We start from the raw sequence: 72089 nt of genomic DNA, 5'->3' as shown, positions 1-72089 counted from the left end.
AAAGAAATTGAATAATATGTCATTAACAAGTCTCCCTCTTTTATAGGAAGTTAAGAGATGTGATAAAATGGGAATATTTTTTCTCATTCAATTTCTTTATATATATATATATATATTACTTTCTAAGGCTAAAATCCTAATTGACCCTTGAAGGAAGGGATTTGAAAACAAATACTACAATTTCTTCAATCGGTTGACAACTTAGCAAGATGATTATCCCTAACTTCCTATGATATAATTGTAGGGACCCCTCCCCTTGGGAAACACGTGGCACGCAGCTCATGGTGACGCGTGGCACGTGTTATTAGCCGGACCATCATCATCCGGATTCCCCTAAGGATATGCATGGTGCAGTTATCCTATCCGAACCGCCTCAAGGAAAGGCAAACGACGTTTCAGCTTCTCCTATCCAAGGAAGAGCAAACGACGCTGGCAGAGCGTAGACATCCGGATAGTCTCCACAACACATCCGGATAATCAGCATGAGCCATCCGGATATAAATCGTCTGGATGGTCAATTAAAGTAAAGCGAGTCTTACACGCAATCACAACAAGCAGCCATGGCCCACATCTTGTCACCTGCAGAGTGAGAAGACAAGATGAAGTGATAGCAAGTCACTTCCCACGATCATTCTACATGATCACCTACCACGATCTCTGACAGTCGCGTCACCTACCATGGTTCCTGACAGCCGCTCGTAGGGTGATGATGTCCCTGCTGCTACTTAATGTCATCATGACAACATAAAACATCTCCTCACCATTAATGAGAGGAACAGTACCCTTAAAGCTGTATATATAAGTCTTCACACGAAGAAGAACTCTGGCTCTCCCTCTCTGAGTAACCTCCTGATACCTAGTAAAAAGCCAACTGCCTCATATATCTTCCTCTCTTACCATGGCTAACAAAACCATCGGAGGGTGTGTCCGGACACCCTGTCCGGATGCCTTTTGCAGGTACAACCGCTGAATCAAGAACCCTTTGTGTGTTGAGAATCGCGTGTCCATCCATCTAGCAGCAACGTGGACCACCGGATACGCGAGGCAACAACATTGGCGCCGTCTGTGGGAAACTTTACTTTTTATTTTGATTCAGTCACTAGCAAAGATGGCCACACCTTCCCAAAGTCGATCATCTAGTAGAGGGGAGGAAGATAATCTCGAATGGCGTCAGGCCATCGAAAAAAGACAATTGGCGAGCGAAAAACAGCTAAGAGCTCTCCTCCAGGAGACGGAGAGGTTAAGGGAAGAAAACGCTGTGTTACGCGTTCAAGCCTCAACGTCAAGTCCTCCTCGTCGTCAGCGTTCAAGAGGCCAGGTGGCAAACTCAAGGCCAGAGCCAGAATCAATATATCCTGGGTCAACAGGAGCTGTCCCAGGAGCATACAACGCAAGGCCCCATGAGCCACGTACACCTATGCCTCGAGCTCCCCGTGAGGAAAGCTCAGATTCCACTCATTTTTCAGCAAAAAGACAACGTGATAGAAAATCACAGTTGTCAAGTTCTATGCGCGCAAGACTAGGCCCACAAGAGCCTGGGAGATCAAGGCCACCAGTAGCCACAACCCGGGCACCACGCCCCGATCCTATGATCGCTCCCATGGTGCAGAATGTACCTCCGCATCGTGACCCCATGGTCACCCCAGCAATGCGGAACGTTCACTCACACCTAGCGGAACGACCAGCTGGGAGAAACCTCCCAAACGAGCCACCCATTGGCTCCATCAGCAAAAGGCTGGATGACATGCTCTCCACGCCCTTTTGCTCTCATATCACCCATTACGAGCCCCCAAGGGGATTCCTCATACCAAAGTTTTCCACATACGATGGGACCAACGATCCCTTCGATCACATCATGCACTATCGACAGCTTATGACGCTCGATATTGGCAACGATGCATTGCTATGCAAAGTATTCCCCGCCAGCCTTCAAGGGCAGGCCCTCTCATGGTTTCATCGCCTACCTCCTAACTCTGTTAACAATTTCAGGGACCTCTCTGAAGCTTTCGTGGGACAGTACTTGTGCTCTGCTCGACACAAGCAGAATATCAGCACCCTCCAGAACATAAAAATGAGAGACAACGAATCCTTGAGGGAATTTGTGAAACGATTTGGCCAAGCCGTACTTCAAATAGAGGCTTGCAGCATGGATGCTGTCCTACAGATCTTCAAGAGAAGCATCTGTCCAGGCACTCCATTTTTCGAATCGCTGGCCAAAAAGCCTCCTACAACGATGGACGATTTGTTCAGACGTGCTAACAAATATTCAATGCTCGAAGATGACGTACGTGCAGCCACTCAGCAAGTTTTGGTTGTCGGACGGGCTTCTAGAGATGACGCGGACAGACATGCCAAACCTCCGGACCGGCCAAAACTAGTTGACCGGAGGCAGGACGGGCCGAGTCGTCCGGATAGGCCGCCCATCACACCCCTATCCGTGTCATACGAAAAACTTCTCCCAATGATCCAAGGGTTGTCCGACTTCAGGTGGCCTAGACCCCTCGAAACGGACCCATCCATGAGAGACCGCAGCAAGAAATGCGCCTTCCACAAAGACCATGGTCATACAACAGAGACATGTCGGTCCCTCCAGTATCTAGTTGAAAGGCTCATCAAAGCAGGACATTTAAAACAGTACCTCCGCTCAGATACTGGAGGAAGGGACGCATCTCAACATCATAACTCTGGGGCCCCGAGGGCCCCAGTCGCCCCCAAGGCTGTCATAAACTATATCAACGGGGGCCCATCTGACGAGGAATACGATTCCAGGCGGAAAAGGCAGAAATTGCTGCGAGCCGCGTCAATACGCGAACGCATTAATTCCATCCGGCCGGGTCTCACTGGAGAGGGCCCTCGCCCCATAGATGGGACAATCATTTTCCCACCAGTAGATCCCACCCGGACGCTACAGCCACATCGCGACGCCCTCATCCTCTCCCTAGAAATAGGAGATTTCGATGTAAGACGTATCTTGGTCGACCCAGGCAGTTCAGCCGATCTGGTGCAAGCATCAGTCGTTGGCCATATGGGACATAGTCTCGCGGGTCTCGAAAACCCCGGACAAATCTTATCCGGATTCAACGGGTCATCAACCACATCCTTAGGAGACATTATACTGCCGGTCCAAGCTGGCCCAGTCACTCTCAACGTGCAATTCTCAGTGGTACAAGAGTTATCACCCTTCAATGTCATCTTGGGACGCACATGGCTTCACTACATGAAAGTCATCCCTTCCACATATCATCAAATGGTGAGTTTCCTCACCAACGAAGGGCAAACTGACTTGTATGGCAGCCAGTTGGCCGCTCGACAGTGCTATCAAATAGCACGAGAAGCGGGAACTAGCCAGGAGGATGCATCTCCCCCTGAACCCAGCCATACGCATGACCAATAGCAATTATTGGGTCTGGCGGACAAGGATCCCCCGGCAGCAGATCCCTTACAAACAATCCAAATCTCAGAAGAGAATGATCACCTCATGAACATCAGTTCCCTCATGACACAAGAAGAAACTCAGAGCATACAAAATATCCTTCGAAGCAACCATGACATCTTCGCATGGACACATTCGGATATGAAGGGAATTCATCCCTCTATTGCCTCTCACAAGCTTAACGTCTTTCCAGCAGCCAGACCCGTTCGATAGAAGATTAGACGCTTTCATCCGGATAGACAAAAAGTTATCCGAAATGAAATTGACAAATTGCTGGAAGCCGGATTCATCAGAGAAGTATCTTATCCGGATTGGTTGGCAAATGTAGTGGTGGTACCAAAGAAAGAGGGCAAATGGCGAGTCTGTGTTGACTACACCAATCTCAATAACGCATGTCCAAAAGACAGTTTTCCCTTACCACGAATATATCAAATTGTGGATTCCACTTCCAGGCAAGGAATGCTCTCTTTCTTGGATGCCTTCTCCGGATATCACCAGATTCCCATGTCTTCGGATGACGAAGAAAAGACAGCATTCATAACACCACATGGCCTCTACTGCTACAAAGTCATGCCATTCGGACTCAAAAATGCTGGCGCCACTTATCAGAGATTAATGACTAAAATCTTCAAACCTCTAATAGGCCACACGGTAGAAGTGTATATTGATGACATTCTGGTTAAAAGCAAAACCCGAGAGCAGCATGATCTTCACTTACAAGAAGTTTTTCACCTCTTACGAAGGTATGGCATGAAGCTAAATCCTTCTAAATGCGCCTTTGGAGTAAGTGCTGGCAAGTTCCTGGGATTTATGGTCAGCCAGAGAGGCATAAAAGTCAGCCCGGATCAAGTCAAGGCAGTCATGGAAACACCCCCTCCCAGGAACAAGAAGGAGCTACAACGACTCACAGGCAAGCTCGTCGCATTAGGGCGCTTTATAGCCCGCTTCACTGAAGAATTGCGACCCTTCTTCTTGGCAATACGAAAAGCTGGAGCACAAGGATGGACGGACAGTTGTCAAAGTGCTTTCGAAAAAATTAAGCATTGTCTTATGCAGCCACCCATCCTAAGCAGCCTCATCCCAAAGGAGAAGCTATACATGTATCTGGCTGTCTCAGAATGGGCAATCAACGCCGTTCTATTCCGCTGCCCTTCACCAAAGGAGCAAAAACCTGTCTACTATGTCAGCAGGGCATTGGCAGATGTAGAAACCAGGTATTCAAAAATGGAGCTAACAGCCTTAGCTCTTCGAAGTGCTGCCCAAAAGCTCCGCCCCTATTTTCAAGCCCACCTAGTGATTGTACTGACCGACCAACCCCTTCGTAGCATTCTGCACAAACCAGATTTAACTGGGCGAATGCTACAATGGGCCATCGAATTGAGCGAATTTGGAATCGAATTCCAACCCAAATTATCCAAAAAAGGCCAAGTAATGGCCGACTTCGTGCTCGAATATTCACGAAGACCCAACCAGCACCACGAATCAAGTGAACAGGAGTGGTGGACTCTACGAGTTGACGGAGCCTCACGCTCATCAGGCTCTGGAGTTGGGCTCTTACTACAGTCCCCAACTGGGGAACATCTGGAGCAAGCCATCCGGCTGGGATTCTCCGCGTCTAACAATGAAGCAGAATACGAGGCCATCCTATCCGAATTGGACCTCGCCCTTGCTCTATCCGTCTCCAAACTCCGGATCTACAACGACTCGCAACTAGTGGTAAGGCATGTCCAGAAAGAATATGAGGCTAAGGACGCACGCATGGCGCGATACTTGGCCAAAATAAGAAGCACCTTACAGCAATTCACCGAGTGGACAATCGAAAAAATTAAGCGAGCTGACAACGGGCGCGCTGACGCCTTGGCCGGTATAGCTGCTTCCCTCCCCATCAGAGAAGCTATTCTATTGCCTATCCATGTACAAGCCAATCCCTCTATCGTAGAAAATTCCACTTGCAACACCGTTGAGGCAAACCAAGCGGATGATCAAGAATGGACGCATGATATTGCAGAATATCTCCGGACAGGCACTTTGCCCGAAGATCCTAAACAAGCGCACAAAATCCGGGTGCAAGCTGCCCGTTTCACCCTGATTGGGGGGCACCTGTACAAGCGATCCTTCACAGGGCCTTATCTTCGCTGTCTTGGGCATTCAGAGGCCCAGTATGTGCTAGCTGAATTACATGAAGGAATATGCGGAAATCATACGGGAGGACGATCCCTGGCACATAGAGCTCATTCACAAGGATACTATTGGCCAACAATGAAGAAAGACGCGGCAGCATATGTCCAAAAATGTGATAAATGTCAAAGATACGCTCCCATTCCACATATGCCATCGGCAGCATTGAAATCGGTCTCAGGCCCATGGCCTTTCGCGCAGTGGGGCATGGACATAGTGGGACCCCTCCCAGCAGCACCTGCCCAGAAGAAATTCCTCCTTGTCGCCACTGATTACTTCAGTAAATGGGTAGAAGCTGAAGCATATGCAAGCATCAAAGATAAAGATATCACCAAATTCGTATGGAAGAACATTGTTTGCCGCTTTGGAATTCCCCAAATCATCATAGCTGACAATGGTCCACAATTTGACAGCATTGCATTCAGGAATTTCTGTTCGGAACTGAATATCCGAAATTCATACTCCACGCCGCGTTATCCTCAAAGCAATGGGCAGCGGAAGCCACAAACAAAACTCTAATCAATGCCTTAAAGAAAAGGCTTGAGCAAGCCAAAGGGAAGTGGGTGGAGGAGCTACCCGGCGTCCTGTGGGCCTATCGAACCACACCCGGACGACCGACAGGAAACACTCCTTTCGCCCTCACATATGGAATGGATGCAGTCATTCCCACTGAAATAGGTCTTCCTACTATCCGGACCGATGCAGCAAAACAAGAAGATGCCAACATGGAACTAGGAAGAAATTTGGACTGGGCAGACGAAGTCAGAGAAAGCGCGGCCATCCGGATGGCAGATTATCAACAAAGGGCATCATCGCATTACAATCGAAAAGTCAGGCCCAGAAACTTCAAAAATGGTACGCTAATACTTAGAAAAGTTTTTGAAAATACTGCTGAAGTAGGCGCAGGAAAGTTCCAAGCCAATTGGGAAGGACCCTACATAGTGTCTAAGGCAAACGAAAATGGAGCTTATCATTTACAAAAGATAGATGGCACTCCGTTACTCAGACCATGGAATGTGTCCAATTTAAAGCAGTACTATCAATAAAAAGTATACACAAGTGCAAATGAGAAAGAAGTATGTTTTTATTGATATGAATAAGTGTAATTACAAAGAGATCTCCGGACCACAAAAATACAGAAGGAAAAATTGCAAAAAGAGATAAACTATCAGGGAGCGGGCTTCTCATGGAGCTTCTTTTCTTCACCCGGAGGAATTGAAGGGGTATCTCGCTTGATACCGTTCTTCTTCATGCAGCAGCGATACCCAAAGATAAACGTATCATCCACTTGTTGCTGGTAATCCGCTGCAAGTTCCTCCCTTTCCACAGCAAACTCCCGTTCAAGTTCTTCTTTTTGCACATCCAGGCGCAGCTGCAAGTCTTCCTTCTGTTTCTTTTCATTCGAAACTTCTGTCCGGAGTTGACTCACTTCATCCCTCAGCCGGGCTGCCTCACCTTCTGCCTCATGTAGGCGGCCCGCAGTCGATTCTTCTCGACTCTTCGCCTCAGCCAACTCCACTCGGAGGGCTTCATTTTCCTCTCGCATGGTGGATAGACTGGCCTCAGCCTCCTCCATTCTCAGACGCAGCTGATTTTCAATCTCTCGACGCCGAGAGGAGAAGGTCTTCATATAGTCTGCAGTCTGCAGCAGGTGAGTAAAAAGATCGTGTTGTTGAGCCATGCCGCGGAGGCCCCTCACCAGCTGACACGCAAACAAGAAAAGCAAAGACATAAATCATACTACAACAAACACATCAGCGCAACAAAGAATCAAAAAGCAAAAGCACAAGACAACGGTATACCGTTTCCATCATATCAAACATCTTAGCAGAGGGCTTGATGGCAGTCCAGCCAGGTGTAATCTGTTTTAGCTTAACTTCCAACTCCGCGTAGCTGAAAGGGCTAGCAGGAGCTGCATCGTCAGCAGGTTCCTCCTCAGATGAGGAAACAGAAGGTGACTCTTGTCCCGGATTCGGGACCCCCACATCTTCGTCCGGACGCATCTGTCCGGATGCATCTTCAGCCGGAATTATTGCAGGGGCGGCTGAAGTCTCAGTTGCCATCTCCACCTCGCCTCCATCCGGATGAGCGTCATGGGCAGAAGCGCAGCTAACTTCAATCTCTTGCTGCCGCTCTTGAAGCCGCCCAAGGAGTCCGGACAGTAGATTGCGCGTCGAACGCGGCTTCTTTGAAGGAGGCCCTTTCACCGGGATTATGGCCAAGCGATCCGGGTCGTCGGAAGGCTGACTTTGGCTTTCTGCCCCCGCTTCCTCCAACAGGATCGTTTCAGCTGCATCAGCATCCGAATTAAGGTTGCCCGGATGGTTGATAGATGCAGCTTCCTCAGCCACGTTAGCCAGACGCGCAACCGCGGCCAAGGAAGTGCCCGAATGGTTCAACCCCGAGATGCGTCTGGGGCCGCTTGAGATAGAGTGCGGAGCGGCGTTTACTGGCTCCTCTATCATTACTTCCCCCTCATAGGTAATTTGCGGAGGAGGAAACTCCTTGGGAGGAGTGGGTTCCTTCACATCCTTCCCATTCTTCTTCACCAGCTTCCTCCTTTTTGCTGGAGTTTTCTTTGGAGGAGAGTCCGGACCCCGCTTCTGTCCGGGAGCCTTCCGGATAGTGCCTTCATTTTTTCTCTGATCTCGATCCTCCAGGAGCTTTCGCCGTCTTTCAGCATCAGCCTCTTTAGCTTCCTAATAGAGGGGGAGCTCCTTCACAGTATAATGCTCCCCAGGCACTACCTCATCTTTTGGCAGTTTCCTAGGGAGAATATTGATAACATATTCTTGGGACTCCCGGACGACCGCCATCAAATTCCGCGCGGAAAGCAATGTCTTGCAGGCCCTCTCCTTGGGATTTATCTCGAATAATTTGCAGACACAGGCGAAGGACGCCTTTTCTACCCAATCCACAAGGTGGCCCCTCAATTCCAGACCTGCATTGACAGCAACAAAAGGTGAGAATTCCGTCCGGAAAAATCAGCAAAAAAACAGCAAAGTAAAATCCGGACAAAGAATCGCAAAACAAGAATACCCGGAATTTTTAAGGTATAATTTGGAGAAAAGGGCCTCGACGCACGCTCCGATAGCCCCGCCCATCCACCCCGGACCGCCACCAGCCCTTTCGCCTCTCCCTTTATCGAATCTGGCAGCTCTGTCACCACTTGAAGGGAGGGCAGGTGCGCGGACACACTGAAGATATCATTTTTTGCCTTCTTCAGGGAATAGACAAAGAACACTTCCAGTAGCGTAAGGTCGAGGTTGTACAGCATGTTGATGATGCTGCATCCCATCAGCACCCGGACAAGGTTGGGATGAATGAAGATGGGTGGAATCTGAGAGAAGTGGAGGAATTCCTTGAACAACGCCGGCAGAGGGAACCGGAGCCCTGCGTTGAATTGTTCCTTTGTGAAGAGGATAACGTTTTCTTCACCTTTCTCAGTAGGCATAGCCGCCTCCTCGTTCACCAAGTCTATAGATACGCCATTTGGGATGCAGAACCGCTCCCGGAATTCCTTCACATCTAATTTGTCTATCGCCTTTTCGCCAGCCTCGCTAACCCGGGCAGATGAAACAGTATTTTTTGAAGTCATTTCTTACCACAAAGCCAAACCAAAATCTACATACAAAAGCAATGCAACGGTTCAAACCAAGCAGTCAGAAAATACACAAACCCTAACCCAAAGCAGTCAGAAAAACCCCTCAAAACCCCCCCCCCCCGAACACCAACAAAGTACCAACATTCAACAACAATTGCAAGCGACTTGTCCAAAACAATGCCCAAGCAAGCCAGAAACCAAGTTTAAAGAACCAGCAAACGCAACCAAAGGAATGACAGTAGCAAAGAGGTACGTACCAAATAAAGCTCTGAAGAAGAAGAACGGTTACTGTCTCGGTACAAAATCACCAGCAGCAAACAAACGAAGTCGCGATACAAAAACACCGGTACAAAAGAGCTTTCAAAGTTTTTTCTCAGAGAAGCAAAGGGCGCAGAAAAAAGCAAGAAGAAGAAAGGATCTCAAGAGAATGCAGTAGGAAAAAATGCAAAAAGAGGTACAGTGCCCTATTTATAGCAGGACAGCCATGTTATCATTGAAACGACATATTGCCTGGGGATACACAGGGTCGGCGGCTCGTCATAAATGCCTTTTTGGCTTCCGCACCCCCACTCGCCACGTGGCCCAGTCAGACGAAGGGACCTCTTCAATTTTCAAAAGCCAGTTATTTTTAACCCGCCCATTTTTCGGGCAAAATAGGCAAGTTAAAAAGGGGGGCAATGTAGGGACCCCTCCCCTTGGGAAACACGTGGCACGCAGCTCATGGTGACGCGTGGCACGTGTTATCAGCCGGACCATCATCATCCGGATTCCCCTAAGGATATGCATGGTGCAGTTATCCTATCCGAACCGCCTCAAGGAAAGGCAAACGACGTTTCAGCTTCTCCTATCCAAGGAAGAGCAAACGACGCTGGCAGAGCGTAGACATCCGGATAGTCTCCACAACACATCCGGATAATCAGCATGAGCCATCCGGATATAAATCGTCTGGATGGTCAATTAAAGTAAAGCGAGTCTTACACGCAATCACAACAAGCAGCCATGGCCCACATCTTGTCACCTGCAAAGTGAGAAGACAAGATGAAGTGATAGCAAGTCACTTCCCACGATCATTCTACATGATCACCTACCACGATCTCTGACAGTCGCGTCACCTACCATGGTTCCTGACAGCCGCTCGTAGGGTGATGATGTCCCTACTGCTACTTAATGTCATCATGACAACATAAAACATCTCCTCACCATTAATGAGAGGAACAGTACCCTTAAAGCTGTATATATAAGTCTTCACACGAAGAAGAACTCTGGCTCTCCCTCTCTGAGTAACCTCCTGATACCTAGTAAAAAGCCAACTGCCTCATATATCTTCCTCTCTTACCATGGCTAACAAAACCATCGGAGGGTGTGTCCGGACACCCTGTCCGGATGCCTTTTGCAGGTACAACCGCTGAATCAAGAACCCTTTGTGTGTTGAGAATCGCGTGTCCATCCATCTAGCAGCAACGTGGACCACCGGATACGCGAGGCGACAACAATAATAAATTCTCATATTTTATAATAAAAATATGTTTAAATTTTTAATTATTTACAGATTTTTAACTTTTTATAGTTATTTTAATTTAAATAATATATAAGTTAAATATTTATGATGATATGATAGTTTGATTACAATTGAACCACTAGTTTTATTGGTTATGAACTATGAGCCAACAACTTTTTCAATTCACTAACCATCTTTATATATAATTGATTTGTAAGTCTATTATCATTAAGATTATAAAATCCAGCCATTAGATTGAGACTTATGGGTTTTAATGGATGAAAAATTTACATAACTAGGAAAAAAAATACTAAATTAACATGATCGGTTTATACTTGAATCAAAATCAAACTAATTTTTTAGTGATGAGTGAAAAACCCACATTTCTTTTTTCCCTGGGTGTGGTGCACTATGTTTTCAAAAGCTTCCTATAAATTGACTCCTATTTCAAGTTGTGCTACATCGACAATAAAATCAATCTTGTTTAAGGTCAGTTTGATTCAATTTAGACAGTTGATTTCCTGTAAGTTAATGTAGGTTGTAAGAACAACTTGTTTTTTAAAGTAATTAAAATCAACTTGGGTTTGAATTTGAAAATACATTTAAATTTATAATTCAAAATATAATAAATACATTTAAAATTTAATTTGCCTTTGTATAATAATAATATATTACCTTACTAGAGTATGCAAAATATATATAATAATAAATATTAAAATCTCCATATTTCAAAAACATGAAATTATAAAAGCAAAAGTCATAGATCATATCTCCAACCATAGCAACCAAATTCACGATATATATATATCAAATGGATAAAATCACATACTCACTTGTAGACTAGAGAACCTTTACCCCTCAGTTGTTCATATATTTTTCACTCTCTAACATCTTTTTCCCATTAAAGAAGATAAATAAGATATGGATAGGTAGTTATCTCCTCCTCCAGTATATACACATAATATGAGAAAAAAATAAGTGTTAGTGAGAAATTAAAATTTGAATTCTGTAGTGCTTAACATAGACATTAATTAGCAATAAGAGAGTTTTTTATTTTGTTCAATTTTTTTTTAAATATTGAATATTCAAGAAATGCATTTTTTTTCTTTAATAAATATTTTGCATGTTGTTTAATATTCTTAATCAACTAATTTGTCCATGGAAGAGAATACACATATATTGCTTATATTATGAAAAGAGAAGAAAAAAAAATCTACGGAATCTTTATCCCTTTTAAACACACTTAATTATTCCAATTTTTCTTTTTTTACATATTTAGATCATTTATAAGTCAAAGAGTATTTTTATTCATGTATATATCATAAACTTCCATATCCTTTAGGCCTATTATATATTATTGAAAACTCTAAAATACAATCATCTCAATATGTTATGCTCAATTAAGGGAACAATAAACAAAAAATAAAAATAAATAAATAAATGAGAATCATGGGATTTAACGAAAATACACTTATATCCATAAGGAGAGAAGATCAAAGGAGTTATTATAATCTCAAAACTCTTAAATCACTTTCTTGGTCGTTGCCACTAACCATGGCTAAAAGAAAAATTTAGCCCAGCTAAAAGATATGGGTGCGAACAAAATAGACCACAACAAGGTGTGATCATATGGGGGTATAGAGAAATGTTATAGTTGCGGCCACATGTAAAAGTGTGGCCATAAGTATTAAAACTATGACCACAACCTCATTTTACTTGCAACTAAAGGTAGTGTATAGTTGCAGTTAAGAGTGGCTACAACTATAAGGTTGTAAAAATATAAAAAGTTTGAGCCTATAATGCTTAAAAGTGTGAGTTAATTTTGGTCACAACCATATGTGCTAATATGGAGATGGATATGCTTTGGCTGCTACTATAAGTCTTGATATGGATGCAAATTTTTCTTAGTTGCTACTATAGGTTATCATGTGGACAAGGTAATGGCTAGGTGAAGAATGTTACTCAAACATAGCCAAGTAACCATTAAAATGATTATCACTTTCATAGGTGAAAAATGATTTGTTGAACAATACATGGTCGTGATATGACCCCTTTTTATTAAATATAAGAATATACATGATCTGTGTGAGCCTAATATAGAAGCTTAAGCTTAATTATGTTGTGTTGAATCAACTCTGATGTTATTCTTAGGCAAATGTCATTGCTACATTATATACAAAAAGTTGAATCAACAACATTAAGATAAATCACTCAACTACCACTCCATGCATCTTAAGCCCATCCAACTTCTTGAGTCTTCTGTAACTGGGCAACAAATAATACTAACTAAAGATGCTACCATGACATCTGACGAAAAGAGCCCATTGACATCTAAAGCTTAAATTTAGTAATGTTGAGCAAAAGAAGTGCCTTCATCCTCATTAACATCTAAAGAATTCCTTTTTATGTAAAAAAACTTCACATATTAGTATGATTCTCACACATCTAATAGAAATTGCAACACCCACAATCAACCCAATGTTGTTTTTTCTTTAAAAGAGGAATGGGTGGAATTCTAGTTACAGTTGGTAAAATCTAAGAAAAGTAAATAGGGATTAACTCTAATTATAAAAAAGAAGCATTATTTAGAACACATATTGTATTAAATGAAATCCATAAAATATCATTCAAATATGTTACCTGAAACAACATTGAGAATTGAAATGGATGGTCTATAATAACCCTAGATTGAATTGCAGTAAGTTTCCTTACCAACTCAAGGCAAATGACCTTTAAGATTGTTTTCTGATACAGTAGCAATAAATTTTTTTTGTCAATTGCTCTCGCAACCCCACCAAGTTCTTTCAACATGTCAAAGTCTTTGAATTAAAGGGCTCCCTAAAAAATAAGAAAAGAGATTAAAATAATCAAATGGGATTGTAAATGAAAGATATTTCATAGGATTGTTGAAGTACAAATGAGGATGTTAGATTTTTCGGCTTTTACAATTGTTACCTGAAGGTAAATATCAAAACACACCTTCCTAGACTCTCCCATGTTTGTGTATCATGATTCTTAAACACTGTTTTTGCAAATTCCAAACTTACAATGTAAGGTCCTATATTGCCAAGTGACCATTTTTCTATACTCATTACATAATACCATGTTATAGGGAATCCTAGATATCTCTATTCTCTATCCTAAGCTCAAGTTGGGTACATGAATACTCCCTAGGGCATTTAAATCCTATACAACGAAAACAAAAATTACGTTTTTAACACAAAAAAAAAATCTAGATGTGTGCATTAAAAAACTTTACCTCTAATTTTGATGTTCCTAAATCAACTCTTTTGATGAAGAATAGTTTCGTAGTGTTGGCATCTTAGATCTAAGTAATGGAAGCAATACCAATTTTTCAAAAAATTAACCTCTAGGGTTAAAATATTAGCCTTTAAGTTTGGATGTTTCAAAACCTTGAATACAAGTATTGAAAAATCAAATCGATGCCATTGGAAGTCTCGTAGACCCATGATCTTCCACCCGATATCTCAACCTCATTTCTTAGCACACAAATGATAGGCAGCTTGGGATGGCAAAGGTTAGGACTCTCTCTTCTATCTAATTGGTGGAAGACAAAAAGTTATGGAAATCCTAACTCCTAAGAAGTATTTATAGGGTTTCTAACTAGGCTTAAATAACTTGAGCCCACATGGGCTTAAGTCACTTAATCTAGTCCAAAATTGGGTCTTAATTGATTAATTAACCTAACGGGACCCACTAATTAATCAATTAACCCAATCTAAAGACCTTGTTCACTTACCCCTATGTAATTTTGCATTATTACCAAAACACTCTTATGCATAAAACTGAACCTAAAGTCAATTCAACCCTCATAACCCGTGCCAACAAGGTATATGAGCTTAAAGTGAGGACTATTGGGACCATAGTAGTACTGGACGTAAAATTTAATTCTGAAGTTGATCTAACATCCCATTATAGAGAATCAACTGCACTCCAGTAACCTATGTAAATAACAACAAGACGCTAAGTGTTCAAATCTGTGACCTGCTATTCACTACATTCAATCTCCCTGTGAACTGGCGTTTTTAGTCTAACAAGGTGAAAGCTATCAACCTTTCAAGACTATCTCAACTATCTTTGAGTTACATATTCTCCTATTGTGTGTTTAATTAACATATCTTAGCCCTCCAAAATTTTATGTCAAGTTCCACTTAAGGAATTACTATGACCATAGTTTTCATGAACACGCGTCCTTAGGATCACCCAAGAGGACACTCTATCTCAATCGCATGAGATATCATGGTACCTTTTTTGATTAGTTTATTTATATGATTAGTTTATAATCTAACTCATAGGTCAAAGTCACTACTAACTTTAACACAAACTTAATATTCTCTCAAGGTTGAGAGACAACAAAATAAAGTAACTTGGTGAGGTCACGGTCTACTTGATAGCCTTAAGTCATGACTCACCATAGGTCATGTCCAATGTGTAACCATACACATTTATGCACTCATCATGGGAAACTCATCTTGATGGTCAAGACCAATCATCCCTCTAATTAGGAGGTAGTGCACTACAGCCTCTAATGGATTATCTAAGTTCATGAACCAACTGTGAACAAGTAATCTACTTGTAAAGAACCCATGACTTTAATCTTTTGTATAACTCCTAATGTACCTAAGTCATGTACAATTCAAGAGATGCTAGACAAGAATGCTTATAAAGTACAATGCATGGAATAAAGATAGATAAAAGTGAAACGGAAATTCCATTAAATAAATAATGAATTCCTAAATTTGTTACATCATGTCATGCTTTTAAGGGCTCTATCCTAACATGTAGTTACAGGAAGTCTCATAAACCCTAGATCTTCTACCCGATGGCTTGAACTTAATCTTGGCACACAACCAATGAGGAGGTTTGGGAAGATGGAGACTATAGCTTTCTTTTCTCTTTAAAGGTGGAAGACAACTCTATGGAAATCCTAACCCCTAAAGGGGTATTTATAGGGTTCTCCAACTAGGCTTAAGTTACTTAAGTCTACCAAGGGTTTGGATTATTTAATCTAACTTAAATTTAGTCTTAATTGATTAATTAACCTCACAGGATCATCTAATTAATTAATTAATTAGCCAAATCCAAAGACTTTGTTCACTAACCCTTATGCAATTTTCCATAATTACCAAAATGCCTTTATACATAAAAGTGAACTTAGAGTTAATCCAATCATCATAAACCGTGTCATCAAGGTATATGAGTTCAAGCAATGACCATTGGAACCCATAAGAGTATTGACTCCCTCAAAATCTAATTTTGAAGCTGATACAATATCCCATTATAGAGAATCAATTGCATTCTAGTACCTTATGTAAATAACAATAAGATAAAGCTCAAGTTCGTACCTACTATTCACTACGTGAAGACTCCCCATGAAGTGGTGTGTACAATCTAATAAGGTAGTGTTTTTACCTATCAAGATCATTTCTACAATCATTGAGTTACAAATCTTACTTATTATGTGATCAATTGACATACTTTAGTTTCAAGAAGCATGTGTAAAAATTCCACTGAAGGAATAGCTATAGCTATAGTCTTTTAGATCACAAGTTCTTTGGATTACGCAAAGGGACACATTGTCTCAATACCATGAGATATCATGGTGCCTCCATTGAGAATACTTGTTACCACCTACCTTCATCAACAGTGACCTAATCCATAGAGATATGTGACCACATTAGGATCTCACCATAGGTCAAAGTCTCTTATTGACTTTGGTATAGGCTCAATATTCTCTTAAGGATAGGAGTTCATGCAGTATAGTAGTTTGGTGAATCATAACAATCAATAGCCTTACGTTATGATTCATCATAGATCCTGTCCAATTTATAACCATACACACTAGTGTACTCATATCATGGAAAACTCATCTTAATGGCCAAGACAAGTCATCTCTCCGATTTGGAGGTAGTACTCTACAATCTCTATTAGATTTCCCAAATCCATAAACTAACTATGGATAACTTATTTACTTATAAGGAACCCATGACTTGTATCATCTATACAACTCCTAATGCACCTAAGTCATGTACAATATGAGATATATGAGTATATATGCTCAGATAACAAATTATTGCAAATGGGATAATAAAGGGAAGCTAAAAAACATAAATAATAAATTTATAAATGAATTTCAATCAATTACATCATGTCATACTTTTAAGTGTTCAATCCCAATAGATGTTGCTTTAAGAATTGAGTTTTTAGACTCATATAGTATGCCTTCAGCAGTTCTCATCTCTAAGTCACCACACTTGATCGAGAAGTTGGTGTCTGCCATTACTTATATCTTATTGTTTTCTAAATGATTGCTTCTATATTTATTTTTATATTATTTATGCAAGAGAAAAGAGACTTACAGCTAGTGTACATATTCTTATTGCATGGAAAGTTTATTTGAAGACAATTCAATCCTGGCAAAAGACGGCAAACACAAAGAATAAGTATGTCTCAACAATTTTAGAATCTATTATGCTTCTCATCTATGCTATTCCTTGACTTAAATTATATTAAAAATACTATAACTCACCTTCTGCTTGAGCCATCAAATGCGAAGTTGTTGGCCACTAAATTCTTGTATAATTTCCATGTAATGTTCAGTCAATGCCAATGGAATTTATGCTCATAAAATATTCAAGTAAAGCCAATTCAATATCATTTTCAAGTCAGAGAACCTGGTTTCAGAGACATAGATTCAACTACTACTAAAACTTGATTTGATCAAAATACATGCAACAAGAAAGCAAGTGTTCATTCTTTGCTATTTTGTCGGGTCTAAACTAGAGCAGTCCAATGATAGTGAATATAAGTACAAGTAAACAATTATCCAATAAGAGCATAATTTAGCATAGTCAAACAATTTACTTCTCTATAGAGGAGGAAGACATCAAAATCCTCTATAAAAAGATGAATTAGATAGGGTTATGAAAATATATATCAACATCTTGACTCCCAATAATGATGTGCATCTAATGGTACCTAGACTAACACATTTGCCTTATATATCAGGCCTTATTGTCTCCCCTATGAATTTCTTGGTCAACCGATACTCAAAACACTTGCACTTTAATCAAGCAGCCTATTGTTCAAGTTTTATGTCAATATTAGTGGGATGTAATAAAGTTGAAGGTAACATGAGAGGTGGCTCTTGAAAAAACACTAGACAAAATTTGATACTAATGAATAAAAAGTGACAATGAATTTAGGATGTGATTGATCTATTTAAGAATTTAAAATGTTACTAATCTATTTTCTATGTTTATATTTTCTAAAATGTCTTTTATTCATAATGTTTTATTTTCAATCATTCTCTATATTTTTACAAATTATTATGAATATTTTTTAAAACAATCTATGAAAAACAATCAAAATTTGTTCTTAGGAAATACCCTATTTCTAGAACAAGTTCTCATAAAATTGTTTTTCATCAAAAAAAAAAAAAAATACAAAACATGTTTTTGAGTCTTGAAAACAATTTTTAGTTTTTAAGAATAGAAAACTATTTTAGAAACACCTCATTCTACAATAAATGGAAGGAGACATGTGGAGGTTGATGGCTAGTGGTTGGATATGGTGGCTTAAAATTTAAAATTGAGTTTTGAACAAAAATAATATATTAAAAAAAATCTACAAAATAAATTTCTTATCAAAATAGTTTCCAAACTAATGAATCTCAATCAACCACCTAGGCATCCATATGGTCACCTAAGAATTTGTTATTTAATTTTTTGTACATCACAAAACCGTAATTAGTAACTACAATTTTAAATATTTTTACTTATCTTTAAAATCATCACCATTAACCATAGTTTTAAGTTTAAATTTAAAACTATAGTTGGTAACTATAGTTTTAACCATTTTAAAATAAATTTAAAACTGTAAATATCAATTACAGTTTTATGACATGGATATCCACATAGATGAGAAGTACTAGTTTAAGAATTATTTTGCGAGATGATTTACTTTGTAGAATTTTTTTTTAAAAACATAAATTATTTTTGGTCAAATTTGTAAGATAAGAAAGCTCTGATAGCACATGATGCATTAATCTTGACACCCATCTCTTTCAACAAAACTAATTGCTACTATTGGGCCTTGGAATTAGACTGACCCTGTAAACATAAAAAATTAGTGGATTAAATTACCACTAACTTGGTCTCCGAAAAAAAATGTATATATCCTCTTATGGATAAGTTTCCCTAATCTCCAACTATAAAAAGAATAATAATAATAAGAAGAATATTATTATTATTATTGTTGTTGTTGTTGTTGTTGGTAAAACCTGTCGGGCGAAGAAAAATTGCTAAAATCAAGGAACTAAATCCCTTGAATTAAGCAACTAGAAAGGAATCAAAATGGGGAGAAATTCATAAATCAGAAAAATCTAGAAAGGAAAATCTGAAGGAGAAAATCCAAATGTGACTTCATACGAGAAAAGAGGCTTCACAACAAAAGAAAAAACTTCATCAAATCTCTCTACAAGTTTGGTAAAAGGTAAAAGAACTGCTACACGCGTTCTTCGCCATTCAACGAGTTCATTCGAGAATAAGCCACTTTTCGTCCTCGATTGATATTCGAAATCAAGAAAGCGTCATTGTCGTCTTCCAAAGTGTGATCAAGGCAAAAGAATCAAAGAGAAAATATTCTTTTGGAAAGAATATTATTTTTTGAGATTGTACTCACAATATTTTCAATTTTAATAAATATTTTGTTTGCATTATTTTCCTATTTGTTTTGCTCATTTTGCAAGACCAAATTTACGAAACTTGTGTGTACAAATTTTTTGCACACCCGGTGGAACCTCTCTGTCTCTCATCTCTTTTGTTAGAAGATTGATCTCTACTACGTCGATGATACCCAAAAGAACTCAAGTTGTGCATGTCAACAACGGCAATGACAAGATTGTCATTGCACAATCGACACATGACGCCTCTACGGGCCCCACGACTCATAGCAAAGTAAAATCAACATTTCACTCTCAACAAAACAAACAAGTGAGTCTACTTGTTTGCTAAAACCAGTAAGGACATGTGATGAGCACTAACCACTCATCACCTTGATCTCTGGGGGCAAAGAGTCATAGTCCTCGTAGCAAGGAAAAACTCCCTTCAACACTACAGGACTTTGGGGATAAATCTCCTTGCTCTATTACCCGATGCCAACTCTAGCACCGGCTTATACTCCGGATCGCCAACCAGAATGCCAAATAAGGAAAACTACTCCAATCATTTCGACTTTTTTACTTCTCACTTATCGATGACTATGCCAGTAATAGTATCCGACACTACATCCATAAAGGAATAATTAGTAGAGATGGCTCGCACCATCGCCAAACTCACCAAGACGGTTGAAGAGAAGGATATGCAAATAGTCTCCTTCATAAACAAGGTTGAGGCACAAATACAAAATATGGGTGAGTCAAGTCAAGGACTCAACCACATTTTGAATGTTGCATCTCCTCTCGATGATGCACCACATACGTATAGGACAATGCAAGTTGAGAGACAAACGGCGGAATCTGCCTCAGTGGCATCATTATCTGTCCAACAACTTTAGGACATGATAACTAACACCATTAAAGCGCAGTACGGTGGACCCTCACAGAGTACACTTGTGTACTCTAAACCTTACACTAAGAGGATTGATAACCTACGTATACCTGTGGGTTATCAACCTCCAAAATTTGAATCATTTGACGGGAGTGGAAATCCAAAATAACATGTTGCCCATTTCGTCGAAACTTGTAATAATGCAGGTACATATGGTGACTTATTAGTTAAACAATTCGTTCGTTCTCTTTGAGGGAATGCTTTCGATTAGTACATAGACCTTGCCCCTGAGTGTATCGATAGTTGGGACCAAATGGAATGTGAATTCTTCAACCGTTTTTATAACACCCGACAAACTATAAGCATGATGGAACTTACTAACACTAAGCAATGGAAAGACGAGCCAGTTGTAGACTATATCAACCATTGGCATTCCTTAAGCCTTGACTGCAAAGATAGATTATCTGAGGTATCAGCCATGGAGATGTGCATATAAGGAATGCATTGGGGTCTCTCATACATTTTCCAAGGGATACAACCCCGTACCTTTGAAAAATTAGCTACTCGAGCACATGATATGGAACTCAGCATAGCCAACCATGGTTCTAAGAAAGACCTTACCATTGATCAGCAAAGAGAGAGACATGATGGGAAAAAGAGTGACAAGACCTCAAAGAAACCTATCCAAGAGACAATGACGATAAATACGGCTCCTGCCAAAATCTTAGCAATAGATAAAAAAAAAGGAAGTAAAAAAGGCTAGACCAACCTAGAAAAATGAGAGGCATCGGTTCACCTTGAAGGAATTAGAGGAAAAGAAGTATCCTTTTCCTGACTCTAATGTGCCGAACATATTGGAAGACTTGCTCCAGAAAAAAGTTATTGAGTTACCTGAGTGCAAGTGTGTAGACCCTCAATTTTGTCCCTTTAACACATGTCTTTAAGTTCGTTTTCAATGCTCCACAGTAGTTCCTTGGTGGCCCAATACTACTCACCACTTACCTTTTTCTGAGTCACCTTGGAGACTTTTGTTGATGGATTATTTGGTCCCTTATTGTGACCCTTGGCAGCCCTAACTTAGACTTAGGCTTTTCTTGTTTTTTTTAGGATAGCTTTTAGATACACTTGGCCCATTAGGCACCACCTTAGGCCCACTTAGTCTCACCTTAGGCCCGTTTAGGTATACTGGGTCTATTAAGACTTTTTTTAGCGTGACTTATATGACTTGCGTGTTTGCATGGCTCGTGGGGCCCATTTTTTGTTAATTTGTTTATTTTTATTTTATTTTATTTTATTTTTATTATTATTTTTTTATTTTTAGTTTTAGTTTTATGATTATCAGTCACTTTTTATTGGTTATCTTCCTCTTTATATTATTTTCCTTAACTTATTTATTTATTTATTATTTTTACCATTTTCTAATTTATTTACTTATTTATCTATTCATGCAATTGTTTAACTTCTAAAATTTCATGCTTTTGCAAGGAAACTTACTATTGGAGTTTAAGGAAGGTGGGACTCTCCTTGGAAGGTTTTGGAGAGGAATTTGAAATTGAGAAGATTGCTTTTGAATTGGAAGATTTAAAAAATGATAAGGAGAAAAGAGGAGAGAAAAGAGGGGATTTTCTTTTCGGAACAAATTTAGGATTTGGGAGGTGATATATATGATATACGTGAGAGAGGTAAAAGAGGGAAAGAGAGCTTTTTTTTCGATTGAGGGAGGAGATTCTTTTTGGAGCAGCACGCATTGGAGGATTTTTTGCGGAGAAGCACAGCGGAAGCAAGGAGAGGAAAAAAGAACCATTGCAGCCAAGACCACCCAGGTATGTTTTGCGACTATTTACCTATGCTTTATCTTATTCCATTCTTGAGGATCCTTTGACGGTTCTGGGTGTTTATTTTGCTGATTGGTGTGGACAGAAAGGGCCACAAATTGCTGTGTTGAAATTAAATCTTTGTTTGTTTGGTATGTTCTTCATTCTGTTAATGTCATTAATCCCATCTGAAAATAAATTGCATACATGTCCATCTTCGGACTGGATGGTAGAAACCACTCCCTTTTTTTTTTTCAAATCTTATCCTGAATCACTCCCCTATTCTGAGCTAATAGATTGAAATGTAAAATTGTGACTTTTGTTGGTCATCCTTCTCCTCTTTCCATACGTTTTTGTTGTTTTCTTCTATTTTGGCCCACACCTCAACAAGCTCTATTCCCGGTCTTCAAGATTTGGTCTCTGTTTTGGAATTAAAAATTGAAAATAAAAAAAAAGGATACTCTTTTCCTGCATCAAGAGCTCTCACAGAGGATGTGTCAGAATCTGAAAAACAATCTGGGCCGTTTCCCTTCAGTAGCAATTCGAATTAGTTCTACGGAGGCTGCATATAAGGGCAAAAGTTGAGGATGAGCATTCGAGTGCGTTGATTCTGGTGCTTGATATGTTGGCTAAGGCCTATGTTAGGGTTGGTATGTTTGATAAAGCCAATGATGCTCTGTTTCAAACAAGAAGACAAGGGTTTGTTCCTCATATAATGTCTTGCAATTTTTTTTTGATGAATCGTTTGATTGAATATGGGAAGATTGATATGGCGGTGGCAATTTATCGACATTTGAAGAGGTTGGGCTTGAACCCAATTGATTATACTTATGGCCTTTTCATAAAGGCGCTTTGTAGGAAGAGGAATTTTGAAGAAGTTGTTGATGCGTTTAGGGAGATGGAAGAAGTTGGAGTGAACCCTACTGCCCTAATGTGCAGTACATATATTGAAAGGTTTTGTTCCCATAAGGGGTCGGATTTGGATTATGAAGCCCCCCGAGCATTAAGAGCAGCAAAGTGGCCAATTGATGCCTTTGCTTATGCAGCAGTCATTCGTGGGTTCTGTAGTGAAATAAAATTAAAAGGAGCAGAGGTCGTCTTCATTGATATGGTAAACTTATAGGTGCCTCTTGTTGGGATAGAGATATGAAAAGGGCTCAATTGGTGTTTGATATGTTGGTTGAGAGAAGAATAACTCCTGATGTCATCACCTACACAATGATGATAAATGGCTATTGCAGGGTGAATTGCTTGCGAAAAGCCCGTGATATTTTCAGTGATATGAAGGAGCGAGGTATTAAACCTGATGTTATCGCTTACACAATTGTGCTCGATGCTCATTCGAAGGTAAATTTGAAGATGGCTCGTTCCCTTCAATTTTTCAAAGGGAAGCGAGGAAGAAAATTTGGGGCTGCGGAAGACATGTCTAAGGAGGATATTGCTGCGAACAGAGCAATTGGGTTGTATGGAGATCTCAGGAGGTTCTGTTCAGTTAGTTGACTTGAGGCAATCAGCAATATATGATCACAAAGCAGAGGTATTACAACATGATGAGTCTAGCGGGCTTAAATCTTTTTTTACAGAAATTCCCATCTTTCTTGGATTTCAAACTAGCGTCTGACGAGAAGCATCAGAATTTTCACCTTATTCTACGACGGATGCATGCGCGGCAGTATGCTTGAGATCATTGTGGGCCTTTATCTGAAAAGGTGCTGATGAGGGCAACAGGTCTGAAGGGAGGGGCAGAGGTGTCTAGTATGGGATCATCATTTAAGGAGAAATTCAACCCTCAAAAAGCTATGGCCCTTGGATTGAAAGCTGGCCAAAATACCGTGAATTACAGTTTATGAAATCACTGTTCGGTTGATCAATTACACAAAGAGAGGAAAGAAATTATGGAACTTATTCCACTTGCAGCCCAGGCGTGACCAAAAGAGTGAACTTCAAATACTTCATTGGTGTCCAATTAGATTGGAAATGACCGTGAGGAACCCCTCCGAAATCGCCTATCAGAGCAAACCGAGTAATAAAGTGCTAAGCTGGTCAAAGCTACTGCAGAAAATGTCGATGAAGCTGTTCGAGAATATCTTGATGCTAACTCAGTAAGAGACCAGAAAATTTGTGGACAATCCACTCTCAACCCGCCTTCCCAAAGTCTCACAAAGAGGGTAATTCTTGTTGGATAATAATACAAAAGATCACTGCCAGTGACTTTAATGTTGATTCAGAATGGGGGTCTTTTAGTAGTATCAAAATGTATATGTGCAAAAAGTCGAGATTAATTCCTCCAAAGCTCATGGATATAGAGCCACACACATCCTGGGAGTTTCTTATTAACAGCAACTTACACAAGAACTACTTTGAACTTAATTTGATCACTGGGATTTCTTCCAAAATGTCACTTGAGTTGCAGGAATCAGATTCTTCTAAATCGTATTCGGATGGTAGATGAAGCCCAGAAAAATTATCCTATTCCGAGCCTTTGAAGGAGACTTTGGATCCCCTCCATGCGGTATATGAAAGTTCGAAATTAGATTATCTTCGCAAAAAGGACTTGGGACTTCTAGTGGTTCTATTATGTAATGTTGCTAATTTTCTAGGAGAGGGAAGTTATTTGGACCATTATGTTCATGATTTTCCTGGTATTCCTAAGAAACTTGAGATGTGTAAAGACTGTCTTTCCCAGACAACTCCTCCTCGTCTATTCAGATGGCTTGAACACTGCTTGTAGTGAGGATGTAATTCTGCTAATATAAATGACCTTTCACCTCTGATTCGTAAAGATGACCATTCAGTTATCTGGGCCCGAGAGATAGTTTCCTTCCAAAGTCTGTTATCTGGTGCGAAACCAGTGGGGAGAAAACCTTCATCTGGTGTTTATGGTAACCTTGCTACAGGAGCATCTTCCAGTTCTGAGGAGTCGACAGCCTTGGCAATGGTTGAGGAAGAATTTGGACTTCAACAGCTGGATTCACTGCCTGCTGATGTATCACTTCCTCTTCGGCATGCATTGGATAAGTGTCGGGAATCTCCTCCCACTGATTGACCAGCAGCCGCATATGTTTTTGGCCAGAGGATTTGGCTTTGTCATGTTTGGTTCATTCACATAAATACAAGGAATCCGAGTTCCAAACCAACGCGAATTCAGTTTCTATGTCTACTCTTTATAAGCTACATTTGCATCCAGTTATTATTCCTTCTACATCTTTTGATACAATTAGATTGGACAATACCAAGTTTAAAGATACAGATTCTATTGATGGATCCATGACACATGACATGGAAGCAGGGATCTTCGCCAAGGTTCACACTGAGAGAATAATTTCATCACTAAGACTCGGAATCCCATCAAGACCTCTCGTCAAAAGTTCTCCTCCTGTTTGATTTCGCTTACCATTATAGTCGCCTGCAGTGTTGGATTTCATTCGAATTCTTCAAGCAAATCTCTGCATTCAGCCCATGGAAATGACAACCAGAATTTCAAGGCAGCAGCAATTAGACCAGTACCCAGGTTCAATTGTCAAAAATATTTTTGAAGGACACCTCTCAAAAGCTTCAACTGACTAAGGATTTCAATGGAGTAGGGAGGATACTTTAGTCACATCGTCTATACAATTAAAGAAAAGGTCCAATCCAGTTTTCATACAATTCAGAGTCTGATGCTCACAGGAATACGGTCTCTTCATCTACTGCAAAATTTGGACCCAGCAGCTTTGATGAAGTCACACTTTCTATTGATGATTCTGTAGACCAGATTGTTGAGGTCCTTAATTCTTTTAGGACTTGGTGCAATGATATACATGGGAGTATTAGACACGGTAAATTTTGGAGCCGAAATCTTCGAAGCCAAAGCCACTATGTTAGACGATGCTTATCCAACCGCTCTAAAGATTTGAAAGCCTATTGAAGGAGTTGCTTAATCAGAAAAGTATTATGAAGCAAGCATTATATTTCAAAATGGAGGATTTAGGAATTGTCTTGCATAAGATTCAGAATGCAGTCACGATTATTGATGAGAAAGATGGAATTTAAAAGAATTCAACTTGCTCTCCACTCCAATTTGTATTGTATGCCAAATGCAAGGATAATGAACAATCTGTGAAGAACTTTTTGTGAATGACAATCTGCAATGTAGTCTCCTGGACTACCATCATTTCTGATTTTGTTCAGAAAGATGTCGACATCAATTATTAAACGAGATATGCAATGAAAGAGGTAACAGAGGGGATGGTGATCTTTGTCATGATAAGGGTTTTGAAGGTCACGATTCATGTTCCAAATGCTCAAAAAGTTAAATTCGCAGAATCAAGGAGAACAAAAAATGTCTGAGCAAATCTAAATAGCAAAGAAGAAACCACAAGAGAAGCAAGAGGATGGTGGAGCTTGGTATCTTCTTGACAGCCACTCATGAAAGTCCAGAAATGCAGGATACATCAGAAAGTCTCTAACTTACTGCTCATTTACCTTCATCCATGCGAATAAGTTATTGAAACCTATTGGCTGAAGGTTAATTTCTGATCATAGGCAAATTGATATGCTTGAAGAATGAAAAGTTACTCGGGAAATCGAACATCAGAATATCAATCAGGATGCGAGTATTCAGTTGAAGAAATTTAACTACGAGCAAGTTGACAATAGAAACAAAATCTAGATGTTAATATAAGAGATTCTTTCTTCTATACATTTCCACACCAGATGCGAACCCAGAATTCATCAAAGTTATTACATGTCGGAGTTAGGCTACCTGTCAGAAATATTCGTATCCAATGAAACTTTGCATGGGATCCCAGAATTTAAATTCAGAAATATGGGGAAAGAAGATATTAAAAAAATGAAACAGTGGCTGGTACAAGAAGGTCTCATTAGGAATTGTTTAAAGTTGTATTCCTGAAATGCAGGCATCCTTCTTCTGACCACAGAAGACCAAAAAGCTTCAGCTTCTACTCTCTCCAATATTAAAATCAGTTGGCAAAATGGTGGTTATTTTGGTAGCGTCAACCATGCTAAAAATGCTTCAATACTCCTCCCCCTTTATTCCAACCCTGAACTAAGGAAAATGATGCAAAACCCAGAATTTCATTGCTTGCTAACTTCACCAGTGAAGACAAGAGCATTAACAACAATGAGCAACAAGGAGCTTATATGTTCAAGAAAATGGCCCTGAGAAGTCAGATATGGAGATTCCAAAAATAAGGAGAATTCATAAGGATGCAGCAAGCTGAAAATATTGAAAAGGTAGAAAAAGGCAACGACAAGGGTATGTATTCTAGAGGAGCTGATGAATCAAGCCTTGATGATGAGAAAATAGCACAAAATGCAGGAAATAATAGCAATACAGAAAAGTAAGAATTTTGAGCTTTATGTTCAGTGTTTGACCAGCGTTGGGGAGAATCCATCTGAGCTTATGAACCAAGTTATCTTATAAATGGAAATGCTTCTGATCACTGAATACTTTGGCAACGAATTGGGTCTTTCTATCCCGAACTCCACTCCATCAGGCAACCTAAGTAACTCAGTCTCAAAAGCAGCCTAGACACTAATCCAGCTTGGCCGCCTTGCCTCACATCGTACTCCTCCTATTGTTTCTTCTTCTTTTTATGATCTTATACGTCTTAAAGCCGGATTTCAAAACCATTTTCTATCAAAAATGAATTTGGTTTCTCTAAGGTTCCTTAGAAGCATTTAGGTACAAAATCCAGATTTTAACATGCAATTTGCTGCCACTTTATTTCGGGTATGCACTTTCACTGTTTTCTTTGATTTTTAACTATTTTCTTGATTTTTCTTGATTTTCAACAAGCATGAATAAACTTCATAATTCCAAATCATGGATTTTATGGAATCAATTCATGCAAAATTAATTAGGGCTTTGGTGGGGGCCCGACATTCATGATACCTTCTTCAATATTGTTTGCTTGATATTTTGATTTTTTATTCTTCTTGATGATATACATGAATTTGTTTCATATTTATTGTTGAGATGCTCTTGATTCCCATAGAGGAGTACTAGCTTGCTATCCAAGTACGCTCTCTTCTCATCTATTTTTTAGAACTCTATAGACTCGTATGCCATTGATGACCATATCCATATTTGACGTGATTCTTGGATGACTTGATATATGCCTGACTTGCTTGAATAAAACAAATGTTGTGTGCTACATTTCTACACTAACTTTTATGTTTTATGATAGCGCTTGGGAAGCCGTCTAGGTACGCATCCTTAACTTTCCTTCATTGTTATTTGATCTTGTTAGGCATGCAATATTCGAAATCATCTAGTCTACTTAGGTATCCATAATTAACTAATTAATGGCCACACTTCCCTTAACTTTGTCAGTAGAGACCTTTAGAGGGCTTAGAGGGGTGCTGCCTCCTAGAGGTACCTTCCCAATAAGTAACCTGATCCCCGGACCAAGACTTGGGTTTTCAAAGACATGCTTTTCCAAAAATTATGGAGTCACTTTTTTTAGGGTTTTTCTTTCTTGTTTTATTTTCCCTTTAAAATAAAAATAAAATAAGTGGCGACTCCAACTTTTTTTTCAAAAATCAATTTTTCACAAATAAAAAAGAGAGTCTCGCCGAATCGAGTGGGGGCGCACGTGAAAAATGCGGGTCCACAAAGTGTCCAAAAAAAATGGGTCATGTTAATGATCCAAACTACTATCATTACCATCGAATTGTCGGTCATCCTATGGAGAAATGTTTCATTTCAAAAGATCTCATAATGAAACTTGCAAAGCAAGAAAGAATTCATTTAGATCTGGATGAAGTAGTAGAGTCAAATCATGCTACAGTCACATTTGGGTCATTTGATCCTGTTCCGTTAAATGTTCCACCTAAGACACTGGGGTCATGCACCGGTACTATCCAATGCAAGTCACCAAAACCAAAGCAAACACAAGTGTCATGTTAAGACACCCTTCTTCACTTCTATTTTGATAATGAATCAATATCGTATAATGAAGGAGATTGGACATTAGTGACACAAAGAAGACCTTGTAAGAAGCAAGAATCTCATCCATACCCAAATCTTCCTAGGAAGGAGCAACGTAAGAAAAATATTCATCGACATGCGAAGAAAAAAGAAGAAAAGAAACCTAAAAGAAAACAAGCGATTGTACAAGTTGATGACCTCTTGGTACAAAAGCTCATCACCCCGTTACCTTAGGAGAATACTTTCCTCTAGAGTTCTTCAATAGAGGATAATGACATCAACCCATATGGTCCCTTGTCATGAAAATTCGAAAGAAGATAAACCAAGTGAAAATGAAGAAAACACTTTTGGTATAGAGTCAAGCAAAACCAAGGAAGAGGATGAGGTAGTAGCAAATCTACAATGCTTACTCTCATTCTTTGGTATCTATGAAATGCTACAACTTTCTGAGAAAACACAAATTGCTTTGATCTAGATACATAGGAATCCATCACTCTATGCTACAATAATAAAGGGGGTAAAACAATTTGAGAACAAATGCCACAATTATGCAACATGTTGTGCAACCATCACTTTCACCAGTGATGATGAAGAGAGCATGACATCAAATTTTACCACAATTGTTTTCAAACCTCAGCATTCCAATGATGCTCCTTAAAGCATGAGCATAAACTACATATTGCTCTTATCCTACAAGAACTTAAAAAAAAAAAAAATCATTCTTGGCAAACTTCTTAAACCGAGGAATAAACTCTTTGTATTAAAGAAGTCAAATTCAGATATTATAAACTAAAATCTCCAGCTTCTCTACATACAAGCGTTTTTTTTTTTCAGCATGACACGTTCTCAAAAGGGCGATGCAACCTAGAAGCTAAATCCAAAAATGAAGCTTCAAAAGTTAAAATCAAACTCCAAACATTTTTCAACAAACTCGTGGAAAAATATCAAACACAAACAAAAGTGTCATTCATCCACCTTCAAAGCTAAAGAAGACAAGGTTGGGTTTTTCAAAACACTTAAGGAAATTGTTGATAAGTTTACTTGAGATCAAGTCATCATTGACCCTCAATTATATTTTGCTCCAAGAACACGTGTTTACCACCCTTGGATTAAAATCAAGTCCAAGCTTGACACATTCTTCAACAAATTCGTGGAAGAATATCAAACACAATACAAAAGTGTCATTCATCCACTTTTAAGGCTGAAGAAAATCAAGACGAATTCAAAGGACTTCTTTTATTCTCCAAAATGCTTAAGAAAGGTCTTCACAAGTTTGGTTGAGAATAAGTCATCTTTGACCCTCAATTAAACTTTGTTCCAAGGATGTGAATTTATCATCCTTCAATCAAACTCAAGACAAGTGATGCTCCTAGCTTGCATGAGCATAAATTGCGTATGGCACACCAAAAAAAAAAAAAAAAGTCCGCTAAGTTGAAAACCTAAAAAGGCAACTTAGGCAAAAATTAGGACATATGCTTGTAAGATTAAATTTTTCTTCTAGTCTTGGAAAAAGTTAGAGCATGAAAAAAAATGGAACTACATTTGACTTGATCCTCTCTCTTTGAAGAGTACGTAGGTAACTCAGGGAAACCACTTAAGTTCAGTCACTACCAAAAAAAAAAAAAAAGTCTTATTTTTATTAATAAATAAATATGACTAACAAATGCTAGACTTTATTATATCTTAATAAAAATAAATAAATGAATGAAGGAAAAGAATGAAAGCTAAAACTAAGTAAAAAGGTAAAACGATCACATCCACACCAAGTATGCAAGCTCCTCACGTTGAGTCCTTAAGGCTTCTTGAAGTGTCTCTAAAGTCTTGACATCGACATCAGTAAGCACGGGGGTTTGGGCGATAATGATGTGTTATTTCCTCAAGCGAGAAACATCGTTCTGTTTATTGGTTATAATCTCATCGATCTCCAAGATTAAGTTGTGAAGGCGCTCTTTTTGTATACCTAGTTGCTCCAATTCCTTCTTAAGTGCTTCTTGTTTAGCATTGAGAGTAGCTAAGTCAACTTTTAATGATTGACGACGGTTTGCCTATAGACCCTCAAAGTTTAGAGCATCCATAATCTAAGACGCAACAATAGCTAAACGTTCGCTTTGTACTTCCTGAGATCTTCATAGAATGGGTGCATTGCACTGCATCAAGGTGATCTACACTTTCCTTGTACTTCTCAATTTGAGACTTTAATGGTGAAGGGTCCACTCCAATCTTCGTGATAGCATTGAAAAGCTCATCAATTTTTCCTCTCAATAATGGGAGATACTCATTGAAAGTTTTGATAATCATCTCCTCAATGTCTTCTCCTATTATAAGTGATGCTTGGCGTTAGGCATTAAGAATGATTTGTTCGACGTCGAATGTGTGAATGGAAATAGAAGGAGCAACCACAGTAGGGCATGGAGATTGTTGTTCAACAATTAAACCTGCAACTACTAAAAGTGTCAATTCATCATATGTTATATCTCCAATTGTGGTCTTTTGACCTTGAGATTCAATCAAAACATCACTTAAGATGTTAGTAATACCTTCATCACCCAAATGAGAATGAGACAAAGGTAATGAGATGATAGAGTGATTATCTCATTGTAGGGTCAAGGTAAAGGGCATTGACTCCTTAGTAGCAACAATACTTTCGAACCGATCCTTAGGAGAGGACTCATCCCATTCATCGAAAAATTGGTTGTCACCTGCCACCTAAGGAAAATATTTATTTTTGTTAGTATTAAAAAAAAAATTTACCTCTTCACCATCAAGTTTCATCGGCTGAGTAAAAGTTGGGACGTCAGCAAAGAAGACATCTACATCAAGAGGATGAGAGTTAGTCTCATCATAGTACATAGGGTTGGTTATAATCTTTCGGCACTTGAAGTGACATTCACTTGTATTTTCAGAGTTGTCGTGTGATACATAAAGACCTTGTGCATTGTTATGTTGCTTAAAAGTCTTGTGACAGTGAGTACTACCACCAGTGAAAATAGTTTCCTCGTGTTTTGAGTGTGTGGAGGTATTAGTTTGATGTCCACCCATTGAGTGCTTAGAAGAAGCTCTTGAATCATTAGGTAAATCATCAAAATATTTTTCAACATTATCTCTAACATTCTCCTTAGTGAAAACACTTGAGTCGACCTTGCACGTTCTACTCTTTAAAGATTTTAAGGGTATTTGATTACTACCAAAAAGTGCTATTTTGTAGACCTAATTATAATGGTTTTAAGCACCTTTGAGTAGTAATCATATTCATTTAACCCAATTAATTCATTAAGGTCCTTAGTAATTAGTTTTAACCATTTTGTGGCAAGTTTACATGTTTTTATCAGCTTATGAATCAATTCAAGCATGCCAAATGATGGAGGAGCTACTTGGACAAGTTATGGCAAGGCAAAGCTTTTGGAAGCTCAAATTTATGAAGAACCAAGCTTTGGAGCTCCATAGCCCTTTGCCAAAGTCGTTCAAAGTATGCAAGGAAAGAACAATGGAAAAGAGGAAAAGCAAGCAAAGTGAAGAGAAGCAAAGAGGACAGCAGCTGCAGTCTTCTTTCGCACTTTTGGAGTACTTCCCGAAGTCAATTTTTTACATACTATATACCATTTCAAAGCTCTGGAAGTCAAGAATCCAACGCTTCAAACCGTGTACGATTTGGAGCTGAAATGAGGAAGATATGGCCTTCGGAAGCCAACTGCTCCACGTTATGCGAAAATTTCGCATAACACAAGGTGTTATGCGAAATTCGCATAACACCTTCAAAATTCACATAACCCATGCGTGTTGCGAATTTTCCTCTGCTTTTGCCGACTCCACTTTAGATATTTTCCTTTGTATTTTGTGATGTAATTTCCTTTCTTATCCTTGTAACTAACCAATCACAAGCTTTTGCTTTTGTAAAGACTATATAAGGGGTGGAAATCACCTCTTGGAATATATAGAATACATATTACGTTTGACACTTAGAGAATAGATACAGAGCTCTCTCGTTTCTCTTTTTCTCTTTACTATTTTATTTTCTTGGAAGCCAAACAGCCTCTGAGGGCTTTTCCTCAGAGGATGATTGGCTAAAACTTTTAGTTTCTCAAAGTATGGATGTTATGTGATGGCTTGGATGCAATCCCATGGAAATTTCTCGCACCCGGAAGGTAAGGTAGTCGTTTTTCATTAAAGGTTCATTAATGCAAAGTTTGGTTTTTATTTCCTTTGGACAACTTCCAACGGCCAATACTTGATAAGCTTTTGGATTTCTATCCATTAGTTATCTCCTACGAGCTATTGGAAGGTGAGGTTTTCAATTCCAAGTTTTGCATTAATCCGTTAGAACCAATTTCAATGGCCATTGAAATGTGAGTTTATCACTTGGAATGACTTTGAGTTGCCAATATTTGGTAAGCTTTTGACTTTAGACCATTAGTTATCTCTTACGAGCCATTCAAAGGAAGTTTAAGGTGAATAACCATTGATGAAATTCACTACCATCTGTTTTGCCATTTTAAAGGATTAAAACTTGATTTGCTAAATCCATACCGGTTCGAGAAGCAAGCATCACCATAGTTGCAACCCCAACTCGAGGAGCCTATCCTGAGATTTCCAATTTGCATAAGAGCCAGAGTATAGCTATCCTATCTTTGAGAAACTTGTTTTTACACCCTTTCATTTTAGTCTTTAATGTTAGCTTAGATTAGTTTAAATCTTTCTAAAACATTTATATCTTCTTTTAAAGCTAACATCCATAAGAAAATCACCTATTTTCCTAATTTGAATATCACTTGTGTTTGCGAAAACCCTTCCCAGTGAACGATCCTAGAACCACTATGCTATAGTAGCTTGGCTACTTTAGTAATAGTGTTCAAGGTATAAATTTTGTTGATACGCCTTTAAAGCTAAGCTACCATGAGTCGCATCAGTATTTTTCGAGGATAATCAAGAGGGGGCTCCATACAAGCAACAATAAGAATTTCCTCATCAGGATTACGAACTCTGATCCACTAATCCGCATAAGCCTTGGTGATTGAAAACTCTTCAAGACTATGATAGTCTAGTATAATAACTTTGGAGTAGGTACCAAGTCTAATGCATGACTCCCAATGTTGATACACCGCCTCTAAAATTCCAATGCGAAAAATCTCTGGTAGACCCCTCGAAAGGTCTTAAGGATACTCAAATTGCCTAGAAAACCGATGAGAATAATACGATTGGATCACCCGATGGTTATCTTATCGCAAAGATAAATAGCTAGAGCAAAGACTTATTAGATAAGAAGCTTTGATAACACTAATAGATTCATTATCAATCCAATGCACACGCTCTTTGTGGCGCAACGTCAAGTAGTCCAGCTTTATGCCTTTGCAAGACATGATCAAAGCCTGAGTTTACAAATCATTAAAACACTTAGCAGAAAACTCGTCAGCATAATAAGTCATCTGTGGGGGATGGTTCTAAGAAGGAGAAATGAAATGGGTATCGAAATATTCACCTAACCATCCGTATAAATAATGAATAGGGAAAATAGATGAATTAGTCCCAAGCTTCGAAGAACAAGCGATTTCATTTAAGCCATTGTAAATGCTTGCTAACAACGGAATAACAAGGCTAAATGTTTCACCTTGAGCCATTCTACTAGCTACCTTGAAGATTTCAGGACGAATCAAATTGACACCCCTTTAAGGAATAACGAACTTGCATAACTAACATGCCAAGAAAGTGGCCAAGTAAGTCTCTTTAACATCTGCCTCGGCTACGCCAAGGTTGTCAAAAACTTCCATCTTCGATTAAGTACGAGATTTAACAAGATCAATTTCCCCAAAGGGGTTATGAGTCTCTTTAGGCCTCTACGCCTTATTCCTTGTACTTTTCTTTGGAGGTTTTGCATACTTCATGGAGCCTTTGTACCAAAATGACACCCAAGAGGCTAACTTGATTGAAGACCTCCTTTTCATCTCAGAGAAAATTCAATGATATGCAAGGAATAAGTTTCGACAACTTAGTGGGAGTGAGGATTTTGTTGCATCTTTAGATAAATTTTTTGTGCTTGGTACCATCTCATCATAAAAAGATCCAATGATGGGTATTCCAACAATACGATACAAGTCCCAAAAAGAGATGGAAACCTCTCCAATGGAAGTATGCAAGGTGTTGGTGGTAAGACACCAACGTTCGCAAAAGGCCCTAATCACAGAGGCATGACAATCATAGTTGAATAAGGATACAAAAATAACTTCTAAAGCTTACATCCTTTAATAATTGGTTCATGCTGACCCCATACCTCCTCAACCCATTCCCAATATCCTTCGGTAAAGAAGGATTCCCCAAGTACTTTGAATGAGCTTCCCTATTTGGCTTCTCCATCACGAACACGAGAACCTAACAATCTAAATTCATCATGAACTTCAGTAGTAGTTGGCTGAGAGGAATTTAGCAAGAGAACATTAGAAACAAGTTTCACTTTATTAAGTTTTGAATTATTGATATTTGTGAGCTTGCCAGATGCAACTTGGGACCAGGAAGAAACGTGTAATGGGTCCTTTGTCACTGGCACTGACAAATATTGAAGGTCAGTAAGTGACTTATGCACTGACAAAGTAGACCCCTCAAAATCTTCACTATCATCCTCAAGAATGGTTACGATCTTCTCTTTGAAACATTTGAAGAACGACATCCTACACAAAAAAAAGGAAGGTAGAAAGAGAGATGAATAAAATATGGGTATAAGATTTATATACCACTATGCATTTAAGTCAAGCCAATTCGCATGAGTGAAGACTTTAGCACTTAAGTCATATTGAGGGTTGAAAGTACAACACCGCATAACATCAGGGCTATAACTTGTTTGCATAGATACCAAGTATTATTCTAGTTTTAATTAAATGTTAAAACTTGAAAACAACACTATGCATTCAAGTCAAGCCAATTTGCATAGGTGAAGACTTTAGCACATAAGTGCCGAAAATACAACACCGCGTAGCATTAGGGCTATAACTTGTTTGCATAGATACTTGAACACCACTATGCATTCAAGTCAAGCCAATTTACATGGGTGAAGACTGTAGCACATAAGTGTCGAAAATACGACACCGCTTTGCGTCAAGGCTACGACTTAATTGCACGAGAGTCAAATTTTAAATATTCATATTTTTTATGGATATTTGATTTTATTAAAAAAAATTCCCCCCAAATATTAAGGTAATTAAAAAATTAATTAATTAAATTATCTAAAATCAAATTCGTCTTTGCGAATAATGAAGGTCGACACGTGTTCAAAAAAGGTAAGTCTTTTTCTTCCTTAAAAAAAAAATCAATAAATAAGGAGAACACTTGTCAACATGTATATATATGTACATGGAAATTGGAAAGTGGGTTCGCGTGTCAACTATATATATATATATAAAACTAGAAAGTGGGTATCAAAGACCCACAAGCCATATGCTACACCCACATTTCTCCATGGTAAAGTTTAACTTTTTTTTCCATAAAAAAAAAAAAAAAAAAAAAAAAAAAAAAAAAAAAACACTTACAAGTTTGAAGTGGTGAAGATTTCTCGCGGTGAATTCAAGTCGAGTTTCTTAAGTTGGGTTGAAGAACACCCAAAGATTAAAAGAGCTCTCTAAAAAAATTCAAGTCAAGTTTCTCAACTATTATCCCCTTTATATAAAAACAAAATGTATATAGGGATGACAAATTGGAAGAGAATTGAAAGTATAAAGTAAGAAGGAAAACGAATTGGAAGAGGATTCAAAGTGTAAAGCAAGTAGGAAAACGAAGTGGAGTTTCTAAAAAAGTGGAAAATAAATATTTTTTTGGAAAAAATAGGAAACTTCCTATTAAAATATTTCTTTGAAAAAAAAAATTACTTCAAGACTCATCCCATCCACATGACAATGCATGTACATGATGTGTCTTGAAGTGAGGGCATTTTGTAGACATAAAAAATTAGTGGATTAAATTACCACTAATTTGGTCTTAAAAAAAAAACATTCCTCTTGTGGATAAGTTTCCCTAATCTCCAACAATAAAAAGGATAATAATAATAATAACAATAATCTTGTTCGTAAAACCTATCAGGAGAAGAAAATTTGCTAAAATCAAGGAACTAAATCCCTTGAATTAAACAACTAAAATTTGGGAATTTGAAATTTAAATTTTCTATCTTCACCTATAAATAGAGGTGTCTTTCTATCAAGAAGGGGGAGAAATTCAGAAATCAGAAAAATCTATAAAGAAAAATCTTAAGGATAAAATTCAAAGGTGACTTCGTACAGGAAAAGAGGTTTCACAATAAAAGAAAAAACTTCATCAAATCTCCCTACAAGTTCGGTAAACAGCAAAAGAATTGCTACATGTGTTCTTCACCATTCAACGAGTTCATTCGGGAATAAGTCACTTGTTGCCCTCGACTGATCTTCGAAATCAAGAAAATGTCATTGTTGTCTTCCAAAGTGTGATCAAGGTAAGAGAATCAGGGGGAAAATATTATTTTAGAAAGAATATTATTTTTTGAAATTGTACCCACAATATTTTCAATTTTAATAAATATTTTATTCACATTATTTTTCTATTTGTTTTACTAATTTTGCATGACCAAAATTTATGAAATTTGTGCGTAGATACCCAAATTCAAGAAAACTTTTCTGCATTATGCTACCATATTGGTGATTTTGTCACTTTTGTCTCGGGACTTTCTCAACCTCATCCATGAATCCCAATAGGTGGAGTTTCTTTTTACTTTATTTTGTATTGAACTATACACTTTTTTTTGTCTTTCTAAATTCATTTTTATGACTGATGAATCAATGTTGTTATTAGGTTGTTGTTACCAACCCTTCCTTTCATTAACTAGGTACAACCCGACATGTCTGCTCTTCTGATAAGGCAAGTTCCTTTTATGCTTCCTCTTTTTTGTTATATTTTTTAATTAAATTATAACTTTTTTGGTTTATGATTTTCACTGGTTATTTAATTTATAACATTTTGTTATTGTATATATGTAAATGGTCTAATTACATTTGATGGTTATTTGCTGCTATATATGTTCTTGTTTGATTTTGATATTGCAGCTCCTCGGTTCTTATGGATGTTCCTTACAAACCAACTACGCCACTTCTCCTGCCCATGCTTGGCCAAATTACTATTCTTAGAGATTTTATTAGGTATCAAGTTTTGCATTGAAATGGTCATTTCTTACTTCTCATCAATTATTGAAAAGTATAGCAAATTTTTTATATTTTATTTCAATTTGTATTTGCAATTGGTGTCGAATTTGCATATTTTTTTAATGGAGAATAATTATATCTAAATTTTGATGTGCTAGTTGCACTATTAAAAAAATAGAATGTTTATTTAATAAATGATGGAAATATCGATTTTTACGAATATATCGATATAAAAAAATATTAATAAAAAATTTGATAAAAAAATATCAATAAAATAAAAATTAATAAAAACTTATAAAAATGTATGAAATTTTTTAAAGAAATGACACTATAATAAAATTTGTGATAATTGATAATAATACGTCGAACTTGAAAATAAAATAATTATCCATCTAATTCAAATATTTTCCATGATATAAAATAAATTATGATATATGATTTTTTTAAATTAATATAGAAATAATATAAAGAAAAACTTCTTAAGAAAATTGTCATGATTTTTTATATTTTTTTATAATCAATTAAATGAAATTTAAAAATAAAATGATTAAAATTAGTTTATTTATTAAAATATTCTACACAAATATATATTTTTGTGTAGAAGTGTCATTCAACTGTATCAGTTTCTATACACGGTGGGGAAACATTTACTTTTGATTTTTTATATATATTTTTTCATCCTTAGAAACGACCAAGTATATGATTCAACTTTCACACACACGCACGCACATTCACATCTTTACATATATGCTGAAGGAGCACTGCCGCATCAGCACATTATTCAAACAGTGTCAAATCCCAGATAGTACTCAATCATCTTAGGCTTTCTTCAACCTGCACGTGTCAGAAACGGATTGAACCTGGCCACTGGAACACAAACCAAGGGATGTGCCCGGGACGAACCATGTCCCTCTTCCATATTAATGCTACCATTTCCTCCATCACCGACCTTCCAATCAAAGCACTGGATTACAGCAGCAATGGTTGAGGGGACAATTTGCAGTGTTAGAGAAGCTCCGGGGCAAATCCTTCTTCCACTCCCAAACGGCAGCAGAAGAAACTGCTGTCCCTTTACATCCAACCCCTTCTTTATACTTCCGTCCTCATTAAGAAACCTGCTGGGGGAGAACTCGAGTGGGTTCTCCCAATAGTTTGGGTCCTAGCCCACACATTAACTAAGAGCTCTGTGTTTGCAGGAATGTGATAACCCGCAACAGTGCAGTCTTGGGAGGATTGTCTACTGAGTACAGTAAAGCCGGGGTGAAGCCCTAGTGTTTCCCTAACAATGGCTTGAATGTAAGGAAGGTTGGGAATGTCTGATTCTTCCACAAGCTACTGGTGTTGTGTGATTTGTTTTAAGTTTAACATCTGCTTTTTAAAATTGTTTTCATTTATTCATAAAATACTTCATATTAACAATTCCAAAAATTGAAGTAAATAAGAATCTGCTTTCCATATCATATTTTAGGAAAAATGGGGGTCTCTTTAGGAAATGTAGGGTCTACTTTTGAGATTTCTATTTCAAACAGTCTAGAACTATGACCTTCAAACTCTCCTTTTAAGTGTTGAGGAAGCTTTCTCAAATAAAGCTTTATTCAAATGTTTTAGTGCAGGTTCTAGAATTGGTTTAACCCATTAGTCTTGCTAATTGCATTTGGGATATGGGGGCATTAGTATTTAGGTATTTGCTATGAGCTGTACTAGACTCCTCAAGGCTTGAATTAGATTAAGGAAAGTATGTGAAAAAGAAAATTGGGAGGAAAAAGAGAGAAATAAAATGTGAAGGGCAATACAAGAAACAAGTTCAAACCCAATAAAGTTACTCGCTTCTTCAAATTTATTTTTCTATCATAGAAAAAGAACGTATAATGGTTTTAAGTAATTTCTACTATATTTTATTTTTCGTCATATTTTTCATAGTAAATCAAACAAGAGAATTTCATGTTTCTTCCTATCTTATGTCCTTTCCATAATATAGGCAATTCAAACTCAAGCTAAAAATTGGCATTGACATAATATTGAGGATGAATTAGCCTAAAAAACATGAAAATAGTTCCTAAAGGCTCCATCAGTGTAGCATGTGCTGCATAAGTTATATGCTAATTGTTAATGGGGTTCTTTGGATAACTAGGGGAGTTGGGGATTACAGAGTTACTCGATGACCACTTTGGTATAATAATAAGAGAATTCTCTATATATGCAAGTCAGAGTTTAGCCATTGAGGCAAAGATCCTAACCTTTTTAGAGAGTTTTTTGCAAGCAAAAGCTTTAGGCCTCTCCAATCTCCTATTAGAAGTAGCTTCTACCATCTGGAGTCCTCATAAGTCCCCCATCTGGAGTCCTCCCACTCATATTAGCATATCCAATTCCTGATGGCACTTAAAGCTATGAAGGAAGAACATGTTATTTCCTATTCGGACACAGCAGCTCTGCAACCTATGAAAAATTATGCAGGGGACCCAGAACATGTTAGCATATCCACCCTCACAAAGGAGAAAAGATACCGGATGCTCCCAGAGACTATTCAGGTTGTCAATGACCAGATTTTCTAAGCTTGACTTTGTGCAAACTGGATCTATTATTGCAACTGATGGTAGATAGAAAAGAAGAGAGAGGATCTCTTCTATGAACAGCTTCAGAGGATGGAATTGGTCCACAACTGCCTCAGTAGCTTCATGACAACAATATAATTTTCATAGAAAGTCCAAGAACTGAAAAGTGAAATAAAACTAGGGGTGTGTAAAAAACCAATTAAATGGACAAAAATGATAGAACTGAACCAAACTGGGTTGAACCAATCAATTTTTAACTTATATCAATTATTGTTATTAAACTGAACTCAACCGATCAGTTCCCTCTTTTAGTTCAATTAGTCTGGTTCCTAATACATAAAACCGATTAGGCCAGTTTGGGTTCCTAATACATAAAACCAATTAGACTGGTTTGATTTTATTTTAAAGTTTGAAACTAAACAAACCAAACCCTGAACACCCCTAATTAAAACACAAATTGGTATGGTGCTTTCAGTGTAACTATACAAATGGTTAGGAAAATTCTACCAAGTGAACCATGAAGAGATGTATAGCTAATGAACAATTTACAAGAAGAAACATAAAAAGGCATACCTCCTCTACAAGATCTCCAGCAACTCCTCTTATAACCTCACATAAATTGTTTTCTGTGAACGACTCATTAATCCAAAAACTCATGTCCTTGTAACGAGGAGGATACTGCAAAAAGACGATAGTCAGTTTCTAGCAGCCAATAGAGAAGGTTACAAGGGGCTCTAACAGGTATAAATATTTAGTTATTATGTTGTGTGTAATTAATCTTTTTGATTTCAGAATGTAAAAGACAAATTTGCATAAAGGACTTTTTCTGATTATACTTAAAAATGCAGGTCCCCAAAATGTCTTGGATCCTTTTGCATGAAAATTATGCAACAGTTTCAATTAACACAACATCAGAAGAAGATACTACTATTATCAAACTGAGAAAAATATAAGCAATACCTTTGAAAATGGCTTGAACTTGACCCCAAGCTGGCCCTTTGAGAACTGCATACAAAGTGTTTAAATTAAACATTCAGGGAACCTAAATCAGACATTAAGAATGTCAACAAGGTCAATTTTCAGCATGCTTTATTTTCCTAAGGATATCAATTTTGGAAATGATTGCTTAACCACAAAGACATAGAAAAGGAGAATAAAATAAAATACAGTATCATTTACTGAATTAGGGAATTACTTGAGAGGTGAACCGCTCCAGTTGACCAGAAAAGCCGAATATCAGGTATCCCAAACAGAACCATTGCTAGCCATTCCAATCCAAGCCCAAAAGCCCAAGCAACATTACCTGTTTTCCCACTTTTCTTTAATATTTCTTGCTCTGTCACCCCACAACCTAAAACTTCCAACCATTTCTCCTGATAAATTATCAATGGATGTTGCTTAGTGAGATCATAGCAGTTCCGCCAAAAAACTATGGCAATAATTGTCAAATAATAAGTTAATACAAAACTATTCAAATTAAAACCATTCATTTGGAGATGTCAATGTAATGGCATAATGGTTTCACAATTCAATGGCAATAAAAGGATAATGGTTTGCTACTTCAAGTAGATAATCATACAATAAAATTTCACTGAGGCATTACAGAAATGCTAGTCCAGGGATTTGAAACTTTCTTCTCTGATACATCCCAACTCATGTTCTGAAGTTAAAAATTTCTATCATAAGGTATTGTGAATTTAGAGTGGAAAACAAGAGTCAAATATGATTATGTAACTAAAAATAAAAGAGAAATCAGGAAAAATTAATAAATTCCTAAAGTTGAATCTAAAACCAATCTTGACTAATGATGGCCTCTGACAACCCCTAGTCAAGTGACTTGTTACAACCTCTTTCCAAGTGGCCCAGTTTTGGCTCATGACCCTGGGAAGTGCTTTTTAGCAGCCCTTGGAGGAACCACTTAGTACTCACTCTTTAGTCTTTTCCATAGATTTGCTGAACAGTTAGTCCTAAAATAGAAAGTTAATACTGGTAAATTTATGAAAATTCCAAGAAAGGATATACACAGGACCCTAATTGTAGGTTCTTCTGCTGAAGAAACATAATCAAGGCACCTATTCTGAGAATGCATCTTTTACAACCTACAAGATAAAACATTTACTTCTTGAAAAAGTAGCCTGACTTTTCAAGGGATCACTTCAATAAAAATCTCAAGAAAATTGTACTATAAACTGGCCTCATGATCACTGAACCAGCTGCATACTGAACACTAAGACCAATTAAAAAGGTATTCTCCCTTCTAAAAACTCTTTAACTCGCCCAATCCTGTTCACACAAACACACAAGTTGCATTCAATGTAGCTATGTCACTATGACTTCATTCATTTTCCTAGAGTTTCTCATTTGGTCAACCAACACATTTGGATAGCAGGTTCAGTGTAACCATGCAAGCAGAACAGGAGCACCAATGCTCATGGTTAACACAATAATGTAGTAATTGGATCCCTGAGGTTAGCTTGTAAAAAGAACTTTTTACTGCCAGAATTGGGGACATGGCTCTTCTCTGATGCTATAATCGTGTTTATTAGTGATCAAGACTAGTGGCAATCACCTGTGAAAGGTTAACAAATGCATAGAGATTGGACTCTTAAGGCCCAAATTATGATTTGGCATACTTTGGATGATAATAGGCCCAGTTGGGATTTTATATACTTCAATGTGGATTTCAGTCTAAGTTTTGTTTATGAGTCTAGTCAAAGGATTACAAGTGTTCTTATTTCCAAAATCATTAATGCTTTACATTTTCAAGAGTCTTTCAAAATTTTTTTTTATCAGTTCACATTGTTGATTTTCCAACTTCATTAGTATTGCCATTAGCTCCCAAAGAGTCTAAGGTCTAGAGTTAGTGTATAAAGTTGGTTCATTTATCTCATACAAAACCTTCCAACTTTCAATGTAATCAATCAGGTGCAGCCTCCAGTTTGAACGATCACAGGTTCCCTCCACAAGAACCAATCAGATGACACCTTATTATGAACCAATCGTACTGTGATAGTTCAACTTGTTTGTGTGATGCAAACTGAACTTAAGTGTGAAGCCTAAGATTTGGAAGTGATTCCTAGAGTCCCAACATGTTTTCTGTTACCTTTCTGTTCGGCATCAATTTTGGCATCAGAGCAAGCAGAGATCATGATTACAAGACCTAGGAGGAGTTTCAAAATAGATTTATCTAATAGTCAACTTGATGAGATACTATTTTGGTGATGGAACAGCTTGATAGCCTGCATATTCGACTAAGCAACATTGAGACACAAATATCTCAGCCCACTAATGATTTAGAATGTGTTGTACAAGGAGAATTATCTCAAATTAATAACAACAAAAACTTGGAGGAACATCGGACATGCACCACAATATCCTATATCTGAATGGGCTAGAGGACTACCTGAAACAAGGTGTAAACCTTGTGAAACTGCTGAAGATATCACAAGGAAAGTAAAAGGAGAAGTTCCTAATTTGAAGGAAGGGTGATGCTACTCAATTTGTTGATTGGCTAGCTACAATTGAGGACTGTTTTGATTGGTATGTATGAATGATGAACAGAGAGGGTGGTTTACTAAAATGAAACTAGTAGGCTTAGCAAAAGATTAGTGGACAGGTGTTGAAAGAGATACTAGGAAGATGGGAAGATGAGGCTACCACCTGTCAGCACATGGCAGGTGATGAAGGATAAGCTATGTGAAAAATACATGCAGGACCAATTATTGTAATAAGTTATGTAATCACCTCATTACCATGAATCAGAACAACATATCAGTTGCAGAGACCAAAGTACATGCAAAGATTTCATGACCTAAAGACTTGGAGTCAAATAGTAGAAGACCCAAGGGCAAACTCTTGCATGATTCAAAGCTGGATTGAGACCTAAAATGAGAAGAGAGTTGATGCATCAGCCATTACAGCCTAGAACATGCTTTTCAATTTGCATTAGATATGGAGTACTTGGGATGTGAGTTTCATCCATAGAACCAGTGCAGAGAAGGTTCACTGATATAGGTTGCAGTGCAAGAATAGACCAATTCGAGCCATTTATCCAACCTACAGGGTCTAAGTTGTATTCTTCTAATGCCATTAATCCTAAGAGTAAGGTTAATAGGTGTTTTAAGTGTCAACAACCCGGCCAAATAACCTAAATTGTCCAAACAAGAATTTGTACATCAGAATGGAGCATGAAGAAGAACAAGAACAACAAAAAGATGAAGAAACCGAAATTCATTTGATTATAGAGCCCATGATCCTGATGACTATAGATGTTGCTCGAAAAGGCCTACAATAGATGTTGCTCAAAAAGACCTACCATAGATGTTGCTCAAAAACTTTCCTCTCTGCGCAACATTCAGCATGCTTATAGATTTTATGGCAAGGCCTCAATTGCCTAATCTTCCAGCCTATTATATGAATCCAAGTGAGCATGACACACTAAAAGGACAAGTGGAGTAACTGCTGACCAAGGGAACCATTCATGAAAGTTTAAACCCTCGTGCTGTCCCTGCCTTGCTAACACCAAAAAAAGATAGTAGTTGGCAGTCACACTACTAACAAGATAGCCATCAAGTATCAGTTTCCTATCCCTTGATTCAATCATATGTTAGATATGACATGATGGCTGGCTCTTGCATATTTTCAAAGATGGATTTAAAGAGCGGATATCATCAAATAAGCAGTAGACTAGAAAATGAATGGAAGACGGACTTTAAAACAAAAGATGGCCTCTATGAGTGGCTAGTTATGCCTTTTGGCCTTTCAAATGCCCCTAGCACATCCATGTGCTTCATAAATCAAGTACTTCAGCCATTTATTGAAAAATTCCTGGTTGTTTACTTTGATGACATCTTAATTACAGCAAGACCAAAGGAGATCACATCTCCCCATCTATGGCAAGTTATGACAGTTGTTCACCAAGAAAAGCTCTACATAAATTTGAAGAAATGCTCTTTCATGATCTCAGCAGTAGTATTCTTAGGCTTATTGTTTTGCCAAAAGGATTGGAAGTATGAATGAAGTAAAAGCCATCCTAATTCCCAACACATCACAACAAGTACAAAGTTAACATGGGCTAGAAATGTTCCATGGACATTTCATCATAAGTTTCAGCAATGTTACAGCCCCTATAACTTATTGTATGAAGAAAAATCAGTTGAATTGGACCAAGGCAACATCGCAGGCTTTCAAAGAAATTGAGAAAACGTTAATTGAAGCACTGGTTTTGCAGCTTCCAAATTTTCCGGGAGGTGTTAGAAGCGGCATGCAATGCATCAAACATAAGAGTTAGAGGTGTCCCTACTGCATTTCTCAGCAAAAAGCTTAATGAAGCAAAGCAGAAATATTGTACCTATGACAAAGAATTCTTTGCAGCGGCTCTTAGCAAATTGGCATACACTCTTTCTTCTATTGACGTACAAGTTGTTGGATTTGACTTGTTCAAGAGACCTTATCCTTCTAGCAAAGATTTTAGCACTATATGTGTTGCTGTAGTGCCTAGAAATTCGGGAGAATATGGTGATTTTTTACATGATTGATATTGCTTCAAAGGGACTCGGCTTTGCTTACCCAAAACATCATTTCATAAGCAAGTAATATTGGAACTTCATGCTGGAGAAACAACTGGTCATTTTGGAAGAGATAAAACCATTACAATGGTGGAAAATCATTTTTATTGACCAAGTCTGAAAAAAGATGTGGCTAAGAATGTCTCCAGACATCGAACCTGCAAATTATCAAAGAGAAAAAGGAAGAATACAGGTCTATACATGCCACTTCTGTGCCACATGAGCCATGGCTAGACCTATGCATGGATTTTGTCCCTGATTTGCCGAAAACTATCAGAGACATGATTGCATAATTGTAGTGGTAAATCATTAATCCAAGATGGTACAATTTATCCCATGCTTAAGGACTAAAGATGTTGCCTGATTGTTAAACTCTTCTTCAAGGAATACCTATCAAAAAAACAAAAAAAAGAACTCTTCTTCAAGGAAATTGTTCACCTTCATGATTTTCCTAAACTGGATGGTAGGTCCATGAGTTACTTCTGGTGAACTTTATGGAAAATACTGAATGCCAAACTAAAGTTTTCTTTTGCTTTTCACCCTCAAACAGATGGCCAAATAGAAGTTGTTAATTGAAGCTTGGATCTTTACTTCACTGCCTAGCTGGAGATCAGATTAATGGCTGAATTTGCAAATAATAGCTCCCTGAACAGGTTTAGTCACAGTCCATTTGAGATTGTGACTGAATTGCTTCCTAGAAAGCCTATGGATTTGGTTCCTTTACCAATGGATGCATGACCTAGCATTGAAGTGATGCTTTTAGTGAGCATATAGATGACACACATTATCATGTTCAATGAAAATTGTTTTCATCAATGAAATTATAAGTTGTATGATTACATGTTTTTCCCACTTGCCTATCAAATAAATAAATAAGTCATACGATGATGTGAAAAGAAAATTTGCTGAACTTATTGAAGGTGATATGGTTATTGTGTGAATAAGGCCTGAACAATATCCTAGAGGTGCCTATAAGAAACTCCACTCAAAGAATGTTGGTCCCTATAAAATTCTCATGAAAACAAGTCCCAACGCTTATGTACTTGACTTGCCAGAAAATATGGGCATTAATAAGATCTCTAATATTGAAGACCACACCCTTTATCCTAATCCTAAAGCTGCTACATCAATTAATGATCCAAATGGTCATCTTCTACCAGCCCCTTGATTGAAAGAGAAGATTGAAAAGTTGTTGGTCACTAAATTGTTTCAACCAGTAGAGGAGGTTATCAAAAGTATCTTGTGGAATAGAGAGAAAGGCCACTTTGAGATTGTATGTGGATCACAAGCAATGAATTTCAGCAGTTGAATTGTGATCTTTATGAGAAATTTCATGCCTTTAACTTGTCAAGGTTGAGTTTTCCGAAGGGCGTGGGGGGTATTGGAGTGTTCTTATTTCCAAAGTCATTAATGCTTTATATTTGCAAGTGCCCTTTAATTTTTATTTATCAGTTCAAGTTTCTGATTTCTCAGCTTTATTATTACTGTGATTGGTTCCAAAGAGTGTTAGGGGTCTTAAGAGTCTTAGGGGTCTTAGGGTTGTAGTTTACAAAGTTGATCACTCTATCTTCTAAAAGGATCAATGAATGAAAACACAAAACCTTCCAGCTTTCAATGTTTTCTTTTTTGTGTGATGCAAACTAAACCTATGTGCGAAGCCTAAGGTTTTTGGAAGTAATTCCTAGACTCCCATCATTTTTTCTGGTACTTTTCTGTTCTGCATCAGTTAGGGCATGAAGCACAATGCATCAGATATGTAAGAGCAACTAAAGTGTACTCACTACAAGGAAAAGGGAAAAGAAAACATTCAATCTGAAAAGGTGAATCTCAATAATGGACTACACCTAGAGGGGAGGTGAATAAGTGTTGTAAAACAATTTAAAAATTCTCCCAACAAAGATTACCTAACCTTAGACTATCTCAATGTCAAGAAACTTCTCTTCCAACAACTTTTCAACAAAGCATAACATCCACAAGCAAGAATGTATGCATCAACACTCTCCCGACAATTTATAAATGCAAAACACATGCAAATGCTTCAACACTCCTCAACTCATATCAATTGACTCCATGATATCATTAAACAAAATGAACAGAAAAATTATTAAAGATATTCCATGGATCATCACACTTATATCACCTCATATTTCTTCCATTCAACATGTATGTCCAAGTAATCAATGATAGCAAAAACAGAAAATAAATCAAAGTGTAGAGTGAGAGAAAGAGACAATGAACACCGGATTTTTAATGTGGAAAACCTCCGAAGAGATCAAAAACCACGGGCCTTTCACTGATTGAAAAACTCCATTATGAAGAATAAAAACTGAGTACAAGGTTTTACCTAACTCAAGCCAACCAATCCTTCCCGGACTACATGACTAATACCTTCACTTTCAGCTTCTCACCTTCTTCTTTCGGAGCACACTTGGAGTCCACACCAAGCTCAATCTCGGCCTCTTCTTGAATCCACACAAGAAGAAAATGGGTTTTTGCACAAACCCAAATAGAATGAGATTGAGATATGAATGAAGGAATGAATCAACTCATTTATTGCTCAAGAAAATCCATTAAAAACTAGTTTGGAAAACATTAAGAGAAGTGGATTTTCTTTGCAATCAAAAACCCCAAATTAGGAAAACAATATGAGAAAATGAAGAACACATGGAGTGGATGCTCTCTCCACGTTTTCTGCAGTCCCTGTCCAAAAAATGAGAGAAGATTGCTTTTTAAAGTGTAAAAAGAAGCCCTTAATCTAATGGCTAAGATTTGATCAAAAAATAATTAGTTGGATCAATCCACCCCTGCACCTAGATCGATCCAGAAATAGGAGAATGAAAGTCTTGCACCAAAAACCATTTTTCCCAACTTTCTAACACATTTAAAGATTAAAAACCGGGTTGATACACATTCAATCACCACACACTCGGCTACATACCTCGACCTCTTAGCAAAGTCTTAGTCTTCAAAGTCAAGTAGTCCGAAGAGGAATTGGAAATTTTGTCCGGAATTGCCAACCTAGCTAAACACTCACACAATCCATAAAAGAGTTGCCAGCAATGCTGGCAAATAGTCATTGGCATGTTGCCATTTGACATGGACATGAGTATTGGAAAAAGATACTCCTCAAAGCAATAATTTTTTAATTACTGTGTGGAACATCAGTGTTTGTGTATGCCCACTAGCATGTGTGTATATATGTTTATGAATTTCTCCTTCAATAGTGACGCTAAAAAATGCTGCCATAAAATAAAATACAAAAATGTCTTGAAGTCATAAATATACATTGAAGAAAGCAATGCCTTCATAATAGGTCCTCTAAGTCCAAAATAAAAGGACATAATGCATCTTCTTTTTCACATTTGGCAACAACAAAGAGCCCCACACCCCCTCCCCACATAAGAGGGGTAAGAAGAACAAAGAAACTAAAAGAAAAAAAAAAAGGGAGACAACTAATTTTGTTTCTACTTTTATATTATTTTATCATCAACATTACTGTTAGTATAAGCATTGGAATATTATCAGTCTATGAATCTTAGTGTCTTCAATAACAGATGAAAGCCACACATGCCAGCAATGGAATAAACTGAAGTTCACATTTTTGAAATGATTTTTACCCTTTCTTGCAAAAGGCGAAAACAGAAAAATGAAATGGAGCCTGTTTCTACTAGAATTAGTTCAAAAACAAAGTTTTAAAGAAATTCAAAATACATAGTGCTAAAATGTAACCACCAGCCAGATCAAAAGCACACCTGAAAATACATCTCAAGTTCAAATGATGGGTTGGTGAAAGGGAAATATGTATCAATCCAGCGCATTTCCACATTACCTGCAAATTTCAATAGATTTAGCCCACGCAGATTCTATACAGTATTTGGTAAACCCCAAGATGAAAACCACCTTTCTGATAGATTTCAGAAATTTCAAGAATAATAGCACTCTTAAATGTTTCTTGAGGTAATTTGTCAATGATTCTTAACAAGTACCTTGAGAATCACAAATAATTCCCTATATTATTCTGGACTATCTTGATTTGTCTTCTAAATGACCAACCTGTACTGCTTTTGCATAACATGAATTGCTTTCCCCACTTAAATTTATTATTTTATTATTTCATTATTTTTTGCCCCCTTTTACTTGCAGTATTTCCCAGATTTTGAATTATTAGACCTGGTAAATAATTCCTTAACCCATATTTCTCACTGCAGCATCAACTGATAGTATTAAGTTTGCATCTGATTAAGACAATCTCCTGATCTAAGTTTACCAAACAAGTGCTGCGCCAAACCCTCAAGACATTTCTTTAAATCCTCAGCCGCATAAGACGTGCCATCCAGTCCAAATGTCTCCCAATCACCTGGAAAGAAGACACTAACGCCTTCCATCTGCATGATCAGGAAGCAAAGTTATTGAACTGAAGAAAACGTTAAGAAACTTGTTAATAGAAAATAATCATTGATAAAATCAGAGATAAGAAACCTGATGAAAAACAGGGTAGTGAGTTGAATCAATGGAATCTCTACGATAAACATCTCCAGTCACAAGGAAATGAGTGTGTCCCCTCCTCAACAGCTCTGCTTGATTAGCAGTAGTGTGGCACCTCAAGACAGTTTGAGAGTCGATGTAGTATGTATCATTGTAACTCCTACTGACGTGATCAAGAGGAACCAAGACATCATCAAAATTCTGCAAGAAGTAGACTTTCTGGCATAAGAATTCATAGAAATATGGATAAGAATTTTGGAAGCAGACATAAACCAAAACTCCCATGCCTTATAAATAGGATCTATCTTGAGGATTTATTAGGTTGTTTCGTTGAAACTTAAATATCCAATCTTAATAAGGGGGGAACGGTGATGGCCAAGAGAATCGATTAAAAATAGAAGCACAACCATGAAGAACATTAACAAAGAAGCTTTAAATCCAATAACTATTAGTTATTAGTTTGATTATGCTAGTGTAAAGAGAAATAGGAAACCAGTGACCATTTAATCTTGTTTTGCAGAAAGGCTACAATGCTTTGGAGTTTTATTTTTTCCCTATTTGGTGTGCAGTGGATTTTGCATTCTTCGATTTAAAGGAATTTGCTTGGATGGCATGGTGCCTTTGTGGGTAAGAGAAGGGGGAAGTCTTGGAGGGTTGCCCCTTTATGCTTAATGTAGACTTTATGGAAGTAAAGAAACGAAAGAGCATTAAATGATATCGAACAGTCCGACCAAGCTTTATAACATTCCCTTTTGTATACTCTTGTAAATTGGGCTAGGGTGTTTATAGAGGATCATACTTTGTCTATGATTGATTTTATAGAGTGGCCATATGTCAAGTTAGGGGAAAGGCTTTTTGTCTTCTTTGCCTAGTTTCTTGGGCGATCTGTTTGTATACTTCATGTGTACTATTTTCGCCACTTCTAGATACTTCTAATACAAGCTCTTATTTACCTATCAAAAAAAAAAAATTAGTTTGAGTGTTAGCATGGTAATAACCATTGAAGCCATAAATTTTAAGCCATTGAAAGTCAACATAAGCAAGCAAATGGCTGTGTTGACTGACCTGGTATTATATGCATTAACAGCAAGAGTTAATGCAGGGCATTCTATTCCAGATAAGCTTGAAGACTCATGACAGAAACTTTCAATTTTGAATGTTTATTTTGAAAAATAGATAAAATGATTAAAATTAGTTAATAATTTTGGAGATATAGATACAGAAATGCATAACCGAACTCCAAATTCCAGACCAAAATGCAGCTCATTATCTAGTCATGCCATTACAAAACACCTCAAAACTTCATGGCTTATGGAAAGACTCTTTGATGCACACATCACAACCTGGATTCGGATAAGACCTCAACACACTACTGCAAAATCTCTAGTCGGATTTGTGATCTCAAGTCAAGCTAAAGTTGATGCTAATTTGTTTTCTTCCTGCTTTGCCAAAGAATTGAGCTCCAAAGAGGTATGGAGCAAAAAGTACCTACCATGTCATATTCTAGATATCTCGGCAAAGAGAAAATAAAGAACCCTAAAAAAAAAAGAACCATAAAATAATGAACCTCTCCAAGAAGTTTTGGAAATCCATAAACTTCATTGGTTCATTAGGTAATATGATGCAACATATCTCATTGGACCCAGGCCTTTAAATTGTAAAAAGTTTATGAATCATATATTGCTCAGCTCTCTTTCCAATAATATGCAATCAGTGAACTACTCATATATTTTTGGCCTTTGGCTAATGTAATTATATTTTCTCATCAAGTAATATGTGTGGTTCTGTCTCCCCTATTAAGTTCCCCTGTTCAACAATTCCCAACCAGTAAGCTTCACAATGTGTAAGTCATAGTGTCATACAAATAAATTAATCTTTCTTTCTCCTCCTAATACCTAGCTTCACATTTCATTCAGTAGTAATTTCAATTTATTAAAACTAGCAAATTTATTTTATCAAACACTTTACACTTTAACTATCCCCACAAACTAAAATCCATCAAAATAGGCATGTTCCAATGAGCCTACCTCTTGAGACCATAGCACAGGCTAAGTACTGTTACATGTAGTTGTGCTTAGAAGAAGTTATCTTGAATAGTAGTAGATCCTTCCAGTAGTTCATTGAGAGTTTGGGAGGTAGGGGCACTTTCTTGCTGCTTTTCTTCATTGTTGTTTCTTTCAATTTTGATGCCCAGAGTAACTTGTCGACTACAAGTGCACTTGGATTATATCCTCCTTTGTGTCCTTTTATAAATAGTATCTACTCATGACTGGTCAAAAGCAACAGCTGATAACATACATTTGCACCATATAAAGTCCAAGTTCCTAAAGTTTCAGTCAAAATAGGGAAAATTAAAGAGTTTTTCTTACTCATAAAATTAGGGAAATTACAGTTATGACATGTGAACACATGTGAAAACTAAGTCCCACAAATGAAATTACAATGCATAAATTATAATGATGGGACAGTGAAATTCAGTCACTATTCCCATAACATAAAACAATGGTTAAAATGTAGAGCAGTTGTAGCTGAGATCCATTAAGTTTACTTAATTCAAGCACATGATTACAAAGTTGTGAGTTTATAAGCTACCACTACTGCATAAAAGTTTGAGTGAAATATGCACTTGCTCCATAATAATTTTGAGTTCCATTAAGCATTTGCAATGGACTTCTAATGTTTTATCAATCATCTATTTTATGACATTATTATATTTCATGATAAGACATGCAAATCATGCTTTATAATTATGCTTGTAAGTACAAGACAAACATAGGGTTTATAACAATGACAATTTCTCATGCCTAAGAAGAAAATTCCATTTTTGGGTTCTTTATAAATCTAATGGCGAGTTAGAAATAATTTGATAAATGCTATTTAGATTACTGAATATTATTTGAAGTGAAAAGTGTTCAATTAGTAGAAATTGCACTAGTCATGAGCCTGAAGATTATATTGAAGTACACAAAAGGGGGCACAACCCAAGTACGCTCAGAGAATACAAGCTGCAACTGAACACCTATAAGAGAGAAGAGCAGCAAATACTAAAATAGATAGCAAACAGCCCCATGCTTTAGATCCCACCTAAGCTCTCCATGAAATCCAAGAATTTTCTACTCCTATTCAAACCATTTCCAAAAGCTTTTATTTTTCAAAATTTTTCCAATTACAAACTTATATTATTCTAATTAATTATTATCATTATGACAATTGCATTTAACAAAAATTCATAAATATTATTTTTCTCCTGCAATACTATTAGAGAATTTTTACAATCTCCATCAATGCTAATTACCAAAATAATGATAATAGTAGGTGTTGTAAATATATTTTTTGCTTGCCTACAACAAAGAAGAAAATTAAATAAAACAATTTAAAAGGACTAAAATAACCTGTAAGTGATTGAGAATGCTATGAATTATATTTTCCTAAGAGACAACATGTCCCTTTGAATCCTAGGTTGTCTAATGTCCCTCTCAAAACATAAATTAACTTTCAATTTTTTTTTTTTAAACAAAACAACTTTCCTGAATTTTTTTCTCACTTGTATCATGATAGAGAAATATACACCCATACAATACATATCTGCAAGACTATCCTTGAATTTTTTGTACAAAAGCTAGGTCAAACAAACTTTTTCCTTAATAGACCACTACAAGTACCAAGGGAATTTCAATTTGGAGTATGTTCAGAATACTGCTTTTAAGAGTTGAATAAACGATGGAGAGAACTGATAAACCTGGTAAACTGAATGCCTGTTCTGGACTTTTTTTTATATGTAAGTTTGGATACTAGGTTAGAACATCGTCGATGGAATAATTGGCAACATATGCAAATACCACTTACATGGATTCTTAAATGTTAAAACACCTAGGACAGGACAAAAACCAACAGGAAATGGGCAGCAAAATAAATAAAAACAGCAACAAAATGTCAAGCACCAGTCATAGCAAGATAATGCAAGTTCCAAATAGTGCAATGTATGGCTCAAAACAGTGAAAAAAAAAACATGCATGCAATTTCTATTTTATTTCTTAATGGTCAAACCTCTTTTGTGGAGACTATTGGGCAAAGGTCGTCAAACTTATCAAATTTGTTTGAGTAATTGGCATCGAAATAATCATATATTGCATTCTTCACAATTCCAATTGGGTTTTGATCCCTCCTGTGAAGAAGCTGCATTCCAAGTTTCGAAAAAATTGCATCCGGGACATTGTTTGTAGGATCATCCCTCACCACATCTACAAACCCCACAACCAAATATATCAAGCCAACCAAAAGAACTTGAAAAAGGTTCAGTACATGAATTCTAATTTTACCAAATATTCAGAATAGAATAACCCAAAAAATTTAAAAAATACAAAGACTCCAAGTTGCTTTTCACACCCTGACGAAGTATCATCTGAGATATAGCTTAGTAAGTACAGTTTATTTTTTAAGGATCTGCAAGCCAAGTTTATCAAGGCAATCAGCAAAATCCAAAAACTCGAGTAGATCAATTCCAATCACATAGACTCCCAGGTCTTCGAATTGAAAAAATAAATAAATAAATTGAAAATGACCCTAAGTTTTAGAAACAAAATCCACCATTCAACTACATTAAACCAATCCAAAGCAATAAAAAACAACCCATTAGATGAATTTTGACATCAACAAATACGCAAATAAGCATAAAAAAATATAAATATAAAGGAAATCAGAGTTATAATTGCATTCTTACTTTCAAAAAATTTGCATATCTTCCCTACAAAACCCACATTCACATATATCAAACCAATTGAAAAAAATGCCATAAACTCAGTACAGAATCCCCATTTCACCAAATACCCAAAACAAATACACCATTAAAAACATAAAAAATAAAAAGGGAGAAAATTTAACCTCTATCAGAGAGCGAAATTGCAAGCCTAGTTATATAAATGCACCAAACACCTCCAACAGTACAACAAATAGAACAGAAACGTAACCCGCTAAGCTTGTAAAACGCAAAATAAGTTCTTGAATTCCAATTTCACAAAAAAAAAAAAAAAAATGTAGAATCCATATAACCAAAAGAAACCCAAAAATTTAAAAATAAATAAAGAAAAGAAAAAAGAAAAGGGAAACCATTCCTGAATTCTACTATCGCCAAACAGAACGAGGAGTATAACAGGAAAAAAATAACCAGTGTTGGATTTTCTGCTTGCTGTGATGGAGGTGGGCTTTCATGGAGGAGGATTGTTGGTAGCGTGGTGGCTGGTATGAAGGTGTGTGTGGAAGGTGATCCTGCCCATGGGCTTTTGTTTGAGATGAAGGTTGTGGGCCCCCGAGAATGACCAGGGTCGTCCCTTGGGTTGTTGGTTTGATGTTTTTAATGGGCTGGCCCACATGGATAAATAAACAGTGGTCCAATCCATGTAAAGATTACTTTCTTTAGAAATAAAAATATCCATATAAAAATATTAAATAATGTGCATTTAATACCACTCTCTTAACATTCAATAAAATTATTATTTACAAAAACTAATGCAATCATATAAGCAAGTTCTAAAATTGATTTTCCTATCCTGTAATTATTATTATTATTTTTTGAAAATTTTGAGAAAAATAAACTAAAAAGAAAAAAATAGAAGAAAAGAAAAGAAAAAATATTGAAGTTAACAAATCATTTTTACTTGTTTTTTCAAACTTATTTCACCCTTTTTTTTTTCTTTTCCATATAAAAAAATTTAAATAATTTTAAAATATATAAAATTTAACTAATTTTAATTATATATATAAAATCATTTTTTTATATGTATTTCTCCTTTTTGAGTACTTTCCTAGAACAAAAAATAGCTTAAAATTTTATTATTTTTTATGGTTCTTGGTAGGAGTGCAACTTTGGTGGATTGGTCGAATCCAATCCTTATCGTGTTTGGACAATTATTTTTAATATTCAAGTTAAACTTTTTCAACTCGAATTCAATTTGAGTTAGACTGAAACCAAAATTTAAATTAGGGATAGAAACACTTCTTCGAATCACTACTGAACAAACTTTTGATGTTTTTATAATATTTATAATACATGTTATCTTATATAATAATATTTATTCTTTCTAAATTTTTATAAAAAAATCAAATTATATTATATTATATATTTTTCATTTTTTAAAAAGATATATAACTTTGTTTTTGTTTTTTGTTGTTATTTTAAAATTTTGTCCAACTTATTATTTAAAATTTGATATAAGTATATACAATTCTTTTTATTTATTAAAAAACATTCTATGTGTATTTTGAATTATAGAATCAGGGGCTAACCCAAGTTTAACATCATCAACCCAAGCCCAAAGAAATGAAGTTGGTTGAGCTTGAATTAAATACCCCTGTTTAGAGGTTGGGCTGAAATTAAATTAATTAATTATTAATCCCTATTAAATTATTCAGATTAGCTATGAACCCACCAATTTGCCCAAGTTATTACCCTAGTTAGAAAGCTTTGAGGTTGAGTTGAACTTAAATTAATTATTTATTAATCCCTATTAGATTAGCTCTGAACCCAACAATTTGTCCAAGTTGTTCCGTTAACCCACCAATTTGTCCAAATTATGACCCTAGTTAGAAAGCTTATTAGAGGGAATAAAATAAATGAAAAATTAAAAAATTTTAAAATATATTTAAATTAATAAAGTATTATCTTTATGTGTTTATTTAAATATATTGTAAAATTACTCTTTAATGTAAATATTAAATAATTTTAAAATACATAGAATTTTAATTAATTTTAACTATTTGTTTTTTCATTTTCTTGTTCATGCAACCAACCACGGTTACCTTTTAATGGCATCTTTGCATACCGATTGCAACCAAAAAGGGGGAAAAATGGGTTTTAAAACAAACTCTTATGACGTGTTTGGAAGCCGCCTAATTTCAACTCCAATTCTTCCTACTTCGCGTACTCATAGAAGGGGTCTAACAAACAAAGCTCAATCTTTTTTTCTTAAGCCTATGTTGCTTCGGCTAGTTCGGTGAACTACGATAAGGTAAAACCATTTTCTTGCACGATTACACTAGAAGTAAACTCCGTTGGGTTTCCAAGAAATTAAAAGAAAAGAAAAAAATAACAAGGGAAGTTATGTTTGGTTACTGGAAAACAAAGAATATACTATACCCTTGCTCAATTGAGAAAACTTTTGTTTGGTTGTGGAGAAACCGAGGGAAAGAAATCTAAATTGTATACAATGACGCTCAATTAAAAAGTTTTGTTTGGTTGCCGAAAAAAGAAAATGCAAGAAAAGAAAAGGAAAACAAAAAGATTGTTTGATCGCAGAGGCACCGTCATTTTCTTTGCTTGTCCTATGTTTTCTGAGCAGCCAAATACAAGAATGTTTATATTGTTTTGGTTTCTGGAAAGTGGGGATTGAATTGAACTGAGGCAGGTGGTAGAATTAGGCTCAGTTAAGTGAATGTTCCCATTTTTGGGGTCCCTAACAATGAAAAATTGAAATTCTGAATTGTATTTATATTTTATTTGAGGATTTTTTTTTTCCTCATTTTCTCAGCAATCAAACGGAGTTCATAGTCATTGACACCCTTCGTGTTTGAAGCCCTAGAAAATCAATGTCATATCAGGTCATTCTGTGGAATGATGATCTATCATCTTGATTGAAACCGAAGAAATTCAAGGATGGTTTATCTAATGAACCATGGAATTTCAATATATAACTATACAGTATCTACCATATCAAAATTTCTTTTTACATCTAATTTAAAGTTGTAACTCGATAAAAAAGATGAAGACTGGGTCTGTTGATGTCGCGACCCTCTGGAAGTAACGTGTCTCCCTGGTATCGTCGTCGAATCAATTAAGAGTGTTGTTTCCTTCTCCTCTCTTACAAAAGATGTTCGGACAGGTTGTCCGGACACACTCTCCGAAGTTCTAGTTAGATTGATAATTGAGAGAATACTCCCTTTTTGGGAACCTCCCTCGTGAACTTTCCCTTACCTCCTCTTTTTATGAGCTGTGGGAGGGCTTTTCTAGTGTCTGGAGCCTTGTCACATCTATGCTGGGAAGGTCCTTTGACTTTCACAATCATGATGGTTGCATAGAGGGTGGCAGAGCAATCGTTATCTTTTAGGCGGCTGATAGGGATTGCTGGTGGGGCTACTTGGTGTCTTGCTTGTCACCTCACTCTACAAGCGGCGCAGTGCAGAGTGTAACAAGCCACCTAAAAGAACATGGGGATGTCCCATCGAGCGTGCTTTTGGTAGGGAGAAGAATGATTGTCTGCGGAAGCCAGTCAGGAATCCTGTTTGGAACGTGTCATGCTTTCTTGGAGGAGCTTGAGGCAACCGACCATTGACTATTAGGGTCAGATTGGGCGCTCCTAACTGATGGCACATGTCCGGACAAAGGCGAAGGGGTGCCACGTGTCCAATAGAAGGGTGTCTTGGGAGGTCAAGGCAATCTGCCACATGTCCGTCTAGGGGAGGTCCCTACAATGCCCTCTTTTAACCCGATTGTTTTGTCCGGACAGAAAACAAGGGTTAAAATGATTTTTCAAATTCTTTTAGCGACCGTGCAACACGTGGTGCCTGGGAAGGGCATTTATGAAGGACGTCGTTCTTGAAATTACTACTAGGCAACATGTCGTCTCGAGTGAAGCGCAGTTGGGCGCCTTGTCATTTAGGGTTCCTAGGGATTTCATCCCTATAAATAGAAAGCTAATCCCCCCCCCCCCCCTGCGACAACACTTTTCCCTTCGATTTCACTTTTCGTCTCCCATTCGCTTTGTTTTGACAATACCCAGGTACCGATCTTGGGTTTCGCACAACGACACTTTCCTTGTCGATTTCTCAACTGGTTTACTCAAACGACCGTGGTTCAGTTCTTTTCTTTGCTGTAAGCACTTGCTAGGCATGTTCCCATTTCTCCTCTATGTCGTCTATTTCCCGTTTTTTCATAATTAGAGTGCTTGTTTGTGATTGGGGATTGCGGTGATGCTTGAGAGTTTCGGTTGGTCAGGAAATGACTTTGCCGGTCTTTGTAGAAGAGGGTACATGACTGTTCTGGGGTGTCACAATCCATTGGTGGCGTGCCCTGATAACCCTTATTAGGATTAAGTTTGGTTATTTTTGTGTTTTGAGGCTCTATTGAGTCTATTGGGTGTTTGCCTTCCTTTTGTGTGCTTGAAGGCTGCAGCGAGTCAGTCCCTGGCTAGGGTTAGGAATAAATGAGTGGAATCGGGTTTCCTGATTTGGGTGGCCACTAGATCAAGTAGGCTATCTAGTTGGGCACCTTAGGGCACTATCCTCTTGGTAGTAGGGTAGGGTAGCTACTTTCTAACTATCGGCACTGTGCTATGCAGGTTCAACTCGGCCCGCTGTTCCAATATGCCTGCAAAAAAGGATACTGCCTCATCCAGTGCAATTGGGCAAGGTAGGAAGGGTGGTCAGACAGTCATGATTTTCGGACACTCTAATTCGGGGAAGCCTACTGAGCTTCTCAATGAGCGGGAATTCCGCGAACGCTTCTTCATCCCAAATGGCGACTCTGTTCAATTAGTGGAGGGAGATCTAATGTCCACAGAGAAGGCTGCACACAACGCCATTTTCTTTAGCAAAGAGCAGTTCAATGCGAGGCTCCGCTTTCCTCTTCTGTTCCTTTTCAAGCAGTTCTTGCATTATACCCAGATTCCTCCAACCTATATCCATCATAATATTGTCCGGGTGTTAATAGGGTGCAGCATCTTGAACATGCTCTTCCATTTAGACCTCTCCCTGCTAGAGGTCCTCTTCGTCTACACCATTAAAAAGGGCAAAAAGGACATCTTCAGTATGTTTACCCATATCCCATCCCTCCAATTGGTGACGAGCCTTCCCAAATCGAACAAAGGAGGAGCCAAAGGACATGTGCTGGTCTAGGGGCCATGGGCTGGCTTGATAGAGCATCCGAAAAATGATTTCTACCATAACTGTTCACTAAAGATTCTGGGTAGGGATTGTTGAGTTAATGCCACTTGGTCGTTAATATTTTCTGTTTTGGCTGGTGTAGGTAAGGATAAGAGGGGTCGTCTGGTCGAGTGGGTGGAAGAGGCTTAGTTCGTTCATCTGAACAAATTGTTTGAGATCATTGCCAGCGAAAGGAACCATTAGACGCTCTTTTCTGCCCGAAACCTACTTGCGGTTATCCGGGAGTCCCAACCATACGTCCTCCCCATCATTCCTAGGTGATTGCCTAAGTTTGTGGTGCCCGAGGAGTACTTTGTCTTGAAAGACCTTTCTTTTTACGAAGAGGCGCGTGAGGCAGACGCCAAGGCTCGTCAGGAGCGTCTTGAGCAGCTGGAGAAGAGAAGGCAAGAAGGGAAATTATAGAGAGCGCCGAGTGAGAAGGGTTGGGTTTCATCATCTGCGGTCTGTCCTCCCACTAAGAAGAAGAATAAGAAGTTCACTGTGAAAGTGACCAAGGCTTCGATTACGGTTCCTGATTCTCCGTATACCTCTACTCCTTCCTCGTCTAATTCTACGAATAGCTCCGTCCAAGCTTCCGAGGGTGACTTCGATTCCCTAAGGCTCGATCCAAGCGATCCGGGGACTTGCCCTTCCGAGCCAGAGCTAGAGCTTATAATCCTCAGAGTTATAAACAAATCAGAAGCAGAGGGAGACATGTCAACTGATCTGAGGGTCGGCTTTAAGGAGAGGCACCGCAAACGCCTTCATGAGGCTATTGATATGGTCCCTCCTCCAGCCAAAAAGGCTTGTCCGGAGAAGGCTTAGGAGAAGCCTGGGAGATAGGTCCCTCCAATGCTAGTGCCCCCGTTGGATACCGCGGGGCCTAGCAGCGCGCCTACTGCTAAGAAAGAGGTTAGCCCGACTTTAGGTGGGGCCTCTGGTGGTACTGCTCCAGTTGAGGTGGTTTTGGACCAAAAAGATACTCCTACATCCGTTCCTCTTCCAAGCTGGGATGAAATGATGGAGATGCTGAATAGCGTGTCGTGTTTCACCGATGCTGAGCCGCCTTCCACCAAGATGTCAGATTTCTTTCTTCTTACCAAGCGGTATCGATGAATTTAGGCAACGACCCTCCCGTCTTCGTCTTAGCTCAGCCTCCTTTTTGGATAATGCACACCTCCCTAGCTGGCATTAACCCTGTTTCTGTTGTTTCTTCTAGTTGGTGGCTGGCATCCGCAACATGGAGCGTTAATGCACACTGTTTTTTGAGCGATTGGAGGTAGCTGAGGTTATGCGGGCTTTCATCTCCCATCGCATGGGTGGTGGTGAAGAGCTGCACGTAGGGTTGGAGCGAGCATAGACTGATCTCACTGCGGCTCAAAAAGCTGCTACAGAGGGTACCGAGACTCTAAAGCTAGCTGAGGGGGAGAGAGAAGCGATCCGCGCTAAGACAGAGAGGCTGAAGAAAGAGGGCGGAGTTGTGGAGGCCAAGATCAAAGAGGTCGAGCAAGAGAACTCCCAACTAAAAAAGGAGATGGAGGAGCTTTGGGCTAGATTCGCGACTCTGAAGAAAGAGATGAAGGAGCTACAGGCAAGATTTGCCACTAAAAAAAAAGGAGCTAGAGGCTGGGTTCGTCACTCAGAAGGAGCTGGAGGCGGAGTACCAAAAACAAGTGGACGAAATGTACTTTTTCGGTTACCGTTGCTGCATGAAGAAGAATGAAATTATGCATGACATTCCCTCTCTTCCTTCTGATGACAAGTATGAGATACCTGGGGGTTCCTCATGATTAGATGACATTTTCTTTGTGTAATCCCTCCGTATAGCTTCCTTTCTACCGTGAATTGTTCAGTTGAAGATTTGCAAAGACAATTTTTATATTTATAATCATGAATACAATATTTCCTTGTTTTTCTTTCGATCTTCATTCCTTTTTGCCTTCACTGATAGTATTGCTTTAGGTTAAATACATTCCAAGGACGAAGGAAAGGAGTTCCGTCTAGCTTTTGCAAGTGATAAGTTCCACTTTCACTTGCCTTTGAGACAATATAGGGGCCCTCCCAGTTTGCCTGGAGCTTCCCGACTCTATTTTCAACTGTATTTTCAAAGATCTTTCTGAGGACGAGTGTTCCAACCTTGAAGGTGCGGGGTCGGGCCTTACGGTTGTAGTGGGCAGCTGTTTTTTGTTGGTAGCCAACCATCCGGATGGATGCATTTTCCCTTACTTCATCTTCCCAATCGAGGTGCTTTCCAAGTTCTTGGTTTTCGTCCTTTTGACCCTGCATGGCGGTCTGGGTTGTGGGCATGCCTATTTCCATGGGGATGATTTTGTCCATCCCGTATGCGAGGGTGAAAGGAGCTGTTGGTCGTCTAGGCGTTGTCTAGTAGGCCCATAAGACGTCGAGCAACTCCTCCACCCACTTTTCTTTGGCTTGTTCTAGCATTTTCTTTAATGCGTATAATAGGGTTTTGTTCGTTGCTTCTACTTGCCCATTGCTTTGGGGGTACCATGGCGTGGAGTATAAGTTCTTGATTTTCAACTCTGAACAAAAAGTTCTGAAGGCGGCGCTGTCAAACTGCGGCCCGTTGTCAACTATAATTGTTTGGGGAATCCCGAACCGATAGACGATGTTCTTCCAAACAAATTTTGTGATGTCTTTGTCTTTGATGCTAGTATAAGCTTTTGCCTCTACCCATTTGCTGAAATAGTCAGTGGCCACGAGCAAGAATTTCTTTTGAGCAACTACGATAGGCAGAAGTCCTACTATGTCAATCCTCCACTGCGCGAATGGCCAAAGACTCTTTATCGGATTAAGCGTTTCGGATGGCATATGTGGGATGGGGGTGTATCTTTGGCACTTGTCACATTTCTTGACATAAGCTTCTGCGTCTTGCTTCATAGTGGGCCAATAGTACCCCTACGAGTGGGCGTGATGTGCTAAAGATCGACTTTCTGAGTGGTTGCCGCATACGCCTTCATGTAATTTTGCAACACATATTGAGCTTTCGAACGGTCTAAGCATCTGAGGTACGGGCCTCCAAAAGATCGTTTGTAAAGGCAATCCTCAATCAGGGTGAAACGGGCAGCCTCCACCCGGATCCTATGTGCATGTTTAGATTCCTCGGGTAGGGATCCTGTCCGGAGATACTTCTTTATTGCGTTTGTCTATTCCTAGCTTTCTTCGCTAGTTGATTCATGCCCAATTGGTGTCTCAGCTGATTCGTGTCCAGCTGGTGCTCCTTGATTGAGGGAGTAATCAACAAAATTTATAACCTATAACACCATATACTAGGGTAGCAAAGAAAAAGCTACTATAGTATAGCGGCTCTAGGATCATTCACTGGGAAGGATTAGCAAGCTATCAATGATACCAATTCAAAGTGAACTGGTCTTGTTTCATTTCAAGGTTAGCTTAAGAAATAAAACACAAACTTTTGATTGGTAAAGATTTAGATTTAAACTAACTAACAGAATAAGTAGTGGGAATAACTTAGGAAGAAAAACATTCCTTGGAGAGTTAGGTTCACTGGGGTGGTTCCTCATGCAAAAGACATAGCTCCGGTCAGATGGTTCATTTCCTCGCGTTAGAGATTCAACATATAGTCAATTCTCTAACCGGTGTTGTACAGATACATCATTTAATTAGATTTCAACTTTAATTCTCTCACTGATGCAACTTGCAATGGTTTAAGCCTCTCACTAAGCACTTACCATTTAAGGTGATCTTTAACCTTGGACTTCCCTTCTCAAGCTCGCAAGAGATAACTAATGGATGTCTCCTTGGAGTCCAAAAGCTTACCAAGTGTTGGCAATTCCAGAAAATCCTACCTTAAAGTCACCTCCCAGAGGCTCGTAAGGGGTAAACTAATGCATCTCCTTGGTTGGAAATCACTTGCCTTACCAAGTGTTGGCCCAGGTGACTCTAAGGTGTTTTAAATTAACTAAAAACATAGAAATCACTAAAGGATTTCACTTCCTCTTCATTGATGGCTGAAACCACAAAGCTTTGCATTCTTGCACTTGGAACCTTCCCCGGCAACCTTAGCTCCAAGGAACTAGAGGTTTAGTTACTCATTCTTTGGGGAAAATTCCTCAGAGAGTGCATAACTTAGTAAGAAATAAGTAATACAAAGTGAGAAGGTAAGGCAAAACAAAGGGCCTGAACTTTACTTGCTTTCCCAAAACTTTACAAAAGGATCCCCCTCCTGAGAACAGGCTCCCGAGAGGTATTTATATGAACATAATATAAAACTAATTATTACATAGATATTTTCTCTTTTTACTAACTTAAAAGCTAAGGAATCTTGTAATTGGTGGCTTACAAGGAGTATTTTGGGATTTAGACAACAAAAATCTGATGTAAAATGTCTCCCAATGTCGGTAGCAAATATCGGGATGCTCCAGGGACCATTTCGCAAGAGAAAATGGTGTCTGCGAGATTTCGCAGACACTTAAGAAGGGTTGTGAAATCACTTCGCAACAAAAGGCTATTCTCGCAGGGCTGCGAAGTTGGCTTCCATCTTGAGGTTCCCAGCTTCCAGCTTGCGGCATATATCGGGCAACTTCAGGAGGAAATACACCATACTGTACAAAAAGGCTGCGAAATCACTTCGCAACAAAAGGGTGATTTCGCAACACTTTGCAAAATGCTTCCTTCAGCTTGGAGTGATTGACTTGCAATGGCTGTAACTTCTTCGTTTCAACTCCGAATTGTGCACCGTTTCAAGCATTGGATTGTTGACTTCCTGAGATTTGAAATGGTATATAGAATGCATCAATTGGACTTCAGAAAGTGCTCCAAAAGTGGCTGCCATGACTGTCATCAAGAATATGCTTCATGGCAGATTCTCTTTACTTTTTCTCCTTGCATTCCGGATTTACTCTTGGCAAATGACTTCCAAGCTTTGCCCAAGATTCCTCATAACTCTCCTCAATCTTGAATTGCTTTGGTGATCAAATTACTAACAAAAACACCAAAACTTACACAAAGTGATTAAAATTGCTTTCAAGGGTCCTTAACATGCCAATTGAGTTAAAAGGCCAAAACTACTACTCAAAAGTGTTTAAAAGGATTAATTATAAGCTATCAAATAACACTTTTTGAGTAGTAATCACTAGTGCTACAAACGGGTGACTCTGCGATTGAGGAAGTGGTTAGGAGATGTATGGGCAGCAATATGGCTTCTCTTATAGGGAGTGAAACAACTATTCCTGCCAAGGCATCGACCTGTATGTTTTCCGCTCGGGGAATCTTCTCGATAGCCCATCCGTCCAGTTGTTTGAGGGTATCTCGCACTTTCATCAAGTACTAAGACATGTGCTCATCTTTGGCTTCGTATTCTTTTTGTATATGTCCCACAATGAGTTGAGAATCACTGTAGATCATGAGCTTAGAGACAGAAAGCGTGAGCGCGAGGTTTAATTTGGACAAAATGGCTTCGTATTTGGCTTCATTATTAGATGTAGGGAATTCGAGCCGGATGGCCTGCTCTAGTTGTTCACCAATCGGAGATCGTAAAAGGAGGTCTACTCCGGATTCTGAGGATCATGAGGCCCCATTGACCTACAAGGTCCACCATCCTTCCTTGCCCGATTCCATGCCTTGGGCGGGTTGTTGGGGAACCTCAACTATGAAGTCAACCATGACTTGTCCTTTTATGGATAGCTTAGGTTGGTATTATTCCGTACTCGCTCAACTCTATGGTCCACTTTAGCATCCTTCTTGACAACTCTGGTTTATGCAAGATACTTCAAAGAGGCTGGTTGGTGAGCACGACTATTGGATGAGCTTGGAAATATGGGAGGAGTTTTTGAGTAGTGTTTCTCAAGGCTAATGTCGTTTGCTCCATCTTTGAGTATCTAGTTTCCGCATCAATCATTGCCCTACTGATGTAGTAAACAGGTCTATGCTCTTTATGCGATAAGAAGCGAAATAAGACAGTGTTGACCGCCCAATCAAACAATGCTAAGTACATGTACAATCGTTCGCCGGGTTGGGGGCTGCTTAGAGTGGGCGGTTGTATGAGGTAGTGCTTGATTTCTTTGAATGCGGATTGGCAATTCTCCATCCATTCTGTTTCACCAACTTCTTTCAGCACCAGGAAGAAGGGTCTTAGCTTGTCTGTGAACCAAAATATGAAGCGTCCCAGTGCAACGAGTTTACTAGTGAGGCGTTGTAGTTCTTTTTTGCTTTTAGGGACAGATGTCTCCATGACATCCTTAACTTGATCCGGGCTAACTTCTATTCCCCTTTGGGTGACCATGAACCCTAGGAATTTGCCCGCACTTACTCCGAAGGCGCATTTAGACGGATTGAGCTTTATGCCGTATCTTCTTAGCAAGTGAAAGACTTATTGTAAGTGCCGGGTATGCTCTTCCCTGGTTTTGCTTTTGACCACTATGTCATCAAGGTATACCTTTACCGTGTGACCGATTAAAGGTTTGAAGATTTTAGTCATCAACCTTTGGTAGGTGGCTCCAGCATTCTTAAATTTGAATGGCATGACTTTGTAGCAATAGAGTCCATGCGGCGTTATAAAGGCAGTCTTTTCTTCGTTTGTCGGAGCCATAGGAATCTGGTGGTATCCGGAGAAGGCATCCAGAAAAGAGAGCATCCCATGTCCGATGGTGGAGTCCACTATTTGATCTATCCGTGGCAGTGGAAAGCTGTCTTTGGGGCATGCGTTGTTAAGGTTAGTGTAATCAATGCACACTCGCCACTTTCCTTCCTTTTGGGGGACTACCACCACATTTTCCCACCAGTCTAAGTACTCAACTTCCCTAATAAACCCGACTACTAGTAACTTATCTACCTCTTTTTGAATGATTTTCTGCCTATCCGAATGAAACCGTCGAATCTTTTGTCGGACAGGTCTTGATGATGGAAAAACGTTAAGCCGATGGGAGGCAATCGATAGGTGGGTTCTGGGCATGTCGAAGTGCACCCATGCAAAAACATCTTTGTTTTGTTAAAGTGTTTCCTCGAGGCGCCACGTCTCGTCTGGCTCTAAGAGGGAGTTGGCTTAAGTAAAGTGACCATCTTCCTCTAAGACTTGAATGGTTTGCAAAGGATTTGCTACCTGGGATCCTTATCCGTCGGGTGCTGTAATTGTTATTGGTCGGGCGTGTTTACTTGCTCTAGGGGGGATTCGCGATCATTGCTGGGTCCAACCTCCCGTGCTATTTCGTAGCATTGACGGGCAGCCAATTGGCTACCATAGTGATCGATATGCCTGTCTTTGGTGAGGTAACTCACCATCTGATGATATGTGGAATGGATGACTTTCATGTTGTGCAGCCAGGTGCACCCCAAGATGGCATTAAAGGGGGATAGGTCTTCTACCACTGAGAACTGCACATTAAGGATGACTGGGCTTGCTTGGATCGACAACACGAAGTCTCCAAGGGAGGTTGTTGAGGCCCCATTGAATCCTGACAATATCCGCCTTGGGTTCTATAGACTGGAGGGCATGAATCCCATTTGCTTGATTACCGATACTTGCAAGAGGTCTGCCGAGCTACTTGGGTCGACCAAAATTCATCTCACATTGAAATCACAGATTCCTAGCGTCAGGATAAGGGCATTTCGATGTGGCTGCGGTATCTGGGTGGGGTCCACTAGGGGAAAGAGGATTACTCCATTTATTAGATGAGCGCTTCTGCTGGCTAGCCCAGGCTGGATGGTGATGACATGTTCTCGGACCAAGGCGGCCGATAATAGCCTTTGTCTCTTTCGCTTGGAGCTGTATTTTTCGTCTAGTGGTCCACCATGGATGTAATTGATCATGGCCCTAGGAACAGTGGGAATTGAGGCGGTTACGATGGCCTGGTTTCGGGAAATTTCTCCACTTTTAGCTCATGAGCGGACATACCTTTTCAAGTGTCCTGCTTTTATGAGTTTTTTGACCAAGTAATGGAGACTCTTGCATTGTTCCATAGTATGTCCATGCTCTTTGTGATAAGCACACTTTCTGTTGTGGTCCCTCTTGGCTGGGTCCATTTTTAGAGGTTCTGGCCACCGAAAATCGAACAGCTCACGGATCATAGGGAGAAGCTTTTCATACGACACGCTAAGGGGGGTAAGCATGGACTGGTCCGGCTAGCGTTGCCCGCCTTGCCCCCTGCTAGGTAGCCTTCGTTGGCTTGAGGGTTTGGGGCTCCTTACTGCGTCGTTCCTGGCTAATTGGCTAGTAACTAAGATCTGTTGCGTGGCTGCATGGACATCATCTTCCAACATAGAATACTTGCTCGCGAGCCGGAATAGATCATCCATAGTCGTGGAAGGTTTCTTGGCAAGAGATTCAAAGAATGGCGTGCTTGGACATATGTTTCGCTTAAAAATTTGGAAGACAACGTCCATGCTATAAGACTCCACTTGTAGTATAATTTGCCCAAATCGTTTCACAAACTCGCTCAGGGATTCATTTTCCTGCATTTTTATGTTTTGTAGGGTGTTGATATTCTGCTTATGCTGTGTTGAACACAAATATTGCCCCACAAATGCCTCCGATAGATCCCATAAATTATCAATAGAATTCATGGGGAGCCGATGGAACCATGATAGGGCTTGGCCTTGGAGGCTGGTAAGGAAGACCTTACATAGCAGTGCGTCATTCCTTATATCAAAAGTCATAAGTTGTCGGTAGTGCATGATGTGATCAAACAGGTCGTTGGATCTGTCATACGCGGAAATTTTTTTCATGAGAAACCCTCTTGGGGGCTCGTAGTTGATAATGCAAGAGCTGAAAGGCATGGAGAGCATGTTGTCCAGTTGCCTGTTGATGGAATCGGGGGGGCTTTACTTGCCACTTCTTTTCCAATTCGTTGTAGCGGTTGGTGTGAGGGACAGTCTTGCGTGATGGGTGCGACTGAGGGACTAGGATACGCCTCCTGGGTTGTGGTTGTACGCGACCTGTCTTTACCAGGCGCTTGTGGTCCCAACCTTGCACACATCACGTCAGATAACTAGGGCTTTCTATCTTGTCGCCTCTTTGATAAGACACGAGTGGAGTTCGAGATTTCATCTTGTGGTGTGCTATAGGTAGGTAGGGGTCCTTCATCAAGCCATACATCGTGCGCATTAGGAAGAGGGTTCTTCGTTCCCAAGATACGCGGCCTCTTGGTTGTGCTTGGAGTTTGTTTGTTGGCCCCTCGGCTACTAGTCGCGGGGAGGACCTGACGAAGAGACCTGAATCTCAACACATCATTTTCCTCCCCGAGTCTCCTTGTTTCTTAGAGCAGGGCTTGTACTTGTCGCTCGCTTTCTTGTTGTCATCTTTCCATATTTTCACGCCAGTCAAAGTAACCTTTGTCACCCATGGCTGATAAACGACTTCTTGAGGGTGTGGACATCTTTGTTTATGTTGTTTCCCATAGACGACACCAATGTTGATGTCGGGACCCTCTAAAAGTAACGTGTCTCCCTGGTTTCGTCGCCCAATCAACTGAAAGTGTTGCTTCCTTCTCCTCTCCTACAAAAGATGTTCGGACAAGTTGTCCGGACACACCCTCTGAAGCTCTAGTTAAATTGATAATTAGAGAGAATACTCCCTTTTTAGGAACCTCCCTAGTGAACTCTCCCTTACCTTCTCTTTTTATGAGTTGTAGGAGGGCTTTTCTAGTGTCTGGAGCCTTGTCACATCTATGCTGGGAAGGTCCTTTGACTTTCACAATCATGATGGCTGCATAGAGGGTGGCAGAGCAATCATTATCTTTTAGGCAGTTGATAGGGATTGTTGGTGGGGTGACCTAGCGTCTTGCTTGTCACCTCACTCTGTAGGCAGCGTAATGCAGAGTGTAACGGGCCGCTTGAAAAGCCATGGGGATGTCCCATTGAGCGTGCTTTTGGTGGGAAGAAGAATGATTGCCCGCAGAAGCCGGTCAGGAATCCTGTTTGGAACACGTCATACATTCTTGGAAGAGCCTAAGGCAGCCGACCATTGACTATTGGGGTCGGATTGGGCGCTCCTAGCTGATGGCACATGTTCGGACAGAGGTGAAGTGGTGCCACGTGTCCAATAGAAGGGTGCCTTAGGAGGTCAAGGCAATCTGCCACGTGTCCGTCAAGGGGAGGTCCCTACAGGGCCCATGACTGTTTGGTTGCTTGGAAAATTAAGGAAAAAAGAATAGTAAAATTTCTGTTAAATATGAAAACCTATCTTCAATTAAGGAGAGTAGTGGTATCAAGATCAGTGAAGTGGAGGTTTCTGTGCTTTAAGGTCCCCAACAAGAGAAAAAAAACGCTTACTACTCACTGGCATTCCATATAGACACAATGACAGGGGTATAATATTTTGGAAAAATAGAGGTGACTAAGGCTTGTGTCGGTTTGAGCAACTAGTTCTCAACATTGGTTCATGAGATTTTAGCATTATTCTCTCTCCATATACGTGTATGGTAGTAGTTCATTTTTCATGAGATTGCCCAATTGTTATCATTTAGTTTAATTAATATCTTTAAATGAGCTTCTTTTTTAAACTAGACTTGAAGGAGAGGGTGTCAACATCTTCTGATGATGAAGGAGAGGCTATGGTCCCCACACTACCTATCTTTTTAAAACTTCACCCTCCTTTACCATCTCAAAGGATGTTCTACAAATGAACAAGTCCCATCCCTTTTTGATATTTTTCTCGAAGAAAACTGCATACCTTTCTCTCACTTTGCAAGAACTCTAACCCCTTTCTTCCTCACCATACTTTGAATTATTTGTTTCTAAAATACTTTTCATTTATAAACAAATCTCCAATACCACTTTCCCAGGAGAACCGTATTAAGTGAAAGAAGACACCTTATACCCAACACCCCCTTTACTCTTTTCCTTACAAACAATCGACCATTTTATTAAATAAATCTTTTTCTCCGGCCAAAGCCCTTTCTCTTGGTAATCCTACAAAGGGAAATTAACTTTTGATAAAATAAAATGTGTCAGAGCAACACAAGGAAGCATATTAAAGGAATTATATATTCATTACCCTTTTGAGTACATAAAAGTTGGCCTTAAGGGACCTAAAACTTGTATATACCTAAGAAAATGGCTACATGCCAGTAGTTTATCCAAAAAGAGCAACAAGGGCTATATGCCTTGTTGATGGTCCTTCAGAACTTATAGGTATCTAGTTTTAGTAGGCTTTCATATGAAAAATGTAAGGAACTACAAAGTGTTTATAACTCAATTAATAATCGTTTAATGCAGGTTTTAGGATGGTTAGTCCCAAATAGAAAGAAAAGAGTTTCATCATGCATATAACACTCAATGTAGATAATATATAACATAATAATCAAGTAGGCATACAACATTGGACAACCTAATGTATAATCAATCAAACACATGCATAATCCATGGCTATGATATCATTCCAACTCTCGGCACATCCTAGTATCATGTAATATAATTGCT

At 38.5% G+C, this 72089-nt stretch overlaps 1 pseudogene; it reads right to left on the bottom strand.

Annotated features, from left to right (window-relative positions):
• Positions 1-41093: 41093 nt before the first annotated feature.
• On the bottom strand, positions 41094-55791 carry LOC100259494 (phenylalanine--tRNA ligase, chloroplastic/mitochondrial-like; annotated as a pseudogene).
• Positions 55792-72089: the final 16298 nt, after the last annotated feature.

Source organism: Vitis vinifera, chromosome 19 (genome assembly GCF_030704535.1).
Source record: "Vitis vinifera cultivar Pinot Noir 40024 chromosome 19, ASM3070453v1".
In the NCBI taxonomy this organism is placed as follows: Eukaryota; Viridiplantae; Streptophyta; class Magnoliopsida; order Vitales; family Vitaceae; genus Vitis; species Vitis vinifera.
The sequence above is the reverse complement of the archived record's forward strand: the minus strand, read 5'-3'. Positions and strand labels throughout refer to the sequence as shown.